A 72,089-nucleotide genomic window follows, 5' to 3' on the forward strand; every position below is an offset into this window, starting at 1 on the left:
ACGAGGGTCAATTTCCCCAACTGGTTTATTTTGAAAAATCTCTAGGAACGCATGTGACTCTTCCCAATTTCCTCGCAACTATACTTTGTTCACAGGTACAATGTCTGCCGATGAATCTCTAGGTTCTCATCAACTTAATTCATTTGTAGCATTGCTTGAGGAAAACCTTCAAACATCTTCAGAGTCCTCACAAGTTCAAAATCCTCACTTAAAGAAAATGGCTGATGGAAAGAGGCCTTAGAAGGGTGGCAAAAGGAAAGAGGAACACACTACTTTTGAGATACCCGAGGATATTTACTCAGGGTACTATACACCTGAATAAAATGTACATGGTCCTGAAACTAAAGAGCAGCTCAAAACACGCATGCAAAAGATCAAACGCGGATGGCATATGAATGGAGGGCTTACAGATATATCACACCCAAATACATGAAGGAATTCGCTGTGAAGCCTCCATGCAGTAGGCCACCGCTTGCTGAAGGTCAACATGTTGATCCTACAAGTATCAGAAGGGGTGAAGAATTCCCCAAGGAATGGGCAAGGCATCAGGCCAAGTTGGCAAAACAAGACAAGAAAGCCGTCGAAGAATTCAACAGGGCTACAAAAGCTTCAGATGAAGTTGGTGCAAGTGGCAGTGGCAGCGGAAGTGCTCCTAAGAAGGCGATGCAGAAGAAGCCTGCAAACAAGCCAAAGCCCTCAGTGGACCAGCCGACAGCATCAAAGGCTTCAGCACCTAAAATTTCAAAATCTTTAGTGCCTCCTCCTGCTTCAAGTTCATCAATGGTAGTAGCTAGAGCTTCAACACCGGTCGTGCTCGCATCTTGCCAGCGCACCAAGGGCTTTTCAAAAGCCTCAATTGCCGCATCAAGTGCCTCAGCTAGTGGGCAACCATCTTCTTCAACGCCCAAGCTGAAACAAAAGGTCACTTCTGGTCATGGAACTAGGCCAAGTCCCAAGAGCAAGGCCATGGTGCCTCAGATTGACGAACACGGGCTTGCAGATGAAGATGAGCTCGCCGAGTTCCTTAGAAGGAAGCAAGAGCAAGCTGCAATTGCCAAGAATTCTTCAGTTCCAATGATGTTGGATCCCAAGCTGCTCCTGGACTTCATTGACATCTGGTGTACCAACCCAGAAACTCCTTTTGACGATCTCAACTTGACACCTGGCCCAAGCCATATGCTCTCTTCATTCATCTTGACTAAGAAGCACAAGATTGCACAGGCAAAGCCGGTGAAGAAATAGCAAATCTAGAAGGAGAAGAAATTGAGGAAGAAGATGGTGTCTATATCCCCTCGACAGCTTGTGACATTACAATCCGAAAAGCCGCCAAGTTTGGCATGGTACCACCATCTAGTTTCCTCAGCTCCACCCCCTACTACACAGATCAGTGAGACTGCGCGTTCAACTCAACAAGAGATTGCCAGGGCAACTGAGAAGTTGCGCCTAAAGAAATTCCCAGGCGACTACAAAAGTCGTGCCTGAAGAACCTGCCAGGGTGACTGCATCAGTCACGCCTGATGAAAATGCACCAACCAGTTCCTCAGTAGTAGCACCAACAATGACTTCATCTTTGAAGCTCATCACCCTTCCTTCTGCATCAGAAGTGAAGAAGACCAAGGCTGCTGAGAGAGAAGCAAAGAAGAGAAAGGCGTCAGCTCCACCTGCTCCTGAATCTATGAAGAAATTAAAGATGACCCCAATGTCTTTAGATATTCCAATTGATGTTATGCCACTTTCATCAGCGCCCCCTACTCGTAATCTTGAAAATCTTTAAATGGTTCATATGGGGTGAAATATCAAATTCCTCAAGCTGATGATGAAGAAGATACCCATTCTGTTGTTACCACAAAGCAAATGGATGAAGAGATTGAGGTTGATGCTGATGTATCAATGCCTCAAGATACTGCACAAGGTCCTCAGCGAACTTCGCTAAGTGAAGAAAATGAAGAGGAAGTGGATATTGACGGTGCTACAACACCTGCTCTTTGTGATGAATTTTGGGAAGCAGCTCACCCAAATTCACCCGTCACCACTCCCCTCACTCTAGAGCCTCAGTCGCCTGGACACACTGAAGAAATTCACACCGGCTCTGAAGAAAGGCAACCATCACTGCAAAGCATCCCTGGAAAAAATTCCAGCTACAACAGCTGATGAAACTGCTCAAGATGACCCAATTGTTGATGTCATCAATACAACTCCACCGCACGTAGATTCCATCCCCTCAGCAGACACAGATACAGTTCCAACAACCACTGCTAAGGAAGTTGCAACATCTCTTGCAATCACAAACCCAAATGATTCAACTGGCTCTCCGAGACCTATCTTCGACGTAATTACAAAGAGACAAAATCTTCAACCCGTCCCTGTAATGCCCAAGATTGGCAAAGGACTCAGACGGCCAAAGTTTGATAGTGCCAAATTCTTTGAAGAAGAGAATTTCTTCATTGGCGAGTCACCCTATGATTCTGCCAAACTCCGGCGTCTGAGGTTCTAGAAAAGAACGCAGATGAATTTCTATGCTTCACTCCTATTCAACAAGAAGAAAGTATTCCAGCACCGCCATATTCCTCATATGGATATGGAGTCAATTCCCTACTTCCGGACAGTTCTGGCTGTTCTTCATGATGCAGGTCTACCCAATTTTTGCACTAACGTCTGTGATTGCAATGAAGAACTAATTCTTCAATTCTATTCAACTATACACTTCTCTGGCAACACAGACGACACTGCTACTTGGGCTCTGGACTAGATGAGTGAAGACACTCACTATAAGATTGACGAACTTCTTCGCGCTCTGCCAGTTGATCCACCCCAAGAAGAAGCATATATGAAGAACCTGAGCTGCCCAACCATCTGATGCAAGTGCTAATGAAGCCAATGCCTGAAGGAAATGCTCCACGGACAACCTTCCTAGTGAAGGATTTACCCTATGTGCCGAAGACAGTCTTCCGCATTTTGGCCAAGACCCTCAGTTCGATCAAAGATCACAACTCAGATACCGAAGAAGTTGTGGGAGTTATGAAGAACCTGTTGTTCCACATCATTCATGGAACTCCCATCAACATTCATGATTTCTTCCTGAGGACTTTGGTCACTGTGGCACAGTCATCTTTTGAATTGAAGCCGTATGCACCATGGATTATGAGATTCATCATATCCTGGTCTTCCATTCACTATAAGGCTGATCGTCAAAATCACTTGAACTATTTGCCTAAAGTTGAGATTCTTCAAAGCACTCTGTCCTCAGTACCTGGTAAAGGCAAGACCGTCCTTGATGAAGGAATTCGTCCCCTTGATGGACAATTCCGTCAACCTATCTCCAGCTCAACTGTTGATGAAACTGCCAGCCAGTACACTGCTACAAAAACTTCAAGACCAACTCCTTCATCTGAAGCTCCTCACATGATAACTGGTCGTGAGCTTCTCATAAGTCTACATTAGAAAGTTGATAAGCATCACCACTGGGTTAAGCATTAGTTTTCTGCTATTCAAGCCAACATGAATGTGACGCATAACATAGTGCACAAAAACCGCTACTATCTTCATGAGATCTTTGACAAATCGTGGGCCATACTCTCGCACCTCAAATCCGATGACGAACTTGCTGCTATGGAATTTCAAATGAACTTTGACTAGGCTGAACCGCCAACGAAGAAGTTCAAGAAAACTCAAGTTCCTCCTCTCATGTCGAGCTGAGAGTCTTCATCACACACCACTGATGAACATGAAGTTGTTGAAGACACTGCTGGTGGTCCTTCTGCACCACGCAACCCCAACAATGTTGGCGCTCCTCAACCTCTTCATGATGTTTTTCTTCAGGAGCGCTAGACCTCAGAGTCCTGACCTTTTGGTCATTTGATGACAAAGGGGCAGAAGTCTGAGTTAGTCTTCAAGCGGGTCGGTATATATGGGTTGTTTTTGCTTAAGTTGCAACTCTTGGACTTATTTGGATTCGCTCTTTGATGAGTTTTAACTTAATAATTGTTGGTCGTCTGACTCTTTTGCTACTCTTAATACGCATGCCCTGACCTTAAATATATCTGCTCATGCATGCACAATTTCGTCAGACACCAATTTTCATCATGCACTCATATTCTTCAAATATCTTATGATCATGCATGATTTGGATTTCAAGATATAGGGGGAGATCTCCACAATTCCAACCTGCCATGTGCATTTGCAATCCAAAGCAAATTCCTTATATGCACATTTTCAGGGGGAGTTCCTCAATATCTTGTAACCAATTTCTTCAAACTCTGTACTTACACTTCAAATATTTTTACTCCCGTTGAAAGCCTTAGTGGTTTTGGAGTATTGAAGACAAATAGGTTCAGGAACTAATGTGTTTGTGAGTATATACATGAGATAGAGTCCCTGAAGATTGTTTAACACATGGAAGACGACCCCTAAAAATGGATTTCTTCAAGTGAAGAATTTGGTGATGAAATTGGTATGACCTTTGAAGAAATTGATATGAAGACTTTGAAGCTTGAAGACTTTGTTTTTCATAGTTTCTTTTCTTCTTCTTTAGTTGTAGGAAAAATGGTACTGTTAAAGGGGGTCTAGGTGAAACATATTTCACATTTCCAAAGTGATGCTCAAACTTACTCAAACCCATACACAAAAGCCACTTCAAGTGAAGTCTTTGGAAATCTCCAGTACAGTTGACGCATTTGCTAGCGACAGCGACAAAGTTCATTTGGTCGCTAACGAATTTGGTCACACTAAGGAGTTAGGAGTTCGCTAGTGTGATCTGCCTAAAAGTGAGGAAATTGAGTGCCACGGCGAATTTGAGAGCTCAAATTCCGACCGTTGCTGCGACGCATGCCAACTGTCGAGTGAATCCTTATCCTGACAACGGTCGAATTAGAGAAGGGCATTTATGACAATTCATGTCGGGTTGCCCCCGGCTATAAACAGTCGCCCCCACAACCACTTGTTGACTGGATGCTCTTAGAGAACTTGACACTTGTCATTTGAGAGCAACCTGTCCTCTGACGACTTTGAGAGAATCCTAAGTGAGGAAAAACCCAGAGCCAAAGTGATTGAGCATCAGTGAAGAGATTGATCCATGTGATCCGACGCCTGTTACCTTTGAAAATTGTCATTCTTCTAGACGGTTAGGCGTCAAGTTCTGAGTACACCAAGAGTCATTGTAGTGTGCTGGTGAACAAGTCTGTGAAGGTTTTGAAAGTCTACGTTGAAGACTTACCACGAGTGATGGGGCGAGGACTAAGTGACCTTAGCTTAAGAGGAATACGATGAGGACTGTGTGTCCTCTGAGTTGCGACTCAATCGCCTCAACCAGACATACAATTGATGCAGCAACTGAAACTGGTCTACCAAATTGCATTGTCTTCACCGAGCCTACCTGGTTTCAAATTCCTCAACTCTCTCTTACATTATTCTGTTGCTGAAGAATTTGTGATCTATGCTCTGACGAATTTGAACTGAAGAATTTCATCATGCTATCTTTCATTTCCTCAGTTCATATTCTTCATGCTTGTATGATTGTATGATTGCATGTTCTTCACTCTTACGCATCCTGGTTACATGTACTCTGATTCTCTGATGACTTACTCTCCCTTACGTATCCTGATTACATGTACTCTAATTCTATGATGACTCAGTTCATATTCTTCATGCTTGTATGATTGTATGATTACATGTTCTTCACTCTTACGTATCCTGATTACATGTACTCTGATTCTACGATGACTTAGTCTCCCTTGCGTTTCTATTTTCTTCACTCTGATCTTCGTTAAATTCTTCAGAGTTTGACGAATTTATAAAAATCTCCCATTCACCCCCCCCCCTCTAGGAGATAACCCGCGCTTTCACATACACACGATTTCATAGTAGATCAACCTGTAACTTGTACTATCAATACAATCAAGTAGGGCGTAGCGTATTATCTCTTCTAGAGAGCCTGAACCTAGGTAAATCCTTTTATCTCCTGTTAGCATCACACCAAGGCTAACAACTCGGGACTCTCTACTCGAGATCTGCTGGATTTGAGTCCATCACCCACGTAAGCATGGACTTATAAATGGAAAAGTATTGTTTTCAACCGGCTGATTTCATTGGGACATCAGCCGCGTCGCGAGCCATCCGATCCAGCTGGATCATGCGACGCTGATCTCTCTCGCGCCCCTCACCTCAAACTGGCTCGTCAAGCTTTCCTGGGCCCCGCACACGGTCAACCTTGTCCCTCTATCCTTCCGTGCGAGCCCGTGGGCAGTTCCTTTTCTTCCCATATCCCCATCTTCATCTGTAAGCTCTGGTTAGCCTCGCTTTTCTCCACCATTACCGACTGCCTGAAGCCTTCGCAGCTCAACTCAGCGACGCAAAATCCGGCGGCCGTGCTGCGATGCAGCACATCAGCGTTGTGCAGCAGCAGCCCATGATGCTGCAGAGAGGCTCCGGTGCTGCGACGAGGACCCGTCGATGACCGCCAGTGCTGCAATGTGCACACTCGCGGTCACTGCAAGCTAGACGAGGCGCGACGCTGCAGGTCATCGGTGCTGTCGTGTAGCACTTGCCGGTGCTGCAATGACTGTCGGCTGCATCCGTCGTCGTCGTCACTGCTGCAGAAGTGGGGGGCGTCCTCATGGCGATGGCTGCGCAAATCAACAGGGGGGCCGCGAGCTGCAATGGAGCTTTGCTAGTAGTCGTCAGTGTTGCAACAGAGCTTCGCCGGAGTTGCATTGAAGCTTCGCCGGAGCAGTCGGTGGTGCATTGGAGCTCCTCTGGGGCTGCAATGGAGCTTCGCCGTAGTTGCATTGGAACTTCGCCGAAGCCGTCTATGATGCGTTGGAGCTCCGCCTGGGGCTACAGTGGAGCTTCGTCGGACGCCTCGGTACTGCCATGAGCGTCAGCTCAACTCAGCGACGCAAAATCCGGCGGCTGTGCTGCGATGCAGCACATCGGCGTTGTGCAGCAGCAGCCCATGATGCTGCAGAGAGGCTCCGGTGCTGCGACGAGGACCCGTCGATGACCGCCAGTCCTGCGATGTGCACACTCGCGGTCACTGCAAGCTAGACGGGGCGCGACGCTGCAGGTCATCGGTGCTGTCGTGTAGCACTTGCCGATGCTGCAATGACTGTCGGCTGCATCCGTCGTCGTCGTCACTGCTGCAGAAGTGGGGGGCGTCCTCATGGCGATGGCTGCGCAAATCAACAGGGGGGCCGCGAGCTGCAATGGAGCTTTGCTAGTAGTCGTCAGTGTTGCAACAGAGCTTCGCCGGAGTTGCATTGAAGCTTCGCCGGAGCAGTCGGTGGTGCATTGGAGCTCCTCTGGGGCTGCAATGGAGCTTCGCCGTAGTTGCATTGGAGCTTCGCCGAAGCTGTCTATGATGCGTTGGAGCTCCGCCTGGGGCTACAGTGGAGCTTCGTCGGACGCCTCGGTACTGCCATGAGCGTCGGCGCCCCAGTGCTGCATGCCGTGGCCGGCAACGTCGACAACTGTTGAATACGGCGGCGAACGTGGAGCAGAACCAGTGCTACGATGGAGCATTATGGGGGGTCGCCTCTGCTGCAACGGAGCATCGCAGGTGCCGCCGGTGGCGGTGTGGTTGTCGGTGCTATGATGCAGAATCACGGGGGACATGGAGGTGGTGCGATGGAGATACAAGGTTGGGAGGGGGCTGTCGTCGTGGATATCCAGCGAGAGTAGCAAGACGGGCTGCGAGCTTATGGATCAAACGGCTCGTGTGCCTTAATCGGACGGCTCCTTGGGCAAATGATATTATGTAAATATCATCCTGTTGATTTGTAGCATCGGCCCTTATAAATAGGACAGGTGGCGGTGGATGGATAGCTGACGCACGGGCCCAAAGCAGACACCGAGCCGATGCACCGCGCGCCCGTCTAATGTCCGTGTGGACACAAATCAGCCCAAATTTGAGACGAAAATGCGACACATGGCTGACAAAATAGGATTTGCCTTTGCGACGACGCGTTGGGCCATAATTTCTGGCATCATGAACCCAAACGGACACAACCGGACCATATGGGTTGTCCGGTTGAAGTTGCCCTAACGAACACATCCCCACGCCTTTCCATGGCAAGATCGATAGCTCCGGGATCGGGATGGTGCTTGGATCCCGCCGATCGGGAGGCCCGCTCACGCAGCTGGGTATGAATCATGCATGTGGAATCCTCAAAAAAAAAAGAATCATGCATGTCGCGATTGGCAGTTTAGGCTCAAAAGTCAAAAAGAGCCACGATGTGCTCTGCTCGCAAGAACACCGCCATAACTGCACATAAACCTGGCAATGGTTTGGACTGAAACTACAGTTTCAGTCAGTTTTCCTATTGGACAGCCTTTGGATTGGATGAAATAGGCTAAACCCCAAAGATAGTTTAGTTTGGTCTGGGCTCTACCTATTGTTGGATTGGTTCGGTTTAGTCTGGACAGACACTGATCGGTCTCGAACGGTTTTAATCCATAGACGGAAACCAAATCCTAGAACCAGTCCGGCAGCGCGTTGTAGCAAAACAGCACGTACATGGACGGAAGCATCCCTGGATGCGTGCGTGATGTGCATGTCCACCAGGCGGAAGCAGCAGCATCAAGTGCATGCTGACGACTGACCTGCAGCGCTACGGTCAAGCCTACTCGTCGCAGCGGCGCACGAAGGCCTAGCGCATCGCCGATGCCCAGCTTCAGTGCGACCACGACGACAATGTCCATGGCGGCCTGGCACGACACGACATGGCCCTACGGCGTGCCGTGCCGTGCTTCGATGCTCCAACGATCGAGGTGCTCGTACCAGCCCGGCGTGCCTCCATGTGCCCCTCACACGCGGACCCTCCGCTGCCGCGGCCGCAGGGCCGTACGCCGCGGATTACTGTAGCTGTCGCCACGCCGGCCGGTACGGGCCGCCTAGCTAGCCCACGATCTATGTGCACATGTGCATGTGTCCATAGTTTGAAATTTGGACTCACCATGTTTGGGGAATGGATTGGTTGGGTTTGACTTCAAAACACAAACAATTTGGTTTGGTTTGGATTCTAGCACTAATAGTTTGGATTGGTTTGGTTAGGCTGGCGGACTTGTACATGTATGGGCTGGTTTGGATTTGGTTTGGATCACAAACTATTCCCAGGTTTAACTGCACAGCATGTGTTTTCTGAAGTCAATATATCCGAAGAACCAGTGCAGTCTGGAGTTTCGACGGTCGCTGCTTGGCATCTTCATGGCTCTGCCCTTGTGTGGGCCGTGGCTGCCTGCCATCAAACTCTCGGCTCCAGACGCCGTGAAACTAACCATGTGGATGACAATTTAACAGGTCTAGCGCGAGTCAAGACTCGTTTAGTCGACGGATCAGACTCGGATCATCTACTTACTAGCCAAGTCAAGAAGCTTGGTTCCCCTTACCAACGACCCATGCACCTAACGACAGCTTAACAAGACACGCGGACTTGCTCGCCTTGTTGACTCATTCCAATCCCAACAGCCAGCAATAACACTGCTCGTCAGGCAACATGATGGCCTCGAACACATGCTGCTTCGCAAATGACAGTCATAAGGCTGTTCAAACACATGGCATCTCATGGACCATGGACGCGCCATAACACTTGACAACAATCTGACTGACAGTCCGCCGCGTCTGTCCGAGCCCCACAAACATTAACAAGCCTTGATCACACTCTGCCGCTAGATTTCAAGTCCATACAAAGTCCGTTTGGACGTTTGGTAGACTTTTGAGAAGCAGGTGGTGCATGGCGGAGGAGGTCAACAAGACGTGTCAGTTAATGACTTATCAATCCTCTGAATTCAGACTCACCGCCGGGAACTCGTCTCTCGACGATTAAAAACTTGATGGAATCCCTCCCTCCCACGCTCTTGAACTGGTGCTGCTTGCAATCTAATCCTATTGATATCTTCACAGGAGAATAATGGTCATGGTGCAAGATGAATTGATTATGAAGCGATACCTGCCATGATAAGCAATATCACAAACTGAAGGACCTATCAGCTAACATACTTATATGTTGGACAGGAAGGGGCCATGACAGCTGACATTGTTCTTCATGTCGCTCCTAACAAACAAACTGACAGGAGGTACATAACGACTGGATCAGTACAAACTGAATGCTAGGTTGACATGTCTAAATTTTGTATTCATGGACATCAGCACCGTTCGTGTGTCTTCATTTATGTTATTAGACTTTTCGACACCCTTTCTCCATGTTGATATCCAAACTTGAGATTCTTGATGAGACACGTCTCAACTCCCTAATTCAATAACTAATCAAATGATTGCCCCTGGATGTCCAAACTTGAGATTCTTGATGAGACACGTCTCAACTCCCTAATTCGATAACTAATCAAATGACTGCCCCTAGATGCCCATGTGCAAGACTAATAAATCAGTTAAATGGAATAAAAATTTCCGATCCCCAAGAGCTTTTGTGCAAAGAAAAAGGGTGAGAGCCACACATGTATCCTCCTTTCGAAACACATGCACGCCACTACAATGCATGCTGGACTCGGTTTGTTCAGTGCAAAGCAAATAATCATAGTGATTTGGATAAAGATGATTCTCGTTGGATGACAAATGGACTCCATATGGGTGTTCAAACAATCAATGGACAGGCAATATTATATAACTAATCACGTTTGATGTCCCGCCAGCCACGGGGATATGAGTGGAGCAAGGGTGAGTCTGCATGTCAGCCACACAGACATATACTAAAGACAAATTCACATTCAGGACAAGAATGTACGGTACGCTGCCACCCTGGATCTAACTATACCTTATAAGTTCTTACCAGCAGCCATTAACGAACTACCTGAATTATCTCTCGGCACCACAGTATAGGCTAGAGTAATTGGTGCAGGACTGGGTACCCCCTCTTGGAATTTGACATCAAAAGCCACAGACTGGTAAAGACAAACTTCATCTTCTTTGCAGTAGTAAACCTGCAAATCGGAATACAAAATGCTCACAATATGATCTTAGAAAAGAATTCCTTTAGTTCGGCTATGTGCTTGCACCAGAAGTACAACCCATGTCACAAAAGTGCAACACCAGGGTACCTCCATTGAATAAAAATGAGCACCAGGTCACATGATCTAAAGATATCAATGATGCAAAAGGAATTCTTGTGTCCTAAATCAGTGACGTATCCACATAGATTCGAGATGATTCTATTCATGTGGCCTGTATTGGACCATCTTTATAGAAAATATAGTGTGCTGCTGTAGTGTTTGCTAGAAGACCATGCGGTACTATCACTGAGTGGAAAAGAGCAGTGTGATGTTCACCGATGATCCAAGAAATTAAACATAACTGTTGCTTGAAGGTTTAATATATCTCTACCTTGCAGTTGATCCTTCCTGTTGATGATGATGATGATGTTCTTTTGAACTTGAGTGACGCCTGCCCATCTGAGTTTAGAGATCCATTCACTGGCTCGATCTCAATTGCATTAGCTGGTTCTGTTTCCACATCAAATTTGCTGCGAGCTTCCTGATTCTCAGAGGTAAAAAAAAGAAAGAAGATTTAGTCTACTGAAAACAAGCAAATTTATCATCTGAAGCAGCTCATGTTGACAGAGCTGTTTCAAGAAATGTTTACTAGAACACTGAACTGACATTTAACCCAATTATACTTCATGATAGTAATCGCATGTAGCATATTAGATCTGATTAACTGTTATCCCTGTTCATATCTTACTGTCCTAGACTTCATACATGAATCAGGTACCTTCATCCGTTTTGGAAAAAAAAAAGGTACCTTCAGGTTTCCAGTCCAGCTAAGCTGTATGAACATATCGCACAAGCCTTTTAACAAGACAATTTCTTTGAAAACAGAAGTGCTTGTACAGAATATGGAGGTTGCAAGCATGAACCTTAAAGCATCAAGACAAAACAAACATGTTGTAGGCAGTACGGAGATGAGATGCTGTCACACAATCAAATGAAGAATGCTGCTAATTTTGAATTTGTACCACACTATAATGTGTACAGTTTCACAAAACTCTACATTTGTTGTATAAACTATCACAGAACTCCACACTAAGATAGCTTCACGAAATTCCACATTTAGGGAGGCAGGGTATCACAAAATTCCACATTTTAGATTTTAACAGCGGTCTGACAGGTGCCCACCTGCAAAACTCTTATAAATAGCAAACGACCTTCAGCAACTATAAATGACCATCATGCACCATCTACGAGAGACTATGATGCAAAAGATAAAATCCTGAGAAGATTTGGACCTTCGAGAAATGGTAACCATCAGGAACTGAGATTGCAAGAGACACATATCCTTCCATTGAGGAACCACCATCAACGTTAATAACATTTGTGTCTGCTGATAACCGTCGTCTTAGGCGTCTCAATGCCTTCGGTTTTGGTGATGGCGCCTGCACTCCAGTCAAATCTAGTGTGCGCACCTCAGCACCTCTCTCATTCAAAACTATAGATCTGATTGCACTGTTGTTTGTATCTGCTACAAGAAATCTTCCTACAAGATATGAGAAACACAAGCATTACCCTCAGTTAACCTAAAAGAGAAATAATATAGGGAATAAGATTATATTTGTAACACTTGTATTTAACAACTTAACATAGAAAATAAAATAAAGTATTACCTTCTCCAACTTCAACAAGTCCTGCTGGCTCAGATAGCTGCATCAGCCAATTCAAAACATTTGTGTCATAAAGCGCTTCCTAGACAATATTTCTTTTCACAGATAGTAACATAAAGAATACTCCATCAACCTATGGTTAAACTAGTATAGAATGCTGATTATGGTGGTATTTTTAATTAATAAGCATCGCATATCAAAGTAAATGCAGACAATAGAGATTGGTCGAGTGATCCCTCACTTGAGCTGACAAGGCATCACCATCCTTGTATCCTGCACGTCCAGTACCAGCAATCGTTGTAACTTTTTTTGTGACAGGATCTAACTTTTTTATCTGCAGTTTCAGAAGAGAACATGAAAAAAATAGTGTATCTTGCAGCAAAACAATAGTGGTTGAAAGAGGCAAAAGAATCAGGGCATATTGTGTGCAGTAGGCACAAGAGGTGTAATAGTGCACTAGAGGCACAATTTTCATATCCAAATTCGCCCACACACCCGAGTGAATAGTAGCAAATTCAAATTTAGTGTGAATAATAGCTTTTGGTACTATTAAGTACTCGCAACAGGATTCATATTTTTGTTTCTCGTTGAGTGTGTGGATTGAATTTATATTTAGAATTTTGTGGATGGATGCTCTTTGTATCGATGTTGTCCATTTTCTTTTTCAATTTATGACCAGAGCTAATTTAGCCTCCAGTACAATAGTACATCCAGCGACATGCAAAGTTCGTGAAGGATTAGGCATATGTCCATCTATTTTCATGGAGTACATACTAAGACCAATCTATTTCCAATTATGTACCCCATGAAAAAGCCTGTGTATTTTTATAGAACCAACCTGTGTAGTTTGCTGCTATGAAGTTTTACTCACGCATTCTGTTTCCTCTATGCTTTTGGGGGGCATATTGCTTGTGCTAAGGGGCAACCCATGTCCAGTCACATGCTGGTAGATGATTAGGCATAATTACTCTGCATGGCATCTAACTGAGATCCAGATTGCACCAACTAATTGAGTTCTATGAGCAAACCGAGCAATTGACAAGTCCTGTGGTTACTTATTTGATGGGAAAAACCTGAGTTATGTTCCCTTGGGAGGCGTCCCTTAATGAGTAAAGCTGTAGACAACATTCAGGTTTGCAATCACTCATTTATTAATCAACTGACGGAAAAGCTAACTGGCGACCGTTTGCTGGGAGAGCATGGCATTTCATACGTTTTTCCTGGCAGTTTTAGTTGTATCGGGGGTGGCAGTTTCTTTCAGAACAACACGGCATTTTCTGGGAGGATGGCAGTTTTGAGCCTTCATTCCAGAAAATGACATGCTCTTCTGAAGAAACTGACACCCCCTGACAAACTAAAACTGCCATCAAAACGTTCGCAAATGCCACCCCCTCCCAGCGAACGGTCGCAGATAAGAGGGTCCTTAAACAACTGGATCTGGTATTTGGTAAAGAAGACTCTACTTTAGTCATGGCTCTATGAAGCATTCTAGCACACTACTAAAAAAGAAATAAATCCATTCTAGATCGTCGAAGGTGGGCGGCGCGCAACCTCCTCTCCGGCATGGGGGTGCATGAAGGCCGGATCTGGCTGGTCATGGTCGGATCCGGCACGGGCGTGGCAGGGTGCGTCCTCGCCGGTGGTCGGCGGCTGCAGGCCACTGGTCGGCTGCGCGGACCATGCTGATGGATGTTGGCTGGCGGTGGGTGAGTTCGAGGGCCAGCTCGGCCAGCGGTGATGCCCCGGCGGCGCTGCGGTCCTCTCCTTCGCCTTCTGTCTATGGCGGCGATCGAGGTCAGCTCCCCTCCAAACCATCTGAGCGGGCCGTGGCCGGAGGGCTGGACTTCTCCCAGGTGTTGATCGCCACCGAGGGCTGTGGATTCATTGCGGGCCACGGATTCACCCCCTCCTCCCTTCTGGTGGCTGAGTGTCACCGGGGTGCTCAGGCCCAGGTGGGGCAGGGTGGGGGTGGCGGTATTCAGATCTGACTGTGCTCGAGTGGGCATGGGTCTGGGGCTCTCCAGGGGTGGGAAAGGTGGTGCCTATCCGCCCGTTCCTTTGGTGATCGGTGGCCACAGGCCTGGTGCAGGGGCGGGTTCGGAGCCATGGACGCCAGGGCAGCGGCCCTGGATGGCAGGCTTCACGGTTGGCTCTCCAGCAAGCAACGCTGAGGCAGGTGTTGGCGGCGAGCTTCGGTCATGTGGGTGGCGAGGTGTACGGTGTGGTCATGGAGAAGTTGTCGCTGGCAGTGGCAGCATGGCCCTGATCTAGATCTGGAGTTCTCAACACGTCGGGTGCCCCCGCATCGGGGTGGGTCTTTAGCCTTTTCCCGGTGTGGTGGGCAGGGGCATTGTCAAGCAAAAGCTTTGTGCCTTGGCGTCCACGGTGGCAATGCCTGCACGTGTCGTGTTCCTCTTGGGGAACCGCCTTGGTCCCTTCCCTCGACACTCAGGGTGAAAACTTTGTCCGCTTCGGCAGACGCGGCAGCGGCGCGTGGCATCGGTACCTTCTTGGAGGCGTCGTCATTGGGTGTGGGTGGTTATCGGTTGTGTCGGCATTACTCCTGTGCCTCTACAGGACAGCACTCTGGCAGTGTCTGGTTGTGCACTCTTGTGCTGTTTTTGCGTCTTCGTGTGGTGTGTCGTGTTTTCTTTTCTGATCAGCTTCCGAGGGCTTCCTCAGCACCATGTATCATTTGGCCCTGTGCTTTATATATAAAGCGGGGCGAAAGCCTGATCCGAGTAGATCCATTTGCACAAAGGCAGCCAAGAACAATTTACAGCTGGCTCCTTGTGGTGGCAAAAGTTTCCGATTAGCGCTGAGTCGTGGGTCAAATAAAACTATATACACTTAAACTTTCCACAATATTATAAATATGTATTTAGTGATCAGAACTGGTCAGAGTTTCTGAGAATCCTCCAAATCTCAACTGTGATTATGCGAATTTTGTTTCTTGGATGCAAATTCACATGATAGTGTCAGAAGATGGTTGATTACCTTGTGATTATAAGAATCTGCAACATATATTTGATTATCGCTAGCATAGACAACACCCAGTGGATGCTGGAGTAGCACATCCCAACCAGTCCCGTCATGATCGCCAAACTGAACAGGAGGGAACATAATTACCTCTTAATAGGATAAATTTAGAAAATTATATACATCTTTTGGTACTTACCCTAAACAAATTATCTGGAAAATTTGGATCTCCCCCAGCAAGCCATCTTGACCCCCCTGACTTCAAATTAACAGCTCGAATGGAACTGCTTTCACTATCAGCAACAAATAACTCCCGCAATTCTGCGTGGGTAACTCCATACAAATCAGGGATCTGTGGCCTCAGATAAAAAGTAGTAATATGATAATCACACAAAATATACCAGGATCCAATGAAATCCCAGATGGCTGCGCAAACGATGTGTTGGTGGGGCTGCAACATGAAACAACTAATTAAGAAATCGTAGTGTGTACATCAAAGGACCAAAACACTGCAGCAGCCAGATGGGAAACTTCTAATTATCAGTGTGAATAGGCCCAAGTTGGTAATGTAGTTAAGTAAATCAACAATGCATATGGAAACCTTGTTATTAGTTGTCACCCAGCATAGATGCGAACCCAAGGTAGCACAACATAGGGTAAAAGGTTTCAAACCAAAGAATAGTTATACACTGATACAAAGCACGACTATAACCTGAAAGGTTGTTCAGTTCTAACACTCATTGAAATTACAGAAACCATCAACACAAGGCTGCAAGTTATTGTCTACAAACATGTCAAGTGCACAATGAGTTCCTGACTTCCTAAGGAGACACAATAGAAAAAAGCTGCCAATACTCATTCATCTAATAGTCATATGGATCCATTTATCATGTAATCTACCAGTGAGACATAATTAAATAAATTGTTAGAAACAATCAGATAGCAGCAGTCATTGTTAAATAACCACAGCTACAAATTACATGCTTTGGCACTGTACGCCCATAGAGACGCCAGCTTACAAACTACTTTCCTGGCTGAAAGGGAAATACGATTACCTTGAACCATTCAGATTTTTTTCGGAGCCATTACCACTGAAAACTTCAGTTACACCATCAAGGGTGTTGTGTTTCCAGATTTGATGTTGTCCCGCCATCGCAATGTACACGGTCTCCTCCAAGGGAGCATAGCAGACATCCCATGGTGAATTTAGAACCTAGAATAACACTACCAAATCAGGCTAACTGCCTTCTACAAACATCAAGTTTGATAATTAACTTCCCTAAATAGTGTTAAGCTAATCAATAAAATGCCCCACAGATGAAATAATGCTAAATTATATGACCGCCCATTTTTTTGAAATTGTGGAGTTATATTTTCTCAAACTATCCATAATATAAGCATCAGGTCATCAGGCTTTACATCACCCCATCAATCAACACTTTTAATAGAATGTCTTCAGATGATCTGATAATGTATGCATGTGTATTCTAACACTTAAAATAACTGCAATGCGGATGGTTCTCAACACATGTCATCATCATGTTGGAAATGGATCGCCCGATTGTGCACATTGGCAATGACCAACATTTATCAGTTCATATTCGAGGTGCAGGTATCTTAAAACAAAAAGGTAGCTGTAAGATGGTAGGCACCATTTTCACCTAATGCTCTACTCTATGATGTATGCTCTTTGCGGATGATGTGGTGCTAGTTGACGATAGTCGGACGGGGGTAAATAGGATGTTAGAGTTATGGAGACAAACCTTGGAATCGAAAGGGTTTAGGCTTAGTAGAACTAAAACCGAGTACATGATGTGCGGTTTCAGTACTACTAGGTGTGAGGAGGAGAAGGTTAGCCTTGATGGGCAGGTGGTGCCTCAGAAGGACACCTTTCGATATTTGGGAAACCTTGGAATCGAAAGGGTTTAGGCTTAGTAGAACTAAAACCGAGTGCATGATGTGCGGTTTCAGTACTACTAGGTGTGAGGAGGAGGAGGTTAGCCTTCATGGGCAGGTGGTGCCTCAGAAGGACACCTTTCGATATTTGGGGTCAATGCTGCAAGAGGATGGGGGTATTGATGAAGATGTGAACCATCAAATCAAAGCCGGATGGATGAAGTGGCGCCAAGCTTCTGGCATTCTCTGTGATAAGAGAGTGCCACAAAAGCTAAAAGGCAAGTTCTACATGACGGCGGTTCGACCCGCAATGTTGTATGGCGCTGAGTGTTGGCCGACTAAAAGGCGACATGTTCAACAGTTAGGTGTGGCGGAGATGCGTATGTTGAGGTGGATGTGTGGTCACACGAGGAAGGATCGAGTCCGGAATGATGATATACGAGATAGAGTTGGGGTAGCACCAATTGAAGAGAAGCTTGTCCAACATCGTCTGAGATGGTTTGGGCATATTCAGCGCAGGCCTCCAGAAGCTCCAGTGCATAGCGGACGGCTAAAGTGTGCGGAGAATGTCAAGAGAGGTCGGGGTAGACCGAATTTGACATGGGAGGAGTCCGTTAAGAGACCTGAAGGATTGGAGTATCACCAAAGAACTAGCTATGGACAGGGGTGCGTGGAAGCTTGCTATCCATGTGCCAGAGCCATGAGTTGGTTGCGAGATCTTATGGGTTTCACCTCTAGCCAACCCCAACTTGTTTGGGACTAAAGGCTTTGTTGTTGTTGTTGTTGTTGCTCTACTCTATGCATGAACAAACACAAACACATCAAATATCAAAATTCAGGGTGTGACAGGATAGGGAACTGTTTAATTTTTGCCGCAGAATAGTGTTTTCTGGATAATCTGGAGCATAATGGGTGGATAGGATAGGAGACTCTAGATTTTATCTTTAACATAGATCTCAGGACTGCGGTAATATAGGTGCATAACACTACAATCAATCCCAGTCTACGAAGCTGGACCTTAGACGACAGTCAAGATGAGCTATTGACAAGCAGCTAGCACCCAAGAGCAGAAAAGAACACACCAGCCGCCAGGGTATGACAGATATTTGTTGTTAACTATCTCTGCTTCAGCTCATGTGCCGATAAGGATTAGAATTGAGCAGTATAATCGCTCTGGTCTGAGCATAGGAGTCAACCAAGTGATCAACGTTCTGTTTGACTACAGAAACTGCAAGTGGAAGCGTGCAACTAGTATAATCAAGGTGAACAGAACAGAAATGGCAGCAGTAAAAATATGTGTCATTGCAGTTGCATGCAAAATAATCCATATTCAGTTTCATGATTCCAATAAAAATACATGTTAAAAAGAACGTGGAAGCATGCCTGATTAGTTCCTCGGCCTCCTCCTTCATAGTCGGAACCTTTAGTCCCATTTCCAGCTAGTGTTCTGACAGTCTCATTAACAAAATCAACCTCTCTGGATAAGGATAAAAAGGCATTCATGTCAATAAAAGCAATACTTTGGAATATAAGAATTATCTGCGAACATGGTTAACCATGCTAATTGACTGTGTAACCAATATAAGATATCACTAGAAAAGAACAACCAGTAGAACTAGTTAATCTTCCGCAGCAATAACAATCTTGCCAACAGCCAGGGCAGAGGGGAGATGATCCCGGCCGGTGCAGAGTAGGGAGAAGGAGAAATCATAGGTGGGTGAAGAGGTCTATACAAAATCTCTAATGCATGTAGAAATAACAACGGGCAATATGCTTGCTCAATACAGAGTTTTATGGAAATTTTCCTACAAAAAACTACTACTCCCTCTGTCCGGTGAAGAGTGTACATTTGGCTTTAAAATTTGTCCACAAAAGAGTGTACTTCTATCTTCCCAATGCACTAAAGTAGAAAAAAATGTTTCTCTCTCATCACACCGTAACCAAGACCAATAACATTCTACACATGGTCTCCTTAATTTCTACATGCACTTAGCCCATTGGGGGTTGGGTAATTAAAGAGAGAGATGGTGGCTTGCACCTTTCCAATGCATTTTTTACTCCACTCCATAATTTGTCCTAAAATTTCTATATGTACACTTTTCACCTGATGGAGGGAGTACATGACATTAGGCTACCTTCGCCCATTACAGCCGCCACTAACACCATTTGCTTTATCTCCCCTGCAATTCTTTTTTGCTCTTTCTTGGGTCTTATTATCCTCCGTTGCCGCTGCTGTGAGAGCGATTGTCATGTCTTTGTTCTCTATATCTATTTCTTTTGCTCTGAACAGAAGGTAGGGCCTACCTCACATTGCCCTCTCTGAGTGAGGCTAAATGGTCCCACATAAAGCTACTCTTCAAAGATAAAATTAAGGTATAAAGACCATGTCATGCAGAGAAGGGTTTTGGCATTTTGGGCAATAGCACAAAATACAGATCAAGTAACAGTAGCCAACTCACATTTGTGACTGGTAGCAGTGGCAGATGGAAGGTATCACTTTCACGACTTCAAGGGTATGAAAGGAGCAGTTATTTGGTGGAAATTCAATGATTTGAAACTTATTCGATGGCATATAAGGATATTTTTCCTTTAAAATAAGCCATAAGTGTACATTAACAAGTAACTTTTCATGTTACCACTGAATGGCTACCCCCCGGAAAATATGAACTGAGCATCCTAACTTAAGTCAGTGGGAGTACTCACCGCAGTGCATGGTTCTCAGTGTCCGCTACATATAGGATATTCTTTTTGAAATTGTATGCAAGACCCTGAAAATTCATCGCAGGAGACATGAGATCATTACATAAAAATGCATAACAAAAGCAAGTTCAATTCAATGAAACATGTATTGTTTTCTTAAGAAACACATGAAGGGAAAGCTGATCTTGATAGCTTAGCCACCTGCCAAAACAAACATCAGTTTTGAAGGACATTGAAATGCCCTCTGTTCACATTCAGCAGAGATATTGCATCTCCAGATCTTTACTCTAGTAAAGCCATGGTACCACCAATCCAGTACCCAGCATGCTGCTGTAAGAGCAGAATTTTATTGCAAGGACACAACATAGTCATGTTCCTTACTTGAGGGCGATTAAACGAGGCAGTATCAAATTGGCCATCAAGTAGTCCTTCTTCCGAACTTCCAACTTGGCATATAAATTCCCCGTCCAGGTTAGTGACCACCTTAAGTTACAGAAATGAGGATAGAACAAACAGCTCAGTACACTCTAAGATAAAGTAGGCTTCATATGTGAAATAAATTTGCCAAATAATGTTAATGACATTGTTTTCTAAGGTGTATACTAATTAAGGAGAAATATGTTTATTACAATCGTAGGAACTGAGAAATAGATACTCAATGTAAAAGGACAAATACTCACAATTCGATTGTGGTTACTGTCTGATATAAATAATCGATTGTTCTGTACATCAATTGCAAGTTTCCCAGGAAACTTTAGTGGTGAAGTTATTAATCGACTATCCCTGTCCTTCTCCAACGCCAAGGGGAGGGAATTATTCTGTAGTAATTTCCTTTCATCATAAAACTCAAGTGCTGCACCAACTACGTCATCAAGGTCCTGGAGAGAACATGGTTAAGAACGATTGACAGGACATTGGCATATGAACAACCACACTGAAATAATCCAGCATGGCTTGTTCCTGGAAATGATTTTACATTTGATTAGATAGCCTCACTGTATGGAGAAACATAAAAAAGACATGCATATGAAAGGGTATGCAGATAAGTGCATATATCAGGGTACATGTTTTTCTTAGTGGTAGTGAAGAGCTTTGGAAGAGAAGTACTCCCTCCGTTCCAAAATAAGTGTCGTGGTAAGAAAGTATAGAGTGAGTACTATACTAACATAAGTTTGTAACTTTTAGGGGATAAAAACGATGAGAATAAGTAAGCAAGTATACACATCTACATTAAATATCAAAATCATCCAAATTGCCAATCATGTGAGAACAAAAATATAAGCTAAATCCATGTTTTGCACTTTTGTGTTCATCTGTTGGCATTGATCCAAGGCAAAAGATCAGCGAACAACACTGATTAAACACACTCCGTCTTCATATTATGCTCAGCAATATGCACATTTCAAGTTTATTTGGGGGCTGAGGTTGGTATGGCAGACAGCATAGCATATTTGCTGGTATATCACAGATAGCAGTTGAAAATCAACACACAACATCAAGAGTTGGTAAATGTTTATTTGCTTGGTTCTAAATATAGAATTAAGTTTTTGAAACCTTGCTCCTTGCTCCTTGCTAATGCTTCAACTCTTCAAAATGCATTTAGTAAATATTTTTTGTAGGGTTAAAGCATGCAAAAACAGATAGCTTATACATGAGAATATTAACACACGACTTAGGACTTGAGTCTCATCTTTGGAAAAGATGTCCATCAATACCTTTCTGTGGCCTTCGCCTGATATTTGTGCTAGAACCTTTCCATTGGGCGCGACAACCACAAACGTCGGCCAAGAGTTCACCCCCAGTTCTCTCCATAAGTACATGTCACCGTCATTTACAACCTTTGATGAAAAGGTGGAGGGTCAAATAAGTTACATAGTACACAAACACACGGTCCCGCGTGCGCACACGAAAAACACATGATAGTCACTCCAGGAAGAAGTAAATACAACGGCAAGAGACTGACTGAGAAAAGTGATATTTGTTTTAGAGAACACACATGAGGACATACATTCTTGCATAAACAGATAGTCTCGTGTACAACAAAGTACTGAACAGAAAAATAAGTGCAACTGCCAACAGCAAGGTTGTCTGACAAAATACTAACAGGACATCTACAAACTAAACAACTTCTGAACAATAATGATATGCGCCTGTACCGGTAATAGAAATGCATGGAAACGAACGAGATGCAAAAGGGGAAATTTGGGGAAAATGGATATTTGCCACCACAAATCTCAATGACATGTGACCTAAGGGACCAGATGTCAGTCAGGCATCAGTGGCAACTCATTCTTTGAAGTGGCCAATATCCAACTTCTCCTTTCAAAATACTCGGCATATTTTTTTTCTCTTGATCACTCACCCCAGTGTGTGTTATTTTATATTAGAAGAAAGCGTTGAAATGAAGGTAGGTCTTACAACAGAAAAACAACCTGAAAAAACAGAAAACTACAAAAACAAAAGCAGGCTAAAGCTACAAGAAACAGAAGAACTAAGAACCGATGCCAAAAGCCAAAAGCCCAAAACCAAAACTGTGCAGCTAGCATACTGCTGTGTACATATAAAATTTAAAGAAATAAACAAGTACTTTTCCAAAGTGAGACTGCAAATTGAGCACGTGAAGGCACTTGAATGATGCTCTCCAGTTGAACATTTCAAGAGTTATGGCTGTTGCCTTACTGGATGAGTAACGTTGTAGCGCAGGACAGCACTGCGGATGGCTTCAAGATCTTTTTCATTATCAAATTTGGCAGAATGCACACCAACAACAGTGAACTGCACAGGGTCAAGCAACATGTAAATATCCAATACATCCATCTTCCAACTTATCAAGGTCTTTAAGTGACAAAAAAACACTTAAACTTAATTGCATCATGATCAGCTAAGCAGTAAGGTGTCATGAGTTGTGCTGATAATAATGCCAGAGCAGGTGTGACAAATTTTCAGACAATACATACGCGCAAGTACAATGTTAGAAATAAGGAACACCAGATAACAGTAGCTGCATGAGGAGAGGGCTGTACTAACAACTTCACGAGTTAACACTTTTATGGTAGCGAACTCTAATACAGTGCAGTTTACAACTCAATCAGAAGACCTACAGTATGAAATTATAGGGAGCCTTTCAGTTTCAAAACTAATGATTACGATGTGATCAAAGTACTGAAAATAGCAAGGTGAACCAAAACGCGGCAAATTTCTGATAATAGATAACATAAAGAGTATACATGTCAAGGCTCACAGCACCCAAATACCAAAGTTGCTGTGTTAGAAATCATATCAGGATTCACAGCTTCTAAAACCTGCATATTACGACCTGAACAAGTATCTAAATATCATTTCTTGCGCAACATGTGAAGACAAAAGCAGAAGCAGAAGCTCACAGGTTTATCTTTATACTTCTTCTCTATAAACTCCAGGTCTGGCAAGACATGCATGCAGTTGATGCAGCAGTATGTCCAAAAATCCAACACGACTACTCTTCCTTTTAAATCCTGCATTTTGCATAGGAATTATTTCAATATTATTGTCGCAGTTCCAGAGGCCTAAACCTCATGGTAGGAAAATAATTTATCGTGTTTAAAGAAAAATGATTAACCCATCGGAAACAGATGCCTCCTCTGGAGCAAGAGGAAGGAATGCTACCACTAACAGTAACTACAACAAGTTGACTAAGTACAGATAAGTCTATTGCTTACAGCAAAACTGACTTGAGTCAGTCAATCTGCAGCTAAATTGAAGATTTTGTATCCAAATTAATACACCTCTCATTTCTACAATCCTTTTAGTTCTGTAGGTGTATAAGATCTTAAAACATACTGGGGCTGCAGAAACTATCTGAAAGACTACTACTAAGATGACAAGCATAAATAGTCAAGGTTCCCCGGATAGGATACATCGCTGCAATTCCATACTGCAAAATTACGCTCATCAAGAAAAAAAAATGTTAAAATTTTCATGACAGTGAAGTGCCAAACATATGTTTCGCTGCAACTGGTTCTGTTGGCAGTGTCCCTAGCAAACATGTTATGATGTTCAGCAAGTTTTACACAACTGTCAGTAATCTTTAATCAATGGTTTGCTCACCAAAATTGCATATGCACCAAAGTTTGAACATCATCAATGGATCTTTCTGACCTTGAATAGGCGTATATTGGTTTAACTTTTTTTTCATGGCAGATTAGAGAAACTCAGATTGACATTGCTGCCTATCTTAACCCAACTATTTGGCAGATAGTTCGCAAGCTGTGACTTTGTGGTACGCAATATTAGGATTTCTAACTATAACTGAAGAGACACTAAAGATTGCAATAGCATGTCAACAGTTACTAAGGTATATTTGTGTGGACCTGTGACTGAAAGAGCAAATATCCTGTAAAAGACTTGACACTTTCGCAAATGAAGTATACATTGTAATCCCAGGTTTCTAACAAACAGGTCCTCAAAATCTATCATATATGAATAAAAGGGATCCTTAAATCAGGTGTTTGTATGTTACGGGATTTTACTGTTTTAATTTGGAAGTATTTACCAGTAGAAATCGTTGCAGTATAGCATACCATGTTCCATTATACTCCCTCCATTCCTAAATATAAGACCTTTTAGAGATTCCACTATAGACTACATACAGAGCAAAATGAGTGCTAAACTCTAAAGTATGTCTATATACATCCATATGTAGTCCATAGTGGAATCTCTAAAAGGTCTTATATTTAGGAACAGAGGGAGTATGTTTTTGGTAGACACGACATTGTCACTGGCAATATAGCTGACAATCAGACCACAGAAACAAGCTGTTTGCTCCAAATCCCTTCCACCCCTTTCATGTTTTGCATTTATGTTTCATATTCAATCGGATAAGAATTATAGCTAAACTTGTGACAATGTGAGTAGGTGAGATTTAGATAAAGACTACCATGAAAACTGAAAGATCCAATAGGAGAAAATATCGAACACGTGGTACTGTAGCAAAGTTGCAGCTACTGAGAATAACCTAAAATGGGTTCAAAATTACTCTTCCAAACTGAAGTGGGGCTGTATTCAACCAGTCGAGCTTTCTTGGGAACTCAGGTACGTAAGTGGCAGAGCCCCTATAGAAAATTTTGGGAAGTGTGTTAGCGTTACTTTAAACATGTTCAGCCATGAAGCACATTCTAGCATTACAGGCCTAGAAAATTGAAGAATATGCAGGTAGCCAGTTACCTACCCAGTTTCAAAATCAGCTAAATACTTCTTTATTTGCTGAACTCTTGATGACAGTGATTCTCCTACAAAAACAGCGCAGAGAGATCAACATGTAACATAGCAACAGATTTCCCAGTTGCAAGAGAAAGATGAGACCAAATCAACTAGTTTTTGGATCTAACACCTTCCAAGCTAGTTTCAATCATCTTTCTACGTGCTGCAAGAAAAACATTGGATTCGCTACAGTGAAAGCTGGCATGACCAGTCTAACTGCCTAAGATGACACCATGATGTTATGTCAGATGGGGAACTACTTGAGAGCAAATCTGGCGTAATAGCTCATGGTCTTATTTTTGTCAAAGTTGACTAGGTTCATCAGTTATACTTGAACGAGACTTCAAAGTACTTTCTTTAATCACTAATGGACTTGCAAATCCCATATGGGGTTGAATATTTGTGTGCTTACCTTCATTAGTTGCAAAAATTGAACTGTTCCCACCCGTCAAAAAATTAAGCAGACCTTTAGGAGATGCGAACTGCATTGCCTGAATAAATTAAACGAAACCGACAAATTAATCTAAAAGAAACACTTCCTGCCTGAAAGAATTTACTTCATGGCAAGTGTACAATTGTGCACAATGAAGCAGAAACTTCAAGATGCAGCATAAACTGTAGAAATTGATATGGGAGAAATAGAACTGCAATATGAATCAGTGCTTCCTTCATATGGATCAACAAAACTGTTGTTATTTTACTACTAGAAACTTTGGAATGGACCCTCAACCCAGAAGCCAACACCACAAATCTATTAGGTTTATTCGACTAGTGTTAGCCATTGACATGCAAGGCAACGTTGCTAAACCTACTAAATCCCCGGCAGCGGGAGGAGAGGCCATCGATCGGATCCAGGAGAGTACCTCGTGCCACACCGTGCAGAAAATGGAGCAGCCGGTGAGGTGCGCCATCATCTTCTCGGACTGGTAGCAAAGCACACAACTTGCCTGTTGCAGACCATGCCGAGCTAGCCTCTCGGTGGTCCAGCAGTGATCCTGGCAGGCGAACACATAAAGAACTTGGCCCTAAGGGGGCACCAAGATTTCCAGTTGAGCTTCCAAGAGCTCAAACCGACCACCCCTGAAGTAAGGAATCGTAGCAGCTCTTAAACGTGTACTGGCCGTCAGGCGTCCAATGCCACAGAAGGACACCCGGCGAATTAGATAGCTGCACCCTGCGCACCAACCACCAGACCTGGACCTACTGCCATAAGGCTAGGGGGTTCAAATCCTCCCTGATGCCCGTGATCCAGCGATGGTCGGGCAAGGCATCTCGGACGGTTCGGCGTTTCTAGTGCGCCCTAAGACCAAAAGCAGGAGATCAGGTGCAATCTGCAAAATGGTTCTACCGTCAAGCCAGCGATCCTCTCAGAAGAGGGTGGAGCCCCATCACCAACCGATGAATGCCCATCTTGGTGGATGCAGCAAACACCTCCCGCTAATCCTGGGAAAATTGCAAGTCCAAACCCCTCCAAGGGCGGAGTGGGTCAGTGTGCATCCTCCACAGCCAACGAACCATGAGGCTGACCGCCGCCCTAAGTCCGGAGCACCCAAGCCTCCAGTCCGAGGGACTGGCACACCCTATAACAATTAACGTGACAGTGGGCGCCCTGCTCATCCAGAACCCTGCAAGGTTTTGTCGACCTGCTTCTGCACCTTCTTGTACATGCTTAGGACCAACAACTAGTGTAGAGGCATGGTGGTCAGGGCCAACTTGACCAGGGTGAGGCGCTACGGCTTCGTCATCACGGATATACACAAATTAATTAATAAACCAAATCAAGACAGAAAAGCATGAAACAAGGTAAGTAGTTGGATGTGATAGTGAAAGTAGTGTTTTCATTATTTCAAAGAGCAGAAAATGCATACTATTTTCAGCTCAATTTAGAGCCCTTAAACATATTTGCTGACGGCAAAAAGAAGGGTAAAATGTGACTCAGAACTTCTACAACAACGACTGAGGACAGGTGGCAAAGTGTACTAGTATACAATAGTACCTTCCAATTTCCGATTGTAAAGAAAAGACATGAAAAAGCTATTCCAAGACTTCCATATCTTAATATATCCCGACGAGAACCCAACAACCTGCAGAATTTCTTCTCTGGATGTCAATCAATTATGTGTTAAGTATAGTTACTATGAACTGCATTTCTCTGAACATGCGAAAGACCATTCTATTGAGGAGATTGAATAACCCCTATGGGAATTCTATAACAAGACAGATTCAGTGTAAAATGTGCATTCCTGGAAAAAGATTTCAAATAAGCTGCAAGTTAAGTACTTGCTGATAATAGCAAAGCTTAGCTTCTACAAATAAGCACTAAGCTTCTTTGCAGAAACAGACCTTACCCTTGGTCTTTCGAACTTGAAGAGTTTGTATTCTCAACAGATTCAGCATTAGTTGCTCCATTCAGAATTTCAGGAGAAGCATTTCCTAAGGAACTAATATTCTTGGTATTTTCTGTCCGTTCATCTGCATCAACTTTCTTTTAATCAGTACTAAGTACACTGATACAACAATAAAAAATAGCGTTCCGGAGTCAATGAAACAGAAAATTGGCATATTACAAAGTTTCTGCATGGACCAATTCAAGAAACCCAACGAATACCATTAAGATTCAAGAAAACCACACAGGATATTATTCATTGAAGTTGATAGAACAAAACAAGCGAATTTTGCGCACAAGATACACAGGTTTTTCTTTCCGGTTTATCCTACAAGAGATGTATTATATTAAAGTAAATCGATTATGCTTGAACTACATACTGTGGTAAGCATTAGAACCACCATACAGGATGTCATTAATTGAAATATCTCCAATGTCTTTTCTGATGAACACAGGACTGGCTTGTTGTAATGCATCTTCATCTAGAGAAGTCGTCACAGCAATACATCTGCAAGATGTGTAACCAGAACAACTATTTAATGTAATAAAAATTTCACATTGGTGCATCTGCACAGTTAAACAGAAATTGCATCACATATTTGAATTGCATGGGTTCACAGGCACACTGAAAACAAATAGTGCCAACTAAGATGTGGTGATCATTACAGGCAAATCTCTTTTTTGTAGGAATAACACAAGTGATTCATGACTATAGAATCAATATTTACTGGTCAAATGCCACACAGCTCATGGAAATAATTGATAGAACAGAGTAGCTACTTTGGATGTCAAGAAAGACCATCCGACTCATTAATTGCCTTATGAGAAAATAAGGCTTCAAAGAACTTAAGCACCGCTATCATTGTCAGGGTGGTCATGTAATGCTGCATATATGAGGGCATGTACAAAGGAATGCCATCAGCAGTCTATAAGAGATGCCACAACCCACATATGATCTTTTATAAGGTTGAAAAAAGAGAACGTGTATAGAGAATGAGGCTCTCTGTCTCTGCCCATATTCTCATAGACAGCTTACATATGCATTTCGTATGTCAGTACACGCACTATCTGTATCACCCGCCCACAACGTGTGGCACTACATATAGAGCACTTATAGACAGATCATTGTACATTTGTCTCTGATTTACGTTATAGATGATATGAATCATACAATAGTAATATTAGTACATGCCAGCATTTATGCAAGTCCATGGTAAAAGATTTACTACAATTGACTAAAAATATTCAGATTTGTGTAGTATGACCAAAATAAGCCAGACAATAAACAGAGGGATAAGAACGCAATACAGACCGTATTTCCGCAGCTTTTGCAGCTTGAACTCCAGCAAGCGCATCTTCTATCACGATGCACTGGTACAATATCACATATTCAAAACTTCATATGCAAACTAAATGAAAAACTACAGAAGGGGTATACCAAGTATTTAAGAACTAAAATCTCAAAAGTAGGATGGTTACTTGCATATCTTTTGTCTCGAACAAGCATTTATTCATTGTATATTTGGAACAAGCACACCAATAGGACGCAAATCAGCACATACCAACACTAGTGGCATCAACCACGCAACCATAATAACAACAAAAAATCAGTGAAAACTGGTAGAACCAGGGGTCCTACCGGACCTGCTCCGGAGGTTGTAGGGGAAGGATGGAGTGGGACGGGGCGATGATCGGGCGCGCCGGCGGCTGGGCGCCGTCGCGTCGGAGGGAGATGGCGGCGGCGGCTAGGGTTAGAGGCGGCTAGGGTTCCGGCTCCTCTGGGAGCCGGGCAATAGGGATAATAATATTCTTATTGCTTAATCTGAAAAAGAGTCTTACAGCATATATTTATAACCTAGATGACTTGCACGCGAATTAACCTAAGATAACTTGTGGGCTAAGATTGCCCGGTGGGCCTTCTACGGCCATAAGCCAGGCCGGTCATAACATCTCTCCCCGCCTGCGCAAACAGCTCGTCCTCGAGCTGAAAGTTTGGATAGTGTTGGCAGAACTCATCACGCTGCTCCCAAGTGGCCTCGTCCTCCGGAAGTCCAGCCCACTGAATCAGCACGTACCACACCCCGCGACGGAGCTGAGCCTTCAAGACCTTCTCCGGTCCCGGAAGGATGCGTCCATCGAAGGTCGGAGGGAGCGCTGGAGGGGCCGCAGGTGGCTCCCCACGGTAAGGCTTCAGCAGCCCCACATGGAAGACGTCGTGGATGCGGGCTCCAGCAGGAAGCTGAAGGCGGTAGGCCACCTTCCCGATGCGCTCCAAAACAGCAAAGGGCCCCGCGTAACAAGGGCCCAGCTTGCGCTTCGCGCGTGGGTCCAGTGACTGCGTAGAGCGGTGAAGAAGACGCAGCCACACCCAATCACCCACCGCGTACTCCGCCTCGCGATGGTGGCCGTCGTAGTAGTGTTTGGCCAGCTGTTGGGCCTGAAGAAGACGTTGCCGAACTTCGGCCAACATGTCATCACGGCGCCACAGAAGCTCACCAGCCACCTCCGTCCGAGCCGTCGTAGGATCCACCGGAAGGATGGGCGGTGGCGGCCGGCCATAGACCACCTCAAAAGGAGTGGCGTGCAGGGCGGAGTGGTAGGAGGTGTTGTAGCAGTACTCCGCCCAGGAGAGCCAATCGACCCAAGCGCGAGGACGATCACCTGTGACACAACGCAAATACATGGCAATCACCTTGTTGACGACCTCGGACTGGTCGTCCGTCTGAGGATGGAATGTTGTGCTCAGGCGGAGTTTCACGCCCGCCAACCGGAAGAGATCGCGCCAAACATGACCGGTGAACATTGGGTCCCGATCACTGACGATCGAAGAGGGAAACCCATGGAGACGAACGATCCCGTCGAAGAAGGCGTGGGCCACGGAGGCAGCAGTGTAGGGATGACCGAGCGCGAGGAAGTGAGCATACTTGGAGAAGCGGTCGACCACCGTGAGAATGACCGATTTGCCACCCACCTTGGGGAGGCCCTCGATGAAGTCCATGGAGATATTCGCCCAAACCTGAGACGGCACCTCCAAGGGCTGGAGCAGACCAGCCGGTCGTAGTGTCTCCGTCTTGTTGCGCTGGCATGTCTCACAAGACCGAACCCAGTCACGGACCAGGGCCCGATCCCTAGGGATGTAGAAGTCGGCGCGGAGACGATGGAGAGTTTTCTGCACACCCTCATGGCCCGCCGAGTGGGCGAGCAGCAGCACCTGGTGGCGGAGATCATCATGCGGCGGCACGAAGACCCGGCGCCCATGGAGGAGCGGGCCGTCGGTGAAGCGCCACGGCTCCTCCAACTCTCCCGCCGCCAGCTGCTGCGGAAGGAGGGCGTCAGCCGCGGTTGCCGTAGCCCGACTGAAAGGACATGCGGTGCCCCCATGTGTGGTTTTGGTAATTGATGACATTCTCTATGGACTAATGGTTGCATTGAGTTATATTTGAAGGATTTTTCCATAGGCATTGCTTGAAGTCCATGTGTTGGTTTCAAGGAGTTTATGGGTTGACCAAGGTGCTATTAAGGAATTATCCAAAGATTGGTCATATGAGTGTTGAGCTTATTGCAAGCATGTCTTGAAGAAGAAGATTGTGTGATCATTCATGTTTACCTTCAAGACATCATCCAAACGAAGAGAGTTGGAAAGATTCAAGGTTGATCAAGACTAAGTCAAGAGTGAATCAAGTTGATCAACTCACAAAGCGTAGAAGATGTATCGAGAGGGATCAAGTGATCCCATGGTATGGTAAGCATTGTCCATTGCACTTTGTGTACTAACCCATGGTCTATGTGAGAGTCTATGTGGGGTTAGGTACGTGTCCATGGGCTTGCGTCAAGAGGAAGATATCATACAACCCATGGAAAGGATGACATCAAGTGGTGATCGTCATCAAGATTGCCGTGTGCAAGTTCAAGTGGAGCATCACGAAGAGATCAAGTGCTTGAAGCTTGCCATCCATTGTGGTGTCAATGGACTTGTGAAGATGTGCCGAAGAGTGGCTCACCCATAGTGGAGTATGGGGAGCAATCATCTAGTCTCCATCGACCCAACGCAATCAAGAAAGGTGGTCCATCTTGAGGAGGACAAGATCGTCATCATCTAGCTCAAGTGGATCATGTGCAAGGCAAAGGTTTGCCCTTGATAGGTTTTCTATTTTACCGGTCTCATGGTGGTAGTTGGGAGACCGGGTTATAGGATCGATAGCCGTACTATCAAGGGGGGCTCCCAAGTGAGTAGGTTGATCGTATCGTTCGTCGAGAGCTCAAACCATTGCATCCTTGCATCATGTTTCTTGGTTGTTGTTTGGTTATCTTTGTGAGTCTTAAAGCTTATGGTCATCTTGATGACAAGCTTGAGTTCATCAAAAACGGAGTTTGCATGCGTCTTCTATGATGTTTTCAGTGTTGGAGGTTTTACCGGTCTTATCCGAGGAAGGGTTCTCACGATTTTCTTTTGGGCCTTTTCTCATTTGCTTCTTATTGATATTTCTATCAAGATTGTGTTAGCCCTTGTCGCTAGCTTTCCAACAAACTTGGTTTCGTCGAATTCGGAGTCCGTTTGCAGAAGTTGTGTCAGTTTTGGTAGTACCGCTTGGAGCGGTACTACCGCGACTACTTCCGTGGCTACTTCCGCTCGGGACCAAAAACTCGTCACAAGTCCAGCAGTGGTAGGCATGGATGTAATTTTTTAGTACCGCTCGCAAGCAGTAGTACCGCTACCCTTAGCAGTAGTACCGCTACCCCTAGCGGTAGTACCGTGAGGTCAAGCGGTAGTACCGCTCCTTGGAGCGGTAGTACCGCTCGATGCGGGCTGTGAGCATAACGGTTGGATATTTCCCCGCCTATAAAAGGGGTTCTTCTTCCCCAATGAACCTTATCCTTTGAGCTCGTGTTCTTCCCCCATTGTTGACCTTCTTCGAGCTTGCTAACTCTCAATCCCTCCAATGATTCTTGCTAGTTCTTGAGGGAAAAGAGAGAGGAGATCTAGATCCATGTTTCCACCAATCACTTTCTCCTCTAAGTGAGGGGAACCCCTTGGATCTAGATCTTGGAGTTCTTCGTGTTCTTCTTTCGTTCTTCCTCTCATTTTCCTCCCTAGCATTAGTTGCTTTGGTGGGATTTGGGAGAGAAGGACTTAGGCACTCCGTGTGCCCTTGCCATTGCATTTGGTGCATCGGTTTGAGTTCTCCACGGTGATACGTGGAAGTGAAGTTTGAGAAGCTTATTACTCTTGGGTGTTTGGGCACCCTAGAGCTTGTTCCTCTTGGGTGCCTTGGCGCCCTAGACGGTTTGGTGGTGTTCGGAGCTCAATCATTGTGGTGTAAAGCTTCGGGCAAGCGTCGGGGTCTCCAATTAGGTTGTGGAGATCGCCCCGAGCAATTTGACGGGTTCCGGTGACCGCCCCCAAGGGTTGCCAACGTGTACGGGTTCGGTGACCGCCCCCAAGGGTTGCCATTTGTACGGGTTCGGTGACCGCCCTCAAGGGTCCCTTAGTGGAATCACGGCATCTTGCATTGTGCGAGGGCGTGAGGAGATTACGGTGGCCCTAGTGGCTTCTTGGGGAGCATTGTGCCTCCACACCGCTCCAAACGGAGATTAGCATCCGCAAGGGTGTGAACTTCGGGATACATCGTCGTCTCCGCGTGCCTCGGTTATCTCTTACCCGAGCTCTTTACTTATGCACTTTACTTTGTGATAGCCATATTGTTTCTTGTCATATATCTTGCTATCACCTAGTAGTTTATCTTGCTTAGCATAAGTTGTTGGTGCACATAGGCGAGCCTAGTTGTTGTAGGTTTTGTGCTTGACAAATTAACCGCTAGGTTTATTCCGCATTTGTTCAAGCCTAAACCGTAATTATTTTAAAGCGCCTATTCACCCCCCTCTAGGCGACATCCTCGATCTTTCACCGGCGAATGTCGGTGAAGATGCCGAAGGTCGGCCCCGAGCGGATGCACAGTACAGCCCCCGCGGAGTCGACGGTGGCGGGGTCGGGGTCGGCGTCACGGCGTGACAAGGCGTCGGCCACGGTATTAAGACGACCCGGGCGATACTCGACGGAGAAGTCGAAGCCGAAGAGCTTGCTGATCCATTGGTGCTGCGGCACGGTCGAGAGCCTCTGGTCCAGCAAGAACTTGAGACTGTAGTGGTCCGTGCGAATCCGGAAGGACCGACCCCACAGATAGGGCCACCAGTGGCGCACCGCCTGCACCAAGCCAATGAGCTCCCGCTTGTACGCCGCGAGCTTAAGATGGCGCGGAGCGAAAGGCCGGCTGAAGAAGGCGAGAGGGCCATCGCCCTGATGAAGCACGGCGCCGAACCCGGCGCCCGAGGCGTCACAGTCCACCACGAACGGAAGGTCAAAGTCCGGCATCTGAAGAACGGGGCCCGTCGTGAGGGCCCCCTTGAGGGCCTCGAATGCCGCCGTCGCCTCGTCGTCCCATGCGAAGGCGTCGCGGCGCATCAAACGTGTGAGGGGCGCTGCAATGAGGCCGAACTCCCGGATAAACTTCCAGTAGTAGCCCGCGAGGCCGAGAAAACCGCGAAGAGCCCGCGGGGAGTGTGGCGTTGGCCAGGCTGCGACAGCCGCCACCTTGTCGGCATCCATAGCAACCCCGTCGGCCGAGATGACGTGGCCGAGGTAGGCGACTGAAGGCGTCCCGAACGAGCACTTCGAGCGCTTTGATGCGCCCGAAGCTCGTTGAAGACGATGGCGACGTGCTGGAGGTGCTCCGCCCACGAGGCATTGTAGATAAGAATGTCATCAAAGAAAACGAGCACAAACCGACGTAAGTAGGGACGGAGGACGTCGTTCATCAGGGCCTGGAAGGTTGCTGGTGCGTTGGCGAGGCCAAAGGGCATCACCAAGAACTCGAAGTGGCCGTGGTGAGTCCGGAACGCCGTCTTGGCGATGTCGTCCGGGTGCATGCGCACCTGGTGGTACCCCGACCGGAGATCGAGCTTGGTGAAGAAGCGCGCCCCATGGAGCTCGTCCAGGAGCTCATCGACCACCGGAATAGGAAACTTATCCTTGAGTGTGAGCGCATTAAGGGCGCGGTAGTCGATGCAGAAGCGCCACGTGCCATCCGACTTGCGGACGAGGAGGACCGGCACGGTGAAGGGCGACGTGGAGATCCGAATGATGCCTGCGGCGAGCATGAGTGCACACTGCCGCTCCAACTCGTCCTTCTGGAGCTGCGGATAGCGGTAAGGGCGAACCGCCACCGATGCGGAGCCCGGCAGGAGATGAATACGGTGATCATACACCCGGGCCGGTGGCAGGCCCTGTGGCTCGTCGAAGAGGTCATTGTGCTGTTTCAGGAGGTGATCCAGTAGGGGATGCTCGGCCTCAGAGGTGCCCGCAGCCAGCTGGAGCTACGGCGTCGCCGGGGCGGCGCCCCCAATGCCGTCCCACCGGATGCGGCGGCCCAGTCGCCAGAAGGTCATCGTCAGAGCGTCGAAGTCCCACAGGATGGGACCGAGGGTCCGAAGGAAGTCGACGCCAAGGATGAAGTCGAAGCAGCCCAAGTTAATGCCCGCACATGTGATAGAGAAGTGTTCGTCGCCGATGGTGATGGGGACGTCCCGGGCGAGTCCATGACACCGGAGACGATCACCGTTGGCCACCGTGACGCGAAGTTGCTCCCCGCCCGTCGGCTGAAGTGCTAAGCGCTGCATGGTAGCCTCGGGCAGGAAGTTATGGGTGGAGCCTGTGTCCACCAAGGCCACCAAGCGCTCGCCGTGGATCATCACCGGCAACAGCATGGTCCGCTCGTCGCGGATGCCCACGAGCGCGTGGAGAGAGACCACGAGGGCCGTCGCCGGGGAACCCAGGGGTCCGGTCTCAGCAGCCGCTGGGGGTGGCAGTGCGTCGGCCCCGTCGGACGAGGCGTCCTCCTCGATGTAGTCGACCGTCTCCAAGTAGAAGAGGCGCGGGCAGACATGGCTCGGCGTATAGGGCTCATCGCAGTTAAAGCAGAGGCCCTGGCGCCGCCGCTCCATCTGCTCCGCCGGAGAGAGACGACGGAAGGGTCGCGTCGTGGCTGGTGTAGTAGTCGCAGAAGCGGCCGGAGGTGGCCGGCCTGGCGCCGGGGGTGGGCGGGTGGCCTACCGGCCTCCTCGAGCCGGGGCGGCCGGTAGCATGGCCTGGGCGCGAGCCTTGAAGCGCGGGCGTAATACATGGCTGTCTGGAGATCCTGAGGGCCGCGAAGCTCCACGTCCACGCGGATGTGATCCGGAAGGCCACCGACAAAGAGGTCGGCCCGCTGCTGCGCCGTCACACCTGACGCATGGCATGCCAGGGCCTGGAAGCGGTCGGCGAAGTCCTGCACCGTGGAGGTGAAGGGAAGGCGGCCGAGCTCCGCCAGTCGGCTCCCGCGCACCGAAGGCCCAAAGCGAAGGAGGCAAAGCTCGCGGAAGCTCTCCCAAGGGGGCATGGCGCCCTCGTCCTGCTCGAGGGCGTAATACCAGGTCTGTGCCGCGCCGCGGAGATGGTACGAGGCGAGCCAGGTCCGCTCCGAGGCGAGGGTGCGCTGCCCGCGAAAGAACTGGTCGCACTGGTTGAGCCAGTTGAGGGGGTCCTCCGTGCCGTCATAGGTGGCGAAGTCGATCTTGGCAAACCGCGGCGGTGTCTGGGTCGGAGCGCCGTGTCGAGATGGCTCGGATGTGCGGAGTAGCAAGGCGGGTGGCGCCTGGTCGGAGTACTCCGGGTAGGGACCCGCGAAGCCGGATGGCCCGGCGAACTGCGGAAACGGGGTCGGCTGCTCCGGCGTCGTGGTGTAGACCGGCGAAGGCGAAGACCCAGCCGCCCAAGCTGGTAGTGGCGACGGGGATGGCGGAAACCGGACTTGGTGTATTGGAAGGCCGGCCGGCGAGGGTGCCCCCGAGCTGGGCAGGGGCAGCACCGGTGGGTGCAGCGGCAGCGGGGGGGCTGGACAGGGCCGGTGGGTGCCGGGGACGGTGGCGGCTGCAGGTGCCAGAGGGGCGCCGTCGAGGGCGGCGGCGGCTGGTGGTGGCCCGCTGGGTGCCCCGCCTGGGACGGCAACAGCGGGGGCCCGCCGCCTGCGGGTGCGCCCGGGAACGGCCACGGCGCTGGGTGGCCGTAGGTGGCGATCGGTGCAGCCGGCAGGGGGCCGTATGCTCCTGCCATGTACTGGTGGTACTGGTTCATGTGGAGACCTTGGATGGCCGTCACGAGATGCTGCAGCGTGCTGGTCATCTGTTCCAGCGTGAAGACAGCGGCTGGTGGCGGCACGGAGGTGACTGAGGCTGGCGGCGTGGGGGAGCCCGCGGTCGTGACCTGCTCCGACAGCATGGGGACCCCGGCGGAGGTCATCAGGGCAGTGGCCAGCGGAGCAGTGGACATCGGGGCGGTGGTGCCGCCGGGCAGCATGGGCGTGGGGGATGATGACGACATGATTGCAACCTTGTCTCTGGATACCAAATTGGTAGAACCAGGGGTCCTACCGGACCTGCTCCGAAGGTTGTAGGGGAAGGATGGAGTGGGACGGGGCGATGATCGGGCGCGCCGGCGGCTGGGCGCCGTCGCGTCGGAGGGAGATGGCGGCGGCGGCTAGGGTTAGAGGCGGCTAGGGTTCCGGCTCCTCTGGGAGCCGGGCAATAGGGATAATAATATTCTTATTGCTTAATCTGAAAAAGAGTCTTACAGCATATATTTATAACCTAGATAACTTGCACGCGAATTAACCTAAGATAACTTGTGGGCTAAGATTGCCCGGTGGGCCTTCTACGGCCATAAGCCAGGCCGGTCATAACAAAAACTATCCTAACCTAAGACCAAAACAAGAGAACAAAAATTATCAAATCCTGCTAAGTGTGCCAGGGGGTCTTGTATGCAATGGCAGGAGGCAAAGCCCCTTAGCCCTGGCCAGGGAACAGAACTGTCAAATACTGCGATACTAATGCTAAAAATAGAAGCATATTCAGCCTTCCCCAGTTCATACAATAAATAGAGCAGCTCGTAGTGATGAAACTCTCCACATAAGAGTGAAAACCAAGTGGTGGAACAGCATTCAACATTAGATTTAACCCCTTCTGCCTTGCCTTCGGGCATGTACCAACTAAACATCCCAGTTATCATTCGTCACATCCAATTACCCAAAACTATCCACACTTAAGCCACAGAAGTATATAATTATGGCCACAAATAGTGAATTGCCTGATGATGATTCAAGCGGACACTTAGGAATTGCTATGTGATGTACATGGACGACTTTGTACTATTAAACTATAACTTCTCTTTGTTATCTAAAAATACAAAAAAGCTACGGAACAACAAAACTAGGGCGTTAGCAGTGGCGAATCTAGCATGACAATGGAGGGTAGGCTTAAAACATCAAGTTCCTAAGCCTAATTAGCAAATGCATTGCAATTGTTGCATGTAAAACACCAGAATATACTTGTCAAGTGAAGTGGTTAGCTGAAATAGGATTTTGGAGGGTAGGCTTAAGCCTATTGACCCCCCCCCCCCCTCCTAGCAGAATCGCCACTGGGCGTTAGGGAGGGAAAAGGAGGATTAGAAGCAAAAGTAAATATGATTGTAGCATTCTGCTCCTGTGTTTTTGATCTAGGATATCCATATACCAAGAGGTTTATTTATGAACTCCATAGAAATCCATCTACTGACAAATCTCCATGTAAGCAGCAATGGATATAGATCAGCATGGTTGCAGATTTACCAAAGTCACTCGATTGAACCCAGCATGTATATATTTTCCACAGCCAGAAGACCACAATTTTTTTTAACGCGTCATAAAAGGGTTGTGCATGTGATTTGCAAGATAAATTACCTCATTCGTGTCAACACCTAAGTTCTTAGATGCTGCAAGGAATATGTCTGGAGCAGGCTTTAAATTTTCAAAAGCATCAGCGGAAACAATAGCATCAAATCTGAAATTTGGAAAAGGTTCATCAACACCAAGTAGCAAATGTAGGAAAGGATAAAATAGCCTTGGTCATACTTGCTGCAGACTATGATTTACACTTTCCAAATTAAATGAAGCTCTAAAGTGGTAAAGCAATTGATGCATTAACCAATAAAGAAATTGAAATCATGAAATTCTAGGATGCAAGGAAAATTTTGAAAATTTATAGGCTCAGCTCTACTGAGGCAGTACAACATAGTAGCAACAAAAAGTTCAGTGTCATTGCTCTAATACAATTATGAGATTCAAAACTCGATAGAAGTTTATGAACATGGTCTTGGAATTCAAATAAAAGGAGACACTTACAGTGATACAGGCAAACCAGCAGCCGCCAGATTTGCATCAACCTTAACCCTATCAGCGCTAGATGCAACAGCGACCTTCAGACCTGCGTTTTTGCACTATACTGACAAAGCAATAATCACTTCCTAAAACCATTAGGCTAACACAAATCTGAATTCAAGCACTGCAAATACCTCCATGATGAGTTCCAGAGCCCCTGGGAACCCAATTCCAGAATTTGGTTTAGCATACTGCAGAAAAAAACATAATATTTTAGCATGGTGCAATCAAACTGAAATGGAGAATAGACGAAAAAGATTGCACAGCAAATTTAAACCTTGTCAAGGTATATCTCAAAAAAGCGCTTCTTGGCGCTTTCAGTACTAAAATCTTTCACTCCTTTCACCCTGGCAACACCTCCAAGGAAATTGGCCTCACCTAAATCATTTTTATCCACATTGGAAGCAAGCAAAAAAGATGAAGCTGATAATAACTCATTTATTGTACAACTCAGATCATGCAAAAAAGTAACGAGAGAATAAAATGTACACAATTAAATGCTTGATAATTGGTATCATGTCCACCAATGCAGGGATAGGTGAAACATTTAGGACCCTGATAAGTGCCACACGTGTGGCACGAACACATGGCAACTCCGAACGTTTTTTATGGCAAGTTTAGTGACGCAAGGATGGCAACTTTAATTGTCAAGCATGGCAACTTCTTTTCGGATGGCAAGTTTCAGTTTTTTTGGGGGGGTTGTTTTTTCTTTTCGGATGGCAACTTTAGTTGTAAAAAAACATCAGGGCCGAAGTGCTTCGTGCCACACGTGTGGCACTTATCATTGGGGAACATTTATGCTTATAGCTAGACATAACATACTCCTATGAGTACTCTGATGCAACAGTACCTTTTTAGTTCATTAAATGATTATACGGGCACTGACAGAATCTTATTGTTTTAAAACTAGTAGAAAAACAATTTGCGAGGGATTATGGTTACTGCCAAATAAGCATATAACAAATTAGTAAAAAGCTGATAAATCACTTCCACATTGGAAACAAAAAAAAACTGACAACAATTCCTTTATTGCACGACTCAGATCATGCAAAAAAGTAACGAGAGAAGAAAAGGTACGTGATTAAATGTTTGATACTCCCTCCGTCCAGGTGTGTTGGGTGCCTAAGAGAATCTAGAATTCCCAAGAGTGAAAGGCACAATCTAATATCATGTGCTCCAATGCACGGATAGGTAAAACATTTATGCTTATAGCTAGAGATAACATACTCTCATGAGTATTTGATGCGACGGTACTTTTTTGGTTCAGTAAATGGCTATCTGGGCAGTGACAGAATGTTATTGTATTAAACTAGAAAACTAATCTGTGAGGGATTATGGTTACTGTCAAATAAGCATATAATCAATTACTGGTCAATGAAATTACCAAGGAATCGCAATGATCCATGGTCTGAGCATACAGACTACCAACTTACACAAATTAGAAAACTTAAGAAGCACAGAACTTGGTTCGAGCATACTGTTCAATTACTCTGCTGCCGAAGTGGTGTACAATGTACTATCAAGCCAACTAGTACAGATACACAGGAAAAAACAATACAGTAGGTCATTAGGTCATAGTTTAAAAGCAATATTTTTAGGTCATAATGTGCATACAATATTTGTAGTTCAGATTACACGCAACCTAATAACGTAGGGGGCGCAGAAATTTAAGGTAAACGAGCATATAGGATGGGATGGTCGTTAGAAATCGCGCGAACTGCATTTCCGATCTGACAGTACTAGTAGCACAGAGAGATAAGTCACCTGTGCCCGTGAAGGGGATGAAGTCATCCACGGTGACGTCGACGCCCATCTCGGCGAAGACGTCCACGGCGGCGCAGCGCGACGGCTCCTCGCTGTTGCAGAGCACGCCGTCCATGTCGAATAGCACGGCCGAGACCTTCCCCCATGCCCCCGGCACCGCCTCGGTCTCCGACGAGGAAGGCGCTGGGGCGGAGGCGGAGGCGGCGACGACGGGACGTCGCCCCCGGCGAGGGAGTTGCGGGGTGGCGGCGGCGGTGGCCCGAGATAGGGCTTTCGGTAGAAGTATAGGGCGGAGCGGTGGCGCCGGGGAGGCGAGCGGGTAGTGCCGAGAGGTGAGGAGGCGGTGGAAGCTTCTAGAAGGCACGATTTGCCGCGCCATGGTAGCCGTCGGGGACCGCGAGCTCGGGAGTAGTGGGAGGCAGGGACAGTTTATGTGGCGGGGCGGCCACGGTGCACGAGCGGGTGGATATCTGGTCCTAAACGTGGTCGTCCTTTGCTGCGGTCTCTGCTTGGCCGGTGCGACCTTATCTTGGCATGATCCACACAAAATGGAAGAGGGAAAATTAGGCGGGAGAAACCAAAACAAGGGTAGCAAACCCCAGGCGGAGGAATTTGTGAGCAGACGAGATCTTTTTATCGAAAAAGCCTTTCCCCGGGTTTTATAAATAAAGCAAATTACCAAGACCACAAAGTACCGTATAAGTTCACACATGCATACACCCAGATCGCACGACAAATAGTACAGAAGATGCAGCTGAGGGCACAGCTCAACATGCCCTGAAAGAACAAAAAAAAAACAGTGGCAAGGCCACGAAGATGCTAATCTGGCTCAGGTGATGGCGGAGGAAGCGGCGGCGCCAAGCGAAGAGCCATCGCATGAAGATCAGCAATGATGATGTTGATGGCGCGTCGTTGAGGCGGCTAAGCGGCCGCTAAAGCTGCAAATAGCCACACATTTTGAACACTGCGTCAGTAGCACGTCGAAGAGAAACACGCTGGATCACTAGCTTATTCCGAACCGTCCAAAGCATCCAAGTAAGGACCCAATAGTCAGCCACCTAATGGGGCGACTCGCTGGGGACGAGGCTTGGATCTCGACAAAGAGGTCACAGAAGTTGGTGTTACACCAACGACCACCGACCACCTCGCGCAGGCAACTCCAGAGAAACTGGCGGAGACGCACAAGAAGAAAATGTGATCTGAGTCTTCTTCGGTCCCACAGAGAGGACACATCCCATCTCCCCGGACATTTCGTTTTAACACCTCAACACCGGAGGGGACATGCCCGCGGATCCATTGCCACAAGAAGATTCTAATCTTCAGAGGGAGTCTGATCGACCGGATCGTCTCCGGGGGCTCCGGCCCAAGGGTGGCAGCGATGGCCCGGTATAAAGACCTCGTGGAGAATCTATCCGAGGGCTCTAGGTGCCAGGATAGGCGATCGTGCGCTGTCTCCAGGTGCGGCTCGTGGAGCGCAACGGCATCCATGAGCTCGTGCCAGGCGGATTGCTCCGGGGGCCCAAAAGGGCGTCGAAACGCGAGACGCCCTAAGTCAATAGGGGTCGTCTCAACTGAGACCAGAGGGTCGACCGCGATGGATAACAGGTCTGGGGGGCGGGCCGCGAAGGGGGAATCGCCAGCCCACCTATCGAACCGGAATAAGGTGGTCATTCCGGATCCCACCGAAATGGAGGTCCTGATGCGGAGAAGAAGCAGCAGTTGGATGATGGACTGCTAGAACTGGGAGCCCCCAGACTGCTGATAGAAAGCGAGGGGCTGGCCACGCAGGTATTTATTCTGGATAATGTGGAGCCACAGGCCGCCGTCCCCATTGGCAGTACGCCAGAGCCAGCGCGTCAGGAGCGCAATGTTCATCCGTTTTGGAGGACATGATGCGGAGGCCGCCCTTGTCCTGCGGCTTGCAGATTTCGGTCCACCGCACCATGTGGTATTTCTGCTTATCACCCTCGCTAGCCCAGAAGAAGCGAGTCTGGACCGTGCCGGTCTCATGGTGAAGCGTCTCGGACGGGCTGTAGAAGCTCATGATGAACAGGAGGAGGCTGGATAGGCAGGAGTTAATGAGGATCGTCTGACCTGCCTTAGACAACCATCGTCCCTACCATGGCTCAATACGATGATGGAGTTTGAGAACCAAGGCCTCAAGTCAGCGGCGAAGAGCCATGAGTCCCTAATGGGAATCCCCAACTAGGTAGTGGGGAAGGAGCCGAGCTGACAATTAAGTCGGTTGGCAATAGTCCGGCTCTTAGTGGCGGAATAGCCCATTACCATCACCTCGCTCTTATCAAAAATGATCTTGAGGCCTGACATCTCCTGGAAGCAGAGCGGGAGAAATTTGACATTCGTGATATCCTCCATGGTGCCCTCGACCATAATGATGGTGTCATCGGCGTACTGGAGAAGGGAAACACCATTTCCGCCCACCAAGTGTGGAACTAGACCTCGGTGTGTCTCGCGGCCTTCGCCTTGTCGAGGATGGTAGCCAAAGCATCAACCACCATGTTGAAGAGGAACGGAGAGAAATGGTCACCCTGACTAACCCCACATAGGGTGGGGAAGCAAGGACCGATCTCGCCATTGATGTTGACCGCGATCTGACCGGAGGAGACCACCTGCATGACCCGGGTAACCCAGCGGTCATCAAACCCCTTCTGGAGCAGGAATTCCCAAAGGAATGTCCAACTGACCGTGTCATAGGCTTTGTGGAAGTCGATTTTTAGGAAGACGGACTTCTGGTGTTTCGTACGGACCTCATGAAGTACTTCATGAAAGACTAGGACCGCATCCAGGATATACACATCTGCACACGTATCCGGATGGCCCCTCACATATCGTGCCCGACATCCACATATCTCAAATCCATGCTCGTCAATCATGCACGTAAATGTTGCACGTAAATAACAAATGTTGGTACCAAAAATACATAGTGTGTACATAAAAATTATTTGAAGTGCACAACTCAAACATCAGCTCTTTGGTTTCCATTGTGGGTCCACATATGCTCCACAAGATCACTAAGTAGCTGTGCGTGCACATGATGATCTCGAAGATTCTGATGCACCTGTAGAAAGTTCATAAGCTGAGCTGCATCTTGATCTTCCGGGATTTGAACTTGTTCTCCAGGCGTGTCAAAATCATTGGTTTGGGCAACACCATCACCCTCATCCTCGACAATCATATTGTGCAAGATAACACAACATGTCATGAGCTGCCGCAAAGTTTCTGATTCCCACATCATTGCAGTTCCACGAACAATTCCCCAACGAGCTTGAAGTACTTTGAATGCCCTCTCCACATCCTTTCTAATTGTTTCTTGCATTATTGCAAAGTGTCTTTCTTTGTTACCGTGTAGTTCGGATATGGACGTCACAAACGTCGTCCACTGATGATAGATGACATCGGCAAAATAGTAACCCATGTCGTACTCATGATCATTGACAATGTAGTTGCACGGCGGCGATTCCCCATTATAAAGCCTCTTGAACAAGGGAGATCGTTCAAGCACGTTGATGTCATTATGAGAACCCGACATTTCAAAGAAAGCATGCCAAATCCACAAGTCATGTGATGTCACTTCTTCTAGTATGATGATGGCCTCTTTAGTGTGACCTTAATACATTCCCCGCAAATCTTTGGGGCAATTCTTTCATTGGTAATGCATGCAATCAATCAGTGGCGAAGCTTGGAATAAAAAGCTGGGCATGCCAGACTAAAGAAGAGCATTTTTTTAAGCTTGACTGATACGCATTAGTATACGGTATAAGATTACAAGATAGGAGTTTTCTACTGTCCTTGTTTCCTTGCCACTAAGTGTTACTTTTGGATTGCATGAACTTGCTCAGGACAAGAGTTATACAACTTTTTTCCTGGGTACTACTAACTACTAAGCCATATGCGTATGCTGGTGTAGTATATAATCTATAATACCTAAATAATTCATCTCCACTACTATATTTTTCTTGACATGCAGCCTATCCACCTCAGCACACCTGCCACATCAACATTCTTTCATTGACTTACATATGGGACCAACCACTACAACGCTCCTGCCACATAAGCTTCAGTTACTTGCTAAGGACCCACCCCAACGTTGCCTAACGAGTGTTTTTCTCTCTGATTCAGTGCTTCGCAAAGACAACACTCGAGCGCTCCTCCATACAGAGAAACTTCCCCCTTTCTGTAGTAGCCCACGGTGGCAGGGATCCCACCGGTGCTGGAGGATCCATCATTCAAGCGCCCCTTCACACACACAAAATCCCTTCTCTGCAGTAGCGCACGGCTGCGGGGATTCATCTCTGACTGTGACGCTCCTCCGGCACAACTGCTAGTTGGGTTGCATTTGCGGCTCACACGGAGACGGAGTCCCTCTTGCCCAGCCTAGGGTGGCTGGTCGGACCAAGGTGGGGCCCCTCCCGGCAGCGGTCAAGCCCGCTCTACCGGCGCCGTCGGCTGCCTCCCCTCTGCATCCGCCTCGGCTGCAGCGGCCGCGCTCGCCTCTGCTGATGTCGCCGGTGGCCTATGCTGGTGGGTGGAATTAGACAGGCCGCTGGGTTTTTTTTAGAAGAAAAGGGCAGCGCCCCTGTTCCATTTCATTCAGCCCGCTGGGTTTAACCTGGAAGTAGGCTCTGCCCGATGACTCGGCCATGGAATGTACGCCGCGTACTATTTTCTTCGGTATTTGATATTCTTGTCAGTATTTTTTTCGAGGAGGGTCAACTGCACTGCACACAACCCACTACTTCAGGCCCATCTGCAACCCAGTGCTCCCGCATGCCCACACTATTTATCTTCCCCGGTTGCCCCGGCCGCTCTCCTAATAATATCCGAGACGAGATGACGCTCCACTTCCTCTCCCCACGATCTCAACATGTAACTGATGGATTGCTGTTTAAAGTATGTGCTCCGCCTCACCTTATATCCTCACACCACTCCTACTGCAGCCGCCGGTCAGCTCCCTCCCATTTCCTCCATATTCCCTATGACATGTTGCTGCTTGGATCAGAAAATAGAATTTTCTCAGGTGGTGCCTGCTGGGCGACACAGCGTCCAAGTAGTCATGTTCGTTGGTTTTCCATCACTGCACACAGAGATTTCAGGCATCTACTGGTACATAGTCTTCTCCCAAGTTCCCCTCTGTTGGTAATTTAGAATGTTTGTATGCTTAATTTAAATTTGAATTTAGTTTTGCTTGTTGAATATGTAACCTTGCATTGCAATTCTTTACACGGGACAGTTAAACACAAACGCCTTGCATCATTGCCCATACTTCATTCTCTGTTCTATTGTTCCAGACGCCATATATTTGTTGACCGGGATGCCTCCATAATCCTCCATACCGCAACCATGAACTGAAGGCACACCCACCATCTTGCACTGCTGTACAAGGCAAGCTGCAGCCGCTATCCCCCTCTATCTTATTTCTTCGATTTCTGTCATGTGGAACATCTCTCTGCGATGACTTCCACTCTTTCTCTGTCTATCAGATTTTTTTGCAGGTGTTCACATCAATTGGTTTATCTGAATGACTTGATTTCTATTGATATCCCCCGTGATGGAGGAATCTGATCCGCCAAAGAAATATATGGCATCGCAATCAACCATGCCCGCTGCTCAACTCGCCTTCCCCAGCGCCAATCTCCAATCTGGTAGTCGGTAGATGTCCGCTCGCCAGTTATTAGACTCATCTATTTTCCAAATATGTGTGAGCTTATTATTATTATTATTATTATTATTATTATTATTATTCAGGTACCGCTGCTGTTGCAAATATCGTCTACAAGTTTCTCTCTCGGTAAGGACCTGCATATGGTTATGCCAGTTTTACAAACTAGCCAGCTAAGTGCTAGGATATATATGGCGTACTCTCTACTATTTATATATCATGTCAAACACATACTATTTTATGTAGTATAAAACTGTGTGTAGTGCCCATGTTCTGTCGACAACTTTGTCTACTAACCAACAATAAAAATATTAGTCAAAGCCTGTTCTGGACATTTCTTTTATTGGAATCTTGAAACCATAGAAAAATATTTCAGCTGATGTCCTCTATTTCTCACATTTCAGCTCATTGTTCCATGTCTTATCTTAACAAGAATCAGGTTGTTCCCGTTGAATTTTAGCTTCTATGAGCCCTCCAGTGGCACCATCTGTAAGTAGCCTATCAATCTATTTCTGTTAAAGATCTTCATATATACACAAGGCATCTTCTATTGCTTCTTTCCTGAAAAGGGTTCTTAAGTCACTGTCTTACTTCTGGTGGACTGACTATAAACATTGCGATATGCAAGTGGCCATATAAACCTCTACATGTAAGATCCAATTTGCAGAGTAAAACACCAATTTTGGGCAATGTTTCCCGCAAAAACGTGCGGGGAGTCATCTAGTTAGTACAATACGGTCTACTTTCCTCACACTACAGTTGTCCAAGATGAGAAACCCAGCAGCCGTCAGTCAGCTGGCGGACCATCTTCCCATGGCTGCCACTACCTGACCTTGCCGCCGTGGCTTCCGACAGCCAGTTATGTGCACTCCAAAGTGTACAGGTGCTAAGGTGCTAAGGATGCCACATAGGCCAAAAAAATGATGCGGCAAGGCAATTAAAAAGAAGAGAAAGCATTATGGTGATCCTAGGAAAAAAACGATGCTAAGCACGTGAACTTATGTAAAAAGACTATCAACAAATACATGAGGGAGTTTAATTATTAAATAATTTCATGAAGAAAGTTTAGCTACCAAAGCTAAGCACCTATGCATTATGGAGACTAGTTGCTAAGATTTTAAATGCACTTAGCACCTTACCTAAGCATCTATGCATTGGCAGAGGCCTTAGGCCTGCTATGTGATACATACTCATGCGAAAGCGAGACCCGGAGGCAGGGTCCAAACTTGGATCAATCGTAGATGGACTAAGCTTCGAATAGCATGGGTAATAAAAACATGAGCGGCAAGAATCCTGGGCGGGCCATGGCCCGGTTTGGCCCTAAGGAAGCTCTGCCCCTGCAATCAATTGATCCGAGCATTCCTGAAACCCTCTGGCCTCTTCAGTAGCCAACAACTTTACTGTATCCTGCATATTTGGTTCTCTCAAATACTCTGCTCCAGACAATTGCACGACGACGCGGGCAAACTTGACAGTAGTCTTCAGACATGTGCTCTCCCCCATCCTAACCATCTCACCAACGGCATCTGTGACAATGCCAAGTGCAAGCATCCTCAGAGCAGCCATGCACTTCTGCTTAGCAGAGAAAGAAAGTTGCCACAACAATCCCTTGTGAGCTTGAAGCGGTCATCATGTGCCTCCACTCCCTCCACAATGCGCAAAAACAAGGGTTCCGCATGCGAAAACAACGACGAAACCATGGATCATCCTGGAAAGTTGGGTTCAGAGCAAAGCAGTCCTTCTGCAGTAGCCGTGCTCCAGACACCCTATCCCGATTGACCACTCTTCCCCCTTTGATTGAGCCCTTTAAGTTGAGAATATGCTCGACTTGCCGGTCAATTTCCTCTTGCATTCTCATGAACATGATCATGTCCACTTCTTCGTACGAATCGGAGGAATCGAAGAACTCATCTTGAATCATTTGATCAAGCTCCCTTAGTCTATACTCCTCATCGGACAAAGCATCAGAATTCATCGTCTTCACTAAAAAACACAAAAAAAACAGGCCGGACAATGTGTCAAACACATAGAGTGCAAGGAGGTGCCCGGGAGTTGTCGGACGTACTGCGGTGGCGTCCGAGCCGGCGACGACGGGACAGAGGAATGTTGTGCCGATACTGGCGGCACAGAGGCTCGGAACGACTGCAGAGCGCGCGCGACGGACGTCGCAGAGAGAGGAGAGAGCAAATGGATCTGGTAGGTCGCGGTGGTGGATTTGGTGTAATTTACGATGGGATAGGGCCCTCAGGTCCGACGTGGCGGACGCGCTCGGACGCCTCCATATCCGCCTCATATTTGGGTTGGATATGAGTAGTGCCAGTCAGTCTGGACGTTTGAGGCTTGTTTGATACTCTCGTGTGGGTCAGTATTTTTGTGATCAACAGTGATTGCCCGTCCGCCCGAGTCGTTTGAGGCACCGGTCTAGGCGCCGGGCTGTAGATACTCTCTCGAAATAGGCTTTCGCCCCGCTTTATAAATAAAGCAACGGTCCATACAATCCAAGTTCAAACACCCGACAGATAACGGCCGGGGCCACAACACAGTCAAGCCCAAGAAAGCATAAAGGTAATAGAAAAAATCCACCTAGTGGCCGCCGCGTAGCGACACTACGAGGACGATGGTCGACGTGCCGAAGCCAGAAGCGCGTTCGTCATCAAGCCAAGTCGATCGCGATCACACTGCCTCGAGAGCGGGTGCCAGTGCTGCAGGAAAGCAAGGAATTTGAAGGAGTCAGATGCCTTCCTCGAAAAAACCTTCTCTATCACCATCTTATTCCTAGTCGTCCAAAGAGTCCAGGACATCACCGCAAAAATAAGCCAAAATAAGCGGCGTTGTCGTGACGGCTGTAAAGCTCTATGTTGGAGAAACTCCGCGAGATTTAGGGCCTCCCAATCATGCCCCAACGCCTCACGGACGTACGTCCATAGTAACCTTGCCGCGGTACATGAGAAGAGGATATGTGTCTCGGTCTCTGGTACCGTGCCGCTTAAGTACCTCTATCCCCGAGGGGAGGCGATCCCGTAGAAGTTGCCAAACACAAATCTTAATCTTTAATGGAACGGGGGCTTTCCATAACGGGGACAACCAGGGAGTGGCAGGCGACGGGCAAAGGGCATGGTATGCCGTGTTCACTGAAAACTCCACCGTCGGCGCGAGCCACCAGGATACCGTGTCCGGATAGTCTGGGAGCACGAGTGGTAGGGCGGCCCGCAGTCTAGTCCAGTCGTTACTCTCGGCTTGTCCAAAGGTGCGACGAAACCCAATGTTCCAATGTCCAGCTTCGAAAGTTGTAGCCACTAGGACAGACGGATCCACACATATCAAGAATAGGGCAGGGAAGGAGGCGCGTAAAGGCTCATTATCCAGCCAGGGATCCAGCCAAAATTTGATCTCGTTCCCCAAGGAGAAGGAGATCCCTAGGCGGATGTCCTCCTTGATCCTTTGGATGGCGCACCAGAATTGTCAGCCGTCCGTCCGGTTGCATGCTAAGAGCGGTTCTCCCCTAAGGTATTTCGCCTGAACGAGCTGTAACCATAGTCCTCCCTCACCGCGTAGGATCCGCCAGACCCATCTCAACATGAGCGCTACGTTCATACGACGGGAGGCAGTGATGCCCAGTCCACCACGGTCCTTGGGCATGCAAATATCCGCCCATTTTACCACGTGGTACTTTTGGCGGCCATTGGCCGCCTGCCAAAAGAACCTAGCGAAATCCTTATTGAAGGCACTATGAATGCCATCCGGTAGGATATACATCCCCATCATGAACATGGGGAGGCTCGCTAGGTTGGAACTAATAAGGATCGATTTGCTCGCTTTGGAGGTAAACCGTCCTCGCCAGGGCTCGGCCCGAGCTGCCACTCGTCCCACTAAAGGATCGAACGCACTCGTCAGGATCTTCGAGTCTGCCATCGGCATCCCCAAGTAGGTAATGGGGAATGAGGTAAGTCTGCAGTTTAGGTTATCCGCAATCCTCTGTTGGTCCTCTGCGGGATAGCCCAAGACGATGACCTCGCTCTTGTCAAAGTTAATCTTGAGTCCCGATATAGCCTCAAAGCAGAGGAGTAGGACCTTAAGATTAACAATGTCGAGGGCGGAACCTTCCACCATAATCATGGTGTCATCGGCGTATTGGAGATGGGTGACCCCTCCTCCTGAATGAGGTGACCAACAACTCCCGTGAGGTGGCCGGCCCTCCTAGCTTTGTCCAGGATTCCTGCCAGCGCATCCACGGCGAGATTAAAGAGAAGGGAGGGTATTGGGTCCCCTTGCTTCACTCCCGCAGAAGACGAGAAGAATGGCCCCACCTCACCGTTAATGTTAATCGTTGTCTTGCCAGACCGTACCAACTGCATAATCCAGTTGCACCTTCTGTCCTTGAAGCCTCTGCGCTGCATGACTAGCCGCAGGAAGTCCCAGTCTAGCCAATCATAAGCTTTCTGGAAATCCAGCTTGAGAAAGACACCCTTCCTGCGCCGCCCCTTAGCGATTGCCTGGAAGTAAGTGGTATTAGCATCACCTTGGAGGAGCCACTTCTGCCCCCCCCCGGCGTTGCCAAAACAGCTCCTCACCCTTGAAGATCTCCATTAGGAAGGCTTCAAGGGAGTACCGCCGCAACCAGTCATCAGCCGACAAACCGACTGAATCAGTAGTCGCGTCTAGGGCCTTAATCTGGTCCAATAGAGCCCCTTTGCGAGACCTCAGGGCAGCACCAAGGTTGGCGCCCCAACCCCACATAAACTGGCGGGTGGTTTTAGAGCAGTGATGCCAAACGTCTGTGGCACAGAATACCCTTGGTGGGTTATTTGACGCTTGCACCCAACGGTCCTGAACCATCTCGACGAACCCCGGCTGCAGAAGCCATGGTGGTTCGAAATGGAAGTGTCTAGACCTCGGTGGAGACCCTTTCCCTGATGCAAATAGCAGGGGAACGTGGTCGGAGCCAACCCGAGTGACCGCCCGCAGTGAACACAGTGGGAACATAACCTCCCATTGGACAGACACGAGGACCCGATCCAGCACACTCCGGATAGGGTCCACCTTTTATTGGTCCATGTGAACCTAGCCCCTACCCGGGCTATCTCACGTAGGTCCATCTCCGCTATGGAGTCGTTGAACATGTGCAAAGCCGCCGATCGATGTTGGGCGAGCTTTTGTCATCCTCCTGTCTAATAAGGTTGAAGTCACCCGCCACCACCACTGGAGTCGTGCAACGTTCTACCTTATCATGCAGCTCGGCCAGGAACACCGCCGACCGCCCGTGATCAACCGGGCCATAGACAATGATCACCTCCCAACTAAGGTTCACACGTCGGTTGGTGATGGACATACTAAGGAAAAATTCCCTGCGGTCCATATCCTCTACTGAAAAGAAGTCCTCCCTGACCCCCAGGAGTATGCCTCCAGACAGCCCAGACGCCAGCAACCATTGCCAGGCAAACGGGTGACGAGAGAGCCCCTGTAGCTCCTGAATGGAGAAGTCATGACGAATCGTCTCCCGAAGACCTACTATGTCGATATCTTCCTGCCGGATGTAGTCAATCAGTTGGCGTCGGCGTCCCAGGTTGCCCAAGCCCCTAATGTTCCAGCATAGGAGCTTCATATGGGAACTCCGCCGGAATCACTAGGCCCCTCAGGTGGGGCCGAGCTAGCCCTCCCGCCCAGGGTGGGATTGGGCGTTTGCTTCAATGGACGGCCGCGACGCCCCTGCTTAATGGGGGCATCGCCTGCCACGTCAGCGCTAACACCTCGGACTACCATCGTCTGTTCAGATGGTTGGAGCCGCGTAGGAGGTCTTCCCCGCAGGGCCCTCCCTACTGGAGGGCCACTTGGGGTGTCAAGCCGGGATGGCGGCCGACTCAGGCCCGATCCAACCCCGGGCTCTCTATGCCCAGAGCCAGATGGGGCCGAGGCATCAAAAGCATGGGCCCGGGCCTCAGCAAGAGCGCCATCGAGCCGCTCTTTGGCACAAATGGCCGAGATCTGTTCAAGTCGGGGACCCTTCTGTTGGGGAACGTAGTAATTTCAAAAAAATTCTTACGCACACGCAAGATCATGGTGATGCATAGCAACGAGAGGGGAGAGTGTTGTCCACGTACCCTCGTAGACCGACAGCGGAAGCGTTATCACAACGCGGTTGATGTAGTCGTACGTCTTCACGATCCGACCGATCAAGTACCGAACGTACGGCACCTCCGAGTTCTACACACGTTCAGCTCGATGGCGTCCTTCGAACTCCGATCCAGCCGAGTGTTGAGGGAGAGTTTCGTCAGCACGACGGCATGGTGACGATGAGATGTTCCACCGACGCAGGGTTTCGCCTAAGCTCCGCACACGGCTAAGAGATCTCAAGGATCAATTGTTGTGTCTCTGGGGTGCCCCCCTGCCCCCGTATATAAAGGAGCAAGGGGGAGGCAGCCGGCCAAGGGGAGAGGCGCGCCATAGGGGGAGTCCTACTCCCACCGGGAGTAGGACTCCTCCTTTCCTTGTGGGTGTAGGAGAAGGGAAGGGGGAAGGAGAAAGAAGGAAGGGTGCGCCCCCCTTCCCTAGTCCAATTCGGACCAAACCATGGGGAGGGGTGCGGCCACCTTTTGAGGCCTTTCTCTCCTTTCTCGTATGGCCCATTAAGGCCCAATACGAATTCCCGTAACTCTCCGGTACTCCGAAAAATACCCGAATCACTCGGAACCTTTCCGAAGTCCGAATATAGTCGTCCAATATATCGATTTTTACGTCTCGACCATTTCGAGACTCCTCGTCATATCCCCGATCTCATCCGGGACTCCGAACTCCTTCGGTACATCAAAACTCAATAAAACTGTCATTGTAACGTTAAGCGTGCGGACCCCACGGGTTCGAGAACTATGTAGACATGACCGAGACACGTCTCCGGTCAATAACCAATAGCGGTACCTGGATGCCCATATTGGCTCCCACATATTCTACGAAGATCTTTATCGGTCAGACCGCATAACAACATACGTTGTCCCCTTTGTCACCGGTATGTTATTTGCCCGAGATTTGATCGTCGGTATCTCGATACCTAGTTTAATCTCGTTACCGGCAAGTCTCTTTACTCGTTCCGTAACACATCATCCCGCAACTAACTCATTAGTCACAATGCTTGCAAGGCTTATAGTGATGTGCATTACCGAGTGGGCCCAGAGATACCTCTCCGACAATTGGAGTGACAAATCCTAATCTCGAAATACGCCAACCCAACAAGTACCTTTGGAGACACCTGTAGAGCACCTTTATAATCACCCATTTACGTTGTGACGTTTGGTAGCACACAAAGTGTTCCTCCGGTAAACGGGAGTTGCATAATCTCATAGTCATAGGAACATGTATAAGTCATGAAGAAAGCAATAGCAACATACTAAACGATCGAGTGCTAAGCTAACGGAATGGGTCAAGTCAATCACGTCATTCTCCTAATGAGGTGATCTCGTTAATCAAATGACAACTTATGTCTATGGCTAGGAAACATAACCATCTTTGATTAACGAGCTAGTCAAGTAGAGGCATACTAGTGACACTCTGTTTGTCTATATATTCACACATGTATTATGTTTCCGGTTAATACAATTCTAGCATGAATAATAAACATTTATCATGATACAAGGAAATAAATAATACTTTATTATTGCCTCTAGGGCATATTTCCTTCACCTTCTCCCCCCGAAACACAATATCACAATCTGAAGCAACGTCGCCAAGGTGTGCCATCGGCACTGAGTCAAGAACCACAAATCGAGAACCGGAATAAGAAGGCCCTGAGGGACCAGAGGGAGGGGGTGGTGTCATACCTGGAGTGAGGTCGCGTGCTGCCACACGCATAGTCTCCATCTCAGGAACCGTCGGGAACCGGCCATCCGGAAGGGTCCGAGACCAGCAGAGGCGGGCGCTCTGTCTAGATGCGACAGCCGGAGAAGACACCACCTGAGGGGCAGGGCTGGGCACGGGAGAGTCGGAGTTGACCGTGACCAACCCCACCCCCGGTGGAGGCGGCGAAGCGGCCATGCCCAACCCCACGCGTGGTGGCGGTGACGTAGTAGGAACCATGGACGAGGAACCCACAGCTGGCAAAGGTGGGGTCCCCGGCGAGCGAGAGTAGCACACCACCCCGGGTGAGCGCGGGGAGGACGACGGGCACACATCCATCCCCACACTGTCAGTATCATCCTCCAGATCCATGGTCATCGAAGGAGCCGGCGAGGTAGGCCTCCCCACCGCAGGAGGCGGCAACGTTAGACCGGCCCCAGTGAGAGCGAGAGTGGCAGCCCTAGAGGGCCCCGACCCCACCCCACCCACATGGGCCGGGCTCAGCCTGGTGTAGTCCTGCGCCGGGGGGACGTCATCCTCCTCAGATGATGTCTCATTGGAGTCCTCCGCACCCCCGTCGTGCTGTAGGAGATATGCCCTAGAGGCAATAATAAATGATATTATTTATCTCCGAGTTCATAATTATGTTTATGTTCCATGCTATAACTACAATGATTCTCGAGTCTGCAATATCCACGAGGCTCGGAGGAAGACTCATATGCATGTGTGGAATAATAAACGGTAAGAAGTATTCCTAGTCTGGCCTCTAAGACTAGCTCAAGTGTTGCATGATGGTTCTGTTTTCCTGATCATGGGCATGTCTATGCCAGCAATTTTGAGGGCACAATGTTAAGAGAACATTTGTGTTGAATCGACCCGGATTGATGTTATGCTAAGAGATTCATTCGTCACAAGTTAATGGTGCATAACAAAGAGATGGTTAACGTTTGCATGATTCCTTAGACCATGAGAGTATCGAGTTTCTTCATGCTTGCTTCATGAACTTTGGGGTTTGTTAAACGTCATCCGTAAATGGGTGGCTATTACGGCGGCTTACGGGTTCATGGAAAAGTGTGTCAAGTAACTTGATAGCTCAAGATTGGGATTTGCTCCTCCGACGATGGAGAGATATTTTCGGGCCCTCTCGGTATTACGGTATCCATCATCGTCTGGCCAGACACAGTGTGATTTGATCACTGGGATGCCGGAACACGGAAACGAGAAAAGAGAACAAAACCAGTAACGAGGTAACTAGCATAGTGGACAAGTTGTTGATCCACGGGAATGCCAACATGTCTCGCCTCGGGTATTTGTAACATATCGCGAAGCAACAGGAATAGCACACGGCAACTGGAGGTTCACTCGAATATTTATTCGTGTGGGTATAGGGGTCAATATGGGTGTCCATGGCTCCGATGTTGATCATTGATCGGAAGGGGTTCCGGGTCATGTCTATACTTCACCGAACCTATAGGGTCACACGCTTAAGGGTCATCTATCTGCTGAATACTAGACAGGGACTAAGAGAAAATCACCGAAAAAGTTTCGGACACCGAAAAGTTTCGCACAGCGGAATCGTACCGCATAGAGAGGTCATCGGATAAGTTTCGATGATACCGAAAAGTTGTTTCGGGATACACCATTAAGTCAAATTGGTTTCGGCACATGCCTGATAATTCTTGGAGGATGCCAGAATCATTCTGGAAGCTTTTTGGAATTTTCTGAGATAAAAACCGGAAATGTTCCGGAGCTGCCGGAGCCACTTCAGATGCGTTTCGCAGATGAAAATCACTAAAACCGGAATTGTTTCGGAACGCATTGAAAATCATTTTAGTGGGTACTGGAAATGTTCTTAGCCCACATAAATATTTTCAGTTCGATCAGACGCTGAAAAATGTCGTCGTGAATAGTGAAAATCAGCTTTATGGTTACTTTATGGAAAGCCACCTTTTGGGGCTTTGCTCCAAAAGATCTTGGCGATGACATGGATGGATAGGAGCCATTTTTTGGGCCCCTCATGGGGGTGTGGCCGGCCACATGGGGTATCCCCCTTGGGGACCCTCTTGTTCATTGGTTTCACTCCTAGGTCCTTGTGGAAGGACTTCATTCATGTGCATTTTGGGTTTTTTGTGAAACTACCCTACCCCCTTGGGATTTCCTATAAATAGAGGTGGAGGGGCAGCCCTCCACACTCATCCCTTGCTCTCATACACATGCCATGCATTATGTGGCTTCTTCTCTCCCTCCCACGAAAAGAGTTTCGTAGAGCCGTAAGGCTGTCTGGGTTCCGGCAGGAACTAGTTCTGGACGACGAAGCCCTGCCGGATAGATGACACCGTATGTGTGCAACTCTGTAGAGAGATCGTAGTTTCGGTCTTAGTTCGTGAGTGTTGGGAATCGTAGCATAATTTAAAATTTTCCTACGCTCACCAAGATGCATCTATGGAGTATACTAGCAACGAGGGGAAGGGAGTGCATCTACATACCCTTGTAGATCGCGAGCGGAAGCGTTCCAATGAACGTGGATGACGGAGTCGTACTCGCCGTGATCCAAATCACCGATGACCGAGTGCCGAACGGACGGCACCTCCGCGTTCAACACACGTACAGTGCAGCGACGTCTCCTCCTTCTTGATCTAGCAAGGGGGAAGGAGAGGTTGATGGAGATCCAGCAGCACGACGGCGTGGTGGTGGATGTAGCGGGTCTCCGGCAGGGATTCGCCGAGCTACTCCGAGAGAGAGAGGTGTTGCAGGGGAGGAGGGAGGCGCCCAAAGCTGTAGTTTTTTGCCCTCCCTCCCCCCCTTATATAGGACCCCTTGGGAGGGGGGCCGGCCAAAACCCATCTAGGGTTGGGGGGGCGGCGGCCAAGGGGTGGAAAGGGTTGCCTTGCCCCCCCAAGCCAAGGGGGAAGTCCCCCCACCCTAGGGTTCCCAACCCTAGGCGCATGGGGGGAGGCCCATGGGGGGCGCCCCAGCCCACTAAGGGCTGGTTCCCTTCCACTTTCAGCCCACAGGGCCCTCCGGGATAGGTGGCCCCACCCGGTGGACCCCCGGGACCCTTCCGGTGGTCCCGGTACAATACCGGTAACCCTCGAAACTTTCCCGGTGGCCGAAACTTGACTTCCTATATATAATTCTTCACCTCCGGACCATTCCAGAACCTCTCGTGACGTCCGGGATCTCATCCGGGACTCCGAACAACTTTCGGGTTTCCGCATACACATATCTCTACAACCCTAGCGTCACCGAACCTTAAGTGTGTAGACCCTACGGGTTCGGGAGACATGCAGACATGACCGAGACGCCTCTCCGGTCAATAACCAACAGCGGGATCTGGATACCCATGTTGGCTCCCACATGTTCCACGATGATCTCATCGGATGAACCATGGTGTCGAGGATTCAATCAATCCCGTATGCAATTCCCTTTGTCAATCGGTATGTTACTTGCCCGAGATTCGATCGTCGGTATCTCAATACCTTGTTCAATCTCGTTACCGGCAAGTCTCTTTACTCGTACCGCAATGCATGATCCCGTGACTAACTCCTTAGTCACATTGAGCTCATTATGATGATGCATTACCGAGTGGGCCCAGAGATACCTCTCCGTCACACGGAGTGACAAATCCCAGTCTCGATCCGTGCCAACCCAACAGACACTTTCGGAGATACCCGTAGTGCACCTTTATAGTCACCCAGTTACGTTGTGACGTTTGGCACACCCAAAGCACTCCTACGGTATCCGGGAGTTTCACGATCTCATGGTCTAAGGAAAAGATACTTGACATTGGAAAAGCTCTAGCAAACGAAACTACACGATCTTTTATGCTATGCTTAGGATTGGGTCTTGTCCATCACATCATTCTCCTAATGATGTGATCCCGTTATCAATGACATCCAATGTCCATAGTCAGGAAACCATGACTATCTGTTGATCAACGAGCTAGTCAACTAGAGGCTTACTAGGGACACGTTGTGGTCTATGCATTCACACATGTATTACGATTTCCGGACAATACAATTATAGCATGAATAATAGACGATTACCATGAACAAAGAAATATAATAATAACCATTTATTATTGCCTCTAGGGCATATTTCCAACAGTGTCCCACTTGCACTAGAGTCAATAATCTAGTTACATTGTGATGAATCGAACACCCATTGCGTCCTGGTGTTGATCATGTTTTGCCCTAGGGAGAGGTTTAGTCAACGGATCTGCTACATTCAGGTCCGTATGTACTTTACAAATATCTATGTCTCCATTTTGAACACTTTCACGAATGGAGTTGAAGCGACGCTTGATATGCCTGGTCTTCCTGTGAAACCTGGGCTCCTTCGCAAGGGCAATGGCTCCAGTGTTGTCACAGAAGAGAGTCATCGGGCCCGACGCATTGGGAATCACCCCTAGGTCGGTAATGAACTCCTTCATCCAGACTGCTTCCTGTGCTGCCTCCGAGGCTGCCATGTACTCCGCTTCACATGTAGATCCCGCCACGACGCTTTGCTTGCAACTGCACCAGCTTACTGCTCCTCCATTCAAAATATACACGTATCCGGTTTGTGACTTAGAGTCATCCAGATCTGTGTCGAAGCTAGCGTCGACGTAACCCTTTACGACGAGCTCTTCGTCACCTCCATAAACGAGAAACATATCCTTAGTCCTTTTCAGGTACTTCAGGATATTCTTGACCGCTGTCCAGTGTTCCTTGCCAGGATTACTTTGGTACCTTCCTACCAAACTTACGGCAACGTTTACATCAGGTCTGGTACACAGCATGGCATACATAATAGACCCTATGGCCGAGGCATAGGGGATGACACTCATCTTTTCTATATCTTCTGCCGTGGTCGGGCATTGAGCCGTGCTCAATTGCACACCTTGCAATACAGGCAAGAACCCCTTCTTGGACTGATCCATATTGAACTTCTTCAATATCTTGTCAAGGTATGTATTCTGTGAAAGACCAATGAGGCGTCTTGATCTATCTCTATAGATCTTGATGCCTAATATATAAGCAGCTTCTCCAAGGTCCTTCATTGAAAAACACTTATTCAAATAGGCCTTAATACTTTCCAAGAATTCTATATCATTTCCCATCAATAGTATGTCATCCACATATAATATGAGAAATGCTACAGAGCTCCCACTCACTTTCTTGTAAACACAGGCTTCTCCATAAGTCTGTGTAAACCCAAACGCTTTGATCATCTCATCAAAGCGAATGTTCCAACTCCGAGATGCTTGCACCAGCCCATAGATTGAGCGCTGGAGCTTGCATACTTTGTTAGCATTCTTAGGATCGACAAAACCTTCCGGCTGCATCATATACAACTCTTCCTTAAGGAAGCCATTAAGGAATGCCGTTTTGACGTCCATCTGCCATATCTCATAATCATAGTATGCGGCAATTGCTAACATGATTCAGACGGACTTCAGCTTTGCTACGGGTGAGAAAGTCTCATCGTAGTCAACCCCTTGAACTTGTCGATAACCCTTAGCGACAAGTCGAGCTATGTAGATGGTCACATTACCATCTGCGTCCGTCTTCTTCTTAAAGATCCATTTGTTTTCTATGGCTCGCCGCTCATCGGGCAAGTCAGTCAAAGTCCATACTTTGTTTTCATACATGGATTCTATCTCGGATTTCATGGCTTCTAGCCATTTGTCGGAATCCGGGCCCGCCATCGCTTCTTCATAGTTTGAAGGTTCACCGTTGTCTAACAACATGATTTCCAGGACAGGGTTGCCGAACCACTCTGGTGCGGAACGTGTCCTTGTGGACCTACGAAGTTCAGTACCTTGATCTGAAGCTTCATGATCATCATCATTAACTTCCTCCCCAGTCGGTGTAGGCACCACAGGAACATTTTCCCGCGCTGCGCTACTTTCCGGTTCGGAAGGGGTGACTATCACCTCATCAAGTTCCACTTTCCTCCCACTCAATTCTTTCGAGAGAAACTCCTTCTCCAGAAAGGACCCGTTCTTGGCAACGAAGATCTTGCCTTCGGATCTGAGGTAGAAGGTATACCCAATGGTTTCCTTAGGGTATCCTATGAAGACGCATTTTTTCGATTTGGGTTCGAGCTTTTCAGGTTGAAGTTTCTTGACATAAGCATCGCATCCCCAGACTTTTAGAAACGACAGCTTAGGTTTCTTCCCAAACCATAATTCATATGGTGTCGTCTCAACGGATTTTGACGGAGCCCTATTTAAAGTGAATGCGGCAGTCTCTAAAGCATAACCCCAAAATGAGAGCGGTAAATAGGTAAGAGACATCATAGATCGCACCATATCCAATAGAGTGCGATTACGACGTTTGGACACACCGTTTCTCTGAGGTGTTCCAGGCGGCGTGAGTTGTGAAACGATTCCACATTTCCTTAAGTGTGTACCAAACTCGTGACTTAAATATTCTCCACCACGATCTGATCGTAAGAATTTTATTTTCCTGTCACGTTGATTCTCAACCTCACTCTGAAATTCCTTGAACTTTTCAAAGGTTTCAGACTTGTGTTTCATTAGGTAGACATACCCATATCTACTTAAATCATCAGTGAGAGTGAGAACATAACGATATCCTCCGCGAGCCTCAACACTCATTGGACCACACACATCGGTATGTATGATTTCCAATAAGTTGATTGCTCGCTCCATTGTTCCGGAGAACGGAGTCTTGGTCATCTTACCCATGAGGCATGGTTCGCACGTGTCAAATGATTCGTAATCAAGAGACTCCAAAAGTCCATCTGTATGGAGCTTCTTCATGCGCTTGACACCAATGTGACCAAGGCGGCAGTGCCACAGATATGTGGGACTATCGTTATCAACTTTACATCTTTTGGTATTCACACTATGAACATGTGTAACATCACGTTCGAGATTCATCAAAAATAAACCATTGACCAGCGGGGCATGACCATAAAACATATCTCTCAAATAAATAGAACAACCATTATTCTCGGATTTAAATGAGTAGCCATCTCGAATTAAACGAGATCCAGATACAATGTTCATGCTCAAAGCTGGCACTAAATAACAATTATTGAGGTTCAAAACTAATCCCGTGGGTAGATGCAGAGGTAGCGTGCCGACGGCGATCACATCGACCTTGGAACCATTCCCGACGCGCATCGTCACCTCGTCCTTTGCCAGTCTCCGTTTATTCCGTAGTTCCTGTTTTGAGTTACAAATATGAGCAACCGCACCGGTATCAAATACCCAGGAGCTACTACGAGTACTGGTAAGGTACACATCAATTACATGTATATCACATATACCTTTGGTGTTGCCGGCCTTCTTCTTGTCCGCTAAGTATTTGGGGCAGTTCCGCTTCCAGTGACCACTTCCCTTGCAATAAAAGCACTCAGTCTCGGGCTTGGGTCCATACTTTGACTTCTTCGCAGTAACTGGTTTACCGGGCGCGGCAACTCCCTTGCCGTCCTTCTTGAAGTTCTTCTTACCCTTGCCCTTCTTGAACTTAGTGGTTTTATTCACCATCAACACTTGATGTTCTTTTCTGATCTCCCCTTCCGCTGATTTCAGCATTGAATATACCTCGGGAATGGTCTTTTCCACCCCCTGCATATTGTAGTTCATCACAAAGCTCTTGTAGCTTGGTGGAAGCGACTGGAGGATTCTGTCAATGACCGCGTCATCCGGGAAATTAACTCCCAGCTGAGTCAAGCGGTTGTGCAACCCAGACATTCTGAGTATGTGCTCACTAACAGAACTGTTCTCCTCCATTTTACAGCTGAAGAACTTGTCGGAGACATCATATCTCTCGACCCGGGCATGAGCTTGGAAAACTAATTTTAGCTCCTCGAACATCTCATATGCTCCATGTTTCTCAAAACGCTTTTGAAGACCCGGTTCTAGGCTGTAAAGCATGCCGCACTGAACGCGGGAGTAATCATCAGCACGTGATTGCCAAGCGTTCATAACGTCTTGGTTCTGTGGGATTGATGCATCACCTAGCGGTGCTTCTAAGACATAATCTTTCTTGGCTACTATGAGGATGAGCCTCAGGTTCCGGACCCAGTCCGTATAGTTGCTGCCATCATCTTTCAGCTTGGTTTTCTCTAGGAACGCGTTGAAATTGAGGACAACGTTGGCCATTTGATCTACAATACATAGTGTAAAGATTTTAGACTAAGTTCATGATAATTAAGTTCATCTAATCAAATTATTTAATGAACTCCCACTCAGATAGACATCCCTCTAGTCATCTAAGTGAAACATGATCCGAGTTTAACTAGGTCGTGTCCGATCATCACGTGAGACAGACTAGTCAAGATCGGTGAACATCTCCATGTTGATCGTATCTTCTATACGACTCATGCTCGACCTTTCGGTCCTCCGTGTTCCGAGGCCATGTCTGTACATGCTAGGCTCGTCAAGTCAACCTAAGTGTATTGCGTGTGTTCCGAGGCCATGTCTGTACATGCTAGGCTCGTCAACACCCGTTGTATTCGAACGTTAGAATCTATCACACCCGATCATCACGTGGTGCTTCGAAACAACGAACCTTCGCAACGGTGCACAGTTAGGGTGAACACTTTCTTGAAATTATTATAAGGGATCATCTTACTTACTACCGTCGTTCTAAGCAAATAAGATGCAAAAACATGATAAACATCACATGCAATCAAATAGTGACATGATATGGCCAATATCATCATGCTCCTTTGATCTCCATCTTCGGGGCACCATGATCATCTTCGTCACCGGCATGACACCATGATCTCCATCATCATGATCTCCATCATTGTGTCTTCATGAAGTCGTCACGCCAACGATTACTTCTACTTCTATGGCTAACGCGTTTAGCAACAAAGTAAAGTAATTTACATGGTGTTATTCAATGACACGCAGGTCATGCAAAATAATAAAGACAACTCCTATGGCTCCTGCCGGTTGTCATACTCATCGACATGCAAGTCGTGATTCCTATTACAAGAATATGATCAATCTCATACATCACATATATCATTCATCACATCTTCTGGCCATATCACATCACATAACACTTGCTGCAAAAACAAGTTAGACGTCCTCTAATTGTTGCTGCAAGTTTTTTACGTGGTTTGTAGGTTTCTAGCAAGAACGTTTTCTTACCTACGTATGAGCACAACGTGATTTGCCAATTTCTATTTACCCTTCATAAGGACCCTTTTCATCGAATCCGTTCCGACTAAAGTAGGAGAGACAGACACCCGCTAGCCACCTTATGCAACTAGTGCATGTCAATCGGTGGAACCTGTCTCACGTAAGCGTACGTGTAAGGTCGGTCCGGGCCGCTTCATCCTACAATGCCGCCGAAACAAGAAACGACTAGTAGCGGCAAGAAGAATTGGCAACATCAACGCCCACAACTTCTTTGTGTTCTACTCGTGCATAGTAACGACGCATAGGCCTGGCTCATGATGCCACTGCTGGGAATCGTAGCATAATTTAAAATTTTCCTACGCTCACCAAGATGCATCTATGGAGTATACTAGCAACGAGGGGAAGGGAGTGCATCTACATACCCTCGTAGATCGCGAGCGGAAGCGTTCCAATGAACGTGGATGACGGAGTCGTACTCGCCGTGATCCAAATCACCGATGACCGAGTGCCGAACGGACGGCACCTCCGCGTTCAACACACGTACGGTGCAGCGACGTCTCCTCCTTCTTGATCCAGCAAGGGGGAAGGAGAGGTTGATGGAGATCCAGCAGCACGACGGCATGGTGGTGGATGTAGCGGGTCTCCGGCAGGGCTTCGCCGAGCTTCTCCCAGAGAGAGAGAGAGGTGTTGCAGGGGAGGAGGGAGGCGCCCAAAGCTGTAGTTTTCTGCCCTCCCTCCCCCCCTTATATAGGCCCCCTTGGGAGGGGGGCCGGCCAAAACCCATCTAGGGTTGGGGGGGCGGCGGCCAAGGGGTGGAAAGGGTTGCCTTGCCCTCCCAAGCCAAGGGGGAAGTCCCCCCACCCTAGGGTTCCCAACCCTAGGCGCATGGGGGGAGGCCCATGGGGGGCGCCCCAGCCCACTAAGGGCTGGTTCCCTTCCACTTTCAGCCACGGGGCCCTCCGGGATAGGTGGCCCCACCCGGTGGACCCCCGGGACCCTTCCGCTGGTCCCGGTACAATACCGGTAACCCCCGAAACTTTTCCGGTGGCCGAAACTTGACTTCCTATATATAATTCTTCACCTCCGGACCATTCCGGAACCTCTCGTGACGTCCGGGATCTCATCTGGGACTCCGAACAACTTTCGGGTTTCCGCATACACATATCTCTACAACCCTAGCGTCACCGAACCTTAAGTGTGTAGACCCTACGGGTTCGGGAGACATGCAGACATGACCGAGACGCCTCTCCGGTCAATAACCAACAGCGGGATATGGATACCCATGTTGGCTCCCACATGTTCCACGATGATCTCATTGGATGAACCACGGTGTCGAGGATTCAATCAATCCCGTATGCAATTCCCTTTGTCAATCGGTATGTTACTTGCCCGAGATTCGATCGTCGGTATCCCAATACCTTATTCAATCTCGTTACCGGCAAGTCTCTTTACTCGTACCGCAATGCATGATCCCGTGACTAACGCCTTAGTCACATTGAGCTCATTATGATGATGCATTACCGAGTGGGCCCAGAGATACCTCTCCGTCACACGGAGTGACAAATCCCAGTCTCGATCCGTGCCAACCCAACAAACACTTTCGGAGATACCCGTAGTGCACCTTTATAGTCACCCAGTTACGTTGTGACGTTTGGCACACCCAAAGCACTCCTACGGTATCCGGGAGTTTCACGATCTCATGGTCTAAGGAAAAGATACTTGACATTGGAAAAGCTCTAGCAAACGAAACTACACGATCTTTTATGCTATACTTAGGATTGGGTCTTGTCCATCACATCATTCTCCTAATGATGTGATCCCGTTATCAATGACATCCAATGTCCATAGTCAGGAAACCATGACTATCTGTTGATCAACGAGCTAGTCAACTAGAGGCTTACTAGGGACACGTTGTGGTCTATGCATTCACACATGTATTACGATTTCCGGACAATACAATTATAGCATGAATAATAGACGATTACCATGAACAAAGAAATATAATAATAACCATTTATTATTGCCTCTAGGGCATATTTCCAACAGTGAGTGCCTCCCGAAGGGCTGTCCGTGTGACCGTCCGAGTTTCGAAGGTCCTCCCGAAGGGCTGTCCGAGTGACCGTTCGAGTTTCGAAGGTCCTCCCGAAGGGCTGTCCGCGACACCGTCTGGGGGGGCTGTTCGACCGCCTCCCGGAGGGTTGTCTGAGGAGCAGATGAGTGTATACATCCTCGCGGTTGGGAGGTTGTAAATCCTAGCTGCGGGGATCTGCACCGCCGATCGTCATCGACTCTACTTCCCGCTGTGCTATGAGTCGGTAACGAAAAAGATCAAACCATGTATGCAGTCTCCATAGTGGTCCTGGGCTGGTGCGTAGGTTAGAAATTTTTTGTTTTCTGCTGCGTTACCCTACACGTGCCGGTCGTCGGAGGGAGCCGGAGGTGGGGGAGGCGGGATCACGCCCGACCGGCTCTCGAGCTCCTCCAGATGAACCTTGTAGGTGAGACGCCTACCCTTCTTGCCAAAGTAGAAGATCAAGGAAAGGTCGTCCACCTCGGCCGGCATCGGGCATAGAACCTCGATACGGGTCGGACCATCCCCCTCCAGGGAAGCGAGATCAATGGACACGAGCTTGCCCACCGGCTTCGAGACTGCCTTGAGAATACGCTCAAGCTTGCCCCCTCTAGGGGCGAGCCTGCTTCCCTTTGGAAGCCCATATACCAGAACCCACACCAGGGTGAGCAATGGAATCGAATCCGGTTCCGCGACGGCTTCCTTGACGGAGATGAGGAACTTGTTGATCGGACATCTGATATTGTCATGAGTGCAGACGCGGAGAAGCTCAGCAGAAGGAAACGACACCGAGAAGACCAGAGGTGCCGTCTCGGTGACTACCCAAGAGAAGTCGCTGTCGCGGTAGTCACCAATCTAGGCCGCCAGCTCATCATGGACGAGGTCCGCGGTCACCATGACCGACGGCGGCAGAGTCTGACCAGGCACGAGCGAGACCGTCGCCAAGTGCGGCCTGGCACGCTCCTCGTCCAGCTCCGCGTCGGCGTAGTAGAAACCAGAACCCTCGGATCCATACCCCTAGTAAGCCAGAGTCGTGGGGCAACGGGAAGGCGCCTGGCACTCGGAGTGAAAGTGTCCCGTGCATGCACAGTTGATACACATCGTCTCTGAAGGAAATATGCCCTATGCAATAATAAATTGTTATTTATATTTTCTTATATCATGATAAATGTTTATTATTCATGCTAGAATTGTATTAACCGGAAACTTAGTACATGTGTGAATACATAGACAAAACTAAGTGTCCCTAGTATGCCTCTACTTGACTAGCTCGTTAATCAAAGATGGTTAAGTTTCCTGACCATAGACATGTGTTGTCATTTGATGAACGGGATCACATCATTAGAGAATTATGTGATGGACAAGATCCATCCGTTAGCTTAGCATAGTGATCGTTAAGTCTTATTGCTATTGCTTTCATCATGACTTATACACATTCCTCTGACTATGAGATTATGCAACTCCCGAATACCGGAAGAACACCTTGTGTGCTATCAAACATCACAACATAACTGGGTGATTATAAAGATGCTCTACAGGTGTCTCCGAAGGTGTTTGTTGGGTTGGCATAGATCAAGATTAGGAGTTGTCACTCCGAGTATCAGAGAGGTATCTCTAGGCCCTCTCAGTAATGCACATCACTATAAGCCTTGCAAGCAATATGACTAATGAGTTAGTTACGGGATGATGCATTACGGAACGAGTAAAGAGACTTGCCTGTAACGAGATTGAACTAGGTATGATGATACCGACGATCGAATCTCGTGCAAGTAACATACCGATGACAAAGGGAATAACGTATGTTGTTATTGCGGTTTGACTGATAAAGATCTTCATAGAATATGTAGGAACCAATATGAGCATCTAGGTTCCGCTATTGGTTATTGACCGGAGATGTGTCTCGGTCATGTCTACATAGTTCTCGAACCCGTAAGGTCCGCACGCTTAACGTTCGATGACGATTTGTATTATGAGTTATGTGTTTTGGTGACCGAAGTTTGTTCAGAGTCCCGTGTGATATCACGGACATGACGAGGAGTCTCGAAATGGTCGAGAGGTAAATATTCATATATTGGAAGGTAGTATTCGGACATCGGAATGGTTTCGAGTGGTTCAGGTATTTTACCGGAGTACCGAGGGGTTACCGGAACCCCCCGGGGGAATTAATGGGCCTACATGGGCCTTAGCGGAGAGAGAGGAGGGCTGCAAGGGGCGGCCGCACCCTCCCCCATGGCAGTCCGAATTGGACTAGGGGAGGGGGCGGCGCCCCCTTTCCCTCTCCCTCTCCCTCTCTCCTTCCTTTTTCCCCTCAAGTGAAGAAAGGAGAAGGGGGGGGCGAATCCTACTAGGAGTGGAGTCCTAGTAGGACTCCCCCATGGCGCGTGCCTCCTGGCCAGCCGCCTCCTCCTCCCCTCCTTTATATACAGGGGCAGGGGGCACCCCATAGCAGATCAATTGTTCTCTTAGCCTTGTGCGGTGCCTCCCTCCACAGTTTACTCCTCCGATCATAGCGTCGTAGTGCTTAGGCGAAGCCCTGCGCGGATCACATCACCATCACCGTCACCATGCCGTCGTGCTGACGGAACTCTACCTCAACCCTTTGCTGGATCAAGAGTTTGAGGGACGTCATCGAGCTGAACGTGTGCTGAACTCGAAGGTGTCGTACGTTCGGTACTAGATCGGTTGGACGTTCGACTACATCAACCGCGTTAACCTAACGCTTCCGCTTTCGGTCTATGAGGGTACATGGACACACTCTTCCCCCCTCTCGTTGCTATGCATCTCCTAGATAGATCTTGCGTGATCGTAGGAATTTTTTTGGAATTGCATGCTACGTTCCCAACAGTGACATCGAGTCAGGTCTATGCATAGATGATATGCATGAGTAGAACACAAAGAGTTGTGTCGATAATAGTCATACTGCTTACCACCAACGTCTTATATTGATTCGGCGATATTGTTGGATGACGCGGCCCGGACCAACATTACATGACCACGTTCATGAGACCGGTTTTACCGACGTGCTTTTGCACAGAGGTGGCTGGCGGGTGTCTGTTTCTCCAACTTTAGTTGAATCGAATTTGACTATGGCCGGTCCTTGTTGAAGGTTAAAACAACACACTTGATGAAAAATTGTTGTGGTTTTGATGCCTAGGTAAGAACAGTTCTTGCTAGAAGCCCGTAGCAGCCACGTAAAACTTGCAACAACAAAGTAGAGGACGTCTAACTTGTTTTTGTAGGGCATGTTGTGATGTGATATGGTCAAGACGTGATGTGATATAAATTGTTGTATGAGATGATCATGTTTTGTAGAAGTTATCGTCAACTGGCAGGAGCCTTATGGTTGTCGCTTTATTGTATGAAATGCAATCGCTATGTAATTGCTTTACTTTATCACTCAGTGATACGTCTCCAACGTATCTATAATTTTTTATTGTTCCCAGCTATTATATTATCCATCAAGGATGTTTTATATGCATTTATATGCTATTTTATATGATTTTCAGGACTAACCTATTAACCTAGAGCCCAATGCCAGTTTCTGTTTTTTCCTTGTTTTTGAGTATCACAGAAAAGGAATACCAAACGGAGTCCAATTGACGTGCCAATTTTTGATGATTTTTTATGGACCAAAAGAAGCCCCCGAAGTAAAAGAGTTGGGCCAGAAGAGTCCCGGGCCGTCCACGAGGGTGGGGGGGCGTGCCCTACCCCCTGGGCGCGTCCCCCTGTCTCGTGGACGACTCGGAGACCCCCCTGACGTGAGACCTACCCCAAAAATTCCTATAAATACAGAAACCTCCAGAAAATAACCTAGATTGGGAGTTCCGCCGCCGCAAGCCTCTGTAGCCACCAAAAACCAATCGGGACCCTGTTCCGGCACCCTGCCGGAGGGGGGATCCATCTTCATCATCCCGGCGCTCTCCATGACAAGGAGGGAGTAGTTCACCCTCGGGGTTGAGGGTATGTACCAGTAGCTATGTGTTTGATCTCTCTCTATCTCTCTCTCGTGTTCTTGATTCGACACGATCTTGATGTACCGCGAGCTTTGCTATTATAGTTGGATCTTATGATGTTTCTCCCCCTCTACTCTCTAGTAATGGATTGAGTTTTCCCTTCAAAGGTATCTTATCGGATTGAGTCTTTAAGGATTTGAGAACACTTGATGTATGTCTTGCATGTGCTTATCTGTGGTGACAATGGGATATTCACGTGATCTACTTGATGTATGTTTTGGTGATCAACTTGCGGGTTCGGTGACCTTGTGAACTTATGCATAGGGGTTGGCACACGTTTTCGTCTTGACTCTCCGGTAAAAACTTTGGGGCACTCTTTGAAGTTCTTTGTGTTGGTTGAATAGATGAATCTGAGATTGTGTGATGCATATCGTATAATCATACTCGCGGATACTTGTGGTGACGTTGGAGTATCTAGGTGACATTAGGGTTTTGGTTGATTTGTATCTTAAGGTGTTATTCTAGTACGAAGTCTAGGATAGATCGAACGGAAAGAATAGCTTCGTGTTATTTTACTTCGGACTCTTGAATAGATCGATCAGAAAGGATAACTTTGAGGTGGTTTTCTATCCTACAATAATCTCTTCGTTTGTTCTCCGCTATTAGTGACTTTGGAGTGACTCTTTGTTGCATGTTGAGGGATAGTTATATGATCCAATTATGTTATTATTGTTGAGAGAACTTGCACTAGTGAAAGTATGAACCCTAGGCCTTGTTTCCTAGCATTGCAATACCGTTTTCGCTCACTTTTATCACTAGTTACCTTTGCTGTTTATATATTTTCAGATTACAAAAACCTATATCTACCATTCATATTGCACGTGTATCACCATCTCTTCGCCGAACTAGTGCACCTATACAATTTACCATTGTATTGGGTGTGTTGGGGACACAAGAGACTCTTTGTTATTTGGTTGCAGGGTTGTTTGAGAGAGACCATCTTCATCCTACGCCTCCCACGGATTGATAAACCTTAGGTCATCCACTTGAGGGAAATTTGCTACTGCCCTAAAAACCTCTACACTTGGAGGCCCAACAACGTCTACAAGAAAAAGGTTGTGCAGTAGACATCACTAAGCGGTAGCGATAGTCGTAGAAGCAATAGTTGGCGAGACGACAACGACGCTACGATGGAGATCAAGGTGTCAAGCCGGTGACGATGGAGATCATGATGGTTCTTTGGAGATGGAGATCAAAGTCACAAGATGATGATGATGGCCATATCATGTCACATATTTTGATTGCATGTGATGTTTATCTTTTATGCATCTTATTTCCTTAGTACGACGGTTGCATTATAAGATGATCCTCACTAAATTTCAAGGTACAAGTGTTCTCCCTAAGTATGCACCGTTGCTACAGTTCGTCGTGCCGAGACACCACGTGATGATCGGGTGTGATAAGCTCTACGTTCACATACAACGGGTGCAAGCCAGTTTTGCACACGCAGAATACTCGGGTTAGACTTGATGAGCCTAGCATATGCAGATATGGCCTCGGAACACTAAGACCGAAAGGTCGAACGTGAATCATATAGTAGATATGATCAACATAGTGATGTTCACCATTGAAAACTACTCCATCTCACGTGATGATCTGACATGGTTTAGTTGATATGGATCACGTGATCATTTAGATGACTAGAGGGATGTCAATCTAAGTGGGAGTTCTTAAGTAATATGATTAATTGAACTTTAATTTATCATGAACTTAGTCCTGATAGTTTTTTGCATATCTATGTTGTTGTAGATAAATGGCCCGTGCTACCGTTCCCTTGAATTTTAATGCGTTCCTAGAGAAAGCTAAGTTGAAAGATGATGGTAGCAACTACACGGACTGGGTCCGTAACTTGAGGATTATCCTCATTGCTGCACAGAAGAATTACGTCCTGGAAGCACCGCTAGGTGCAAGGCCCGCTGCAGGAGAAACTCCGGACATTATGAACGTCTGGCAGACTAAAGCTGATGACTACTCGATAGTTCAGTGTGCCATGCTTTACGGCTTAGAATCGGGACTTCAAAGATGTTTTGAACGTCATGGAGCATATGATATGTTCCAGGAGTTGAAGTTAATATTTCAAGCAAATGCCCGAGTTGAGAGATATGAAATCTCCAACAAGTTCTATAGCTGCAAGATGGAGGAGAACAGTTCTGTCAGTGAACACATACTCAGAATGTCTGGGTACCATAACCACTTGACTCAGCTGGGAGTTAATCTTCCTGATGATAGTGTCATTGACAGAGTTCTTCAATCACTGCCACCAAGCTATAAAGGCTTCGTGATGAACTATAATATGCAAGGGATGGAAAAGACAATTCCCGAGCTCTTCGCAATGCTAAAGGCTGCGGAGGTAGAAATCAAGAAGGAGCATCAAGTGTTGATGGTTAACAAGACCACTAGTTTCAAGAAAAAGGGCAAAGGGAAGAAGGGGAACTTTAGGAAGAACAGCAGGCAAGTTGCTGCTCAAGGGAAGAAGCCCAAGTCCGGACCTAATAAGTCTGAAACTGAGTGCTTCTACTGCAAAGGGACTGGTCACTGGAAGCGG

The 72,089-nt window shown here is 47.5% G+C and overlaps 1 protein-coding gene across 2 annotated transcripts; it reads right to left on the minus strand.

Annotated features, from left to right (window-relative positions):
* Positions 1-10,578: 10,578 nt before the first annotated feature.
* LOC123097659 (protein SUPPRESSOR OF QUENCHING 1, chloroplastic) lies at positions 10,579-41,330 on the minus strand. 2 transcript variants are annotated; one of them, XM_044519463.1, is made up of 28 exons: positions 40,848-41,330; positions 39,361-39,461; positions 39,218-39,274; positions 39,048-39,142; positions 38,607-38,706; positions 29,114-29,172; positions 28,182-28,309; positions 27,764-27,887; positions 27,412-27,499; positions 25,828-25,906; positions 25,384-25,444; positions 25,192-25,267; positions 23,561-23,671; positions 22,857-22,952; positions 21,893-22,015; positions 20,858-21,055; positions 20,559-20,660; positions 20,181-20,245; positions 18,861-18,954; positions 16,637-16,794; positions 15,983-16,032; positions 15,781-15,902; positions 15,600-15,707; positions 12,844-12,936; positions 12,606-12,642; positions 12,231-12,478; positions 11,330-11,479; positions 10,579-10,929 (listed from the first exon to the last, which is right to left on the minus strand). In XM_044519463.1, exons 1-28 carry the CDS (start codon positions 41,224-41,226, stop codon positions 10,765-10,767), a joined length of 3,267 nt encoding a protein of 1,088 aa, XP_044375398.1. In that variant the 5' UTR covers positions 41,227-41,330; the 3' UTR covers positions 10,579-10,764. The 2 variants fall into 2 exon arrangements, with proteins under 2 accessions (XP_044375398.1, XP_044375397.1); XM_044519462.1 differs by having other exon boundaries at positions 27,764-27,896.
* Between the last annotated feature and the right edge of the window lie 30,759 nt (positions 41,331-72,089).

The sequence above is a fragment of the Triticum aestivum genome, chromosome 4D, assembly GCF_018294505.1.
Source record: "Triticum aestivum cultivar Chinese Spring chromosome 4D, IWGSC CS RefSeq v2.1, whole genome shotgun sequence".
NCBI classification, from domain to species: domain Eukaryota; kingdom Viridiplantae; phylum Streptophyta; class Magnoliopsida; order Poales; family Poaceae; genus Triticum; species Triticum aestivum.

Coding starts and splice junctions, on each gene's coding strand:
- LOC123097659 (XM_044519462.1), bottom strand. CDS start 41,226: ATGGCGCGGCAAATCGTGCCTTCTAGAAGCTTCCACCGCCTCCTCACC. Junction 27,897..28,181: donor TGGTTCTAATGCTTACCACA/GTATGTAGTTCA, acceptor ATTAAAAGAAAG/TTGATGCAGATGAACGGACA. Junction 12,937..15,599: donor CAGATTCTTATAATCACAAG/GTAATCAACCAT, acceptor CTGAAACTGCAG/ATAAAAAAGTTAGATCCTGT.